Source organism: Akebia trifoliata, chromosome 7 (genome assembly GCF_017979445.1).
Source record: "Akebia trifoliata isolate Shusen 1 chromosome 7, ASM1797944v1, whole genome shotgun sequence".
Lineage (NCBI taxonomy): Eukaryota > Viridiplantae > Streptophyta > Magnoliopsida > Ranunculales > Lardizabalaceae > Akebia > Akebia trifoliata.
Genome location: NC_141381.1, coordinates 2,488,882 through 2,560,970, shown reverse-complemented (window position 1 = coordinate 2,560,970; position 72,089 = coordinate 2,488,882). Strand labels below are relative to the sequence as shown.

Genomic DNA, 72,089 nt, shown 5'->3' with positions numbered 1-72,089 from the left:
CTCATCTCCATACACATCAAGTAAGGAGGTGCACTCAATTTCAATAAGAAATAAGATTAAGCAAGTTCAAATAATGCTCGAACTTGTCCCCTGTAATAGACTTAGTGAGATCTCCCTTGCTTGCCACTAGTGCAAAGTATACTTCATTTACACATCCATACCTTTGAGGTGGTATGATGGTTCTTTTTGCCTTCCTTGTATTATTTTGGAAGGCTCATTATAAATCCTCCTGGATGTGATACCCTCATCAACTTGAATTTGACGTTTTTCACCTTCAAATTGAATTTGACGCTCATTAGAATTTTCTTTACGATGAAATGCCTTGTGATGTCTTCTTCTTTGCAAAAGTTCAAAAACTTGCTTCTTTGTACTCACCCTCATTGTCCCTTTTATAGTATTATATTTTTTTCTTTGTTTGATTTTCTACCTTGGTCTCCCATTCCACAAACTTGTCAAACATATCGGATTTTTTCCTTCATAAAGTAGACCCATACATTTGAAATATTCAATGAGAGAAACAAAGTAGCGAGCTCCACCTTTCAATTTAGTAGGTGCGAGCCCTCATACATCGAAATGAATGTAGTCTATCAATCCTTTATGCTTGATCCATTTATTTGCAACTTTGAATGACACCTTACTTTGTTTTTCCATTGCACATAATTTGCAAAATTCTAGTTTGCATGCCCCAACACCTTTCAATAATTGTCGTCGGTGTACTCTTGCATTGCTCTTTCATTAATATGGCTAAGCCTTAAGTGCCAAAGTTGAGTTTCAATTTTTCTAAAACTTTCCTTCACGGATGTTGCAACTTTATCTAGAATTGTGTTCCCTGAAATGTTTTAAAAGTTATTTGCAAACTTCACACCTCTCATCATCACCATGGCTCTCTTAGATACCTTGAATGCTCCCTTCTTTATCAAGAATGAACATCCATTTGAATAAAGTGTGCCTAAGGATATCAAATTCTTCTTGAGTGCTGGCACATACCTCACACTACCTAAGGTTTTAACAATCCCATCATATATTCGTATCTTCATGTGACCCATTCTAATGATTTCGCATGCCGCATCGTTTTCGAATAGAACATCACCATTGTTATGAGGTTCATAGGAGTTAAACCAACCAAAATTACAAAACATATGAAAAGTACACCTGGAATCTAAAATCGAATAGTTAGAGGTGAGATTACCTGAAAATATCATTAAGAGCTCTCCATCGCTTTTCCAAACTATGCTTATCATAGAGATTGACTCAGTTTTCTTCCCTTTTTTTTCCCTCTGCTTTGTTTTTTCTGCGAAGTCTTTTGTAATGTCCCTTCTTCCCACAATAGTACCACTCCACTTCTTTTTCTACTTTTATATTTGTATCTAAAATTTTTCCCTTCGAATTTTCCTTTTTCCTTTGTTCGGCCTCGTTCACTTGAACTCTTTGCAATGAATCATTCCCCTTGAGCATCCTTATCATTTGACTTGTTCATGATCACATGAGAGATAAGTTCTTGAACTACCTCCTCAAACTTGAGAGTTTCCTTGCCAAACATAAGTGTGATCTGAAAGTGTTTGTAGGTATTAATAAGTGATCTCAATAAGAGCAATACTTTTTTTTCTTATTTAAATTTTACTTATACCTTCAACAAATCACTAGAATACCGATTGAATGTGTTCAAGTGCTCCATGATATTTTGCCCCATTTTCCATCTTTAGGCTATAGAGTTGGTCTGTGGCGCCCCGCCAAACGCTAACACAAAGTCCCATGTAAGATCTTGAGGCACAAAGTGGCACCTTGAAATTTTGGCATGGTTTCATCTGTTTATGTTAGCATTCTAAGGCGTTCAACCTGCCCCTGATAAACGACACAAATTATCCTACATATATACATACAAAATATAATACTAGCGGAAGCTTATATACATCTAATAACGTACGATAGATCAGAGTGCGGAAGGATAAACAAAATACATGACTATTCCGTACTCTGATACCATCTGTGGCGCTCCGCCAAACGCTAACACACAGCCTCATATCAGATCTAAAGACACAAGGTGGCGCCTCAAAATTTCGGCATGGTCTCATCTATTTATATTAGCATTCTAAGACGTTCAACGTGTCCCTAATAAACGACACACATTATCCTACATATATACATACAAAATATAATACTAATCGAAGCCTATATATATCTAATAACATACGATAGATCAAAATGTAGAACGATAAATAAAATCTAAGATTATCAAAACATTCCTCACTCTAATAAAAGTCCTAACGCTTAGTATAAAATCCATAATACTACTAGACAAATCGACACCACTAGGGGGTATAGCCCCAATACTCACTAGGTGACGAACTCTAGTTGTTTATTTGACCCACCAGATGATCCTCACTCGTGCTTTATACCTGCCTCGTCAAGCTCTGAATCTAAAACTCTAAAAAATGGAAAAGGAAAGGGTAAGTAACAATGGTTATCTAATAGGGAAACAAACAATTTCTACCAATAACCTCTCCTAACATGAACGAATAAACATACTTAATCATTTTAAAATTGTAAAGTTTTACAGAAGAAACTACGATTAATTGGTACATATAGTTAAGGATGAGCAACTAAATATTTTAAAACTTACATTACATCAATCAACAGTATCCACAATAGCATTTTTTTTATACAAATCTTATTAACCAAATGAAAATATTAAACATGCACTTCATTTTATATATCAAAATAAGGCAACAAATACATAATATACAATTGTGGAGTAGTGGAATTAGAAAGTTGGGATTCACGACTAGATCGATCCTAGTCGGGATAAGATGTTTCATAATAAATTATTAATTCTTTATTTTGTGACTTGTCGCCGTTTACCACACTTGTGGGACCATTTATCCGGTTCAGGCTAACCGTTTGATATGACCGTAAGCAATGCATCTCTTTTCAATGTGTCAAAAAGTTTGACTATTATAGATTATTAGTGATCACTGACTACTTATCTTCGTCTATGCCTATCAGGCGCGCATGTGATTCCCAAATATACAAATCATTCCTGTACGGTCACCTTTACATTACAAGTTCACTAGTAAAGATAAAGAGGAATAAACCCGGATTCTAGTTGTAACTCCACTCACATATATCTCAGGATAGTACACCACTCCGGATGATATGACACACAATCCCTTCAGGCATTCACAAACTCTTTAACAGCTCACAAAATACTTTTATATATATATATATATATATATTATTTTCATTTAAAAATAAAAGAGAAATTAACAATACAAAATTGAGAATGGATATCTAGTTTCCTACCATGCAACTATGGCCACCTAGCCTAAAATAAATAACAGAATTTGGAACCTCTACACCAACATAATTTAAATAAATATGCAACCAATCATTATCCCTGGATATCCTTTCACCAACATACATACATCATTACTATGTAAAATATAAATATCACCCCTCGGGTATGATTCTTACATTTTACCGTTTTATACCCTTTTCCTTTTTTTTTTTTAAATTTTCGCAGTTTTTAATATGTCGAACAAGATATTCACTTTCTAATATTCATCAACTCAATATGAGTTCATTGAATATTAAATCATTTTTTCAACTATGAAATTCATTTTTTCAATAACATTGAAAAAATATAAAATTTAGAAAAAAATGGGATCCGAGTGGTGCATAGAACCTAACTGACAGAAATAATCCGATGAAATATCCTACCAACGTATAATTTGTTATAAAATATAATTAAACATATCTAATATGCAATTCTGACGTGAATTTGAAATAATCAATTGAATTCTATATTTTTATAAATATATCACAAATTTTTGATAAAATCCTAAATGCAATTTTTATAATCTACGATTACTAATAGAAATTGAGAGTTCCTTACAATCTTTATGCGAGATGATCAAAGCGCTTGCGCGAAAATCGAGATAATTGGTATGAAAATTGAGATAGATTAAACTTCGAGGTGGTTGATTTTTGAATTTGGCCCGGTGATTTTGAAGATCTTAATACCATCGTCCTTTCTCCCTTCTACGACGGAGGACGATTTGACCTCGAAACTAATTAAATCTTGGTTCGAAATTTCAAAATCCCTGTATTATATACTGTTGATTTTTGATGATACAGGACCAAAAAGGTGAGAAAATGAAAAGAACTTGGTTGGATTTTGTAAAGAATGAGGCTACGGACGATTTTTCCTTCTGCGTCGAAGATCGAAGACGGACTGTTCGTGGCAAATCGGAGGTTGAAGGTTTTAAAAAAATAAAAAAAAAATTGTTAAAAATACTTGAGTGGTTTTGAACGAGTTAGAAGATGAATAGTGTTTTTTTTTATAAAAAAATTATTTATATAATTAGTATTTTACCTATTATTTCGTTCGACGATAACTTTACCGTCGGAACTCCAAAAGTGACTAATGAATACTCTATTTTGTCTAATTTTTCATTTTAGATTTAATGGTGTGGTCAAATTTTACAAATTATATCTTTAGAAAAAATTTACTTATTTTTTTCCCAATGGGACTCAAAAATTGACGTCATTTTCGTTTTTAACGATAGTTCGATTTTTTGCACTCCAAAAATGACAAATAAATAGTTTATGTTCAATAATTTTTTGTTACGAACTCAATGGTATGATCAAATTTTAAAAATTCTTATTTTAGCAAAAAATCATTATTTTAGCCTAGTCCGACTCACAAATCAAAGGTTTTGCAACTTTTCTTTTCGGATTCGCATTTGAACGTACTTATAGGTTAAAGTATGTTTTTTGACCATTTTAAATATAATGATATGGTCAAATTTCATTAAAAACAATCAGAACAAAATCCTACAGTTTTACCCTAAGTCCCACTTTCACGATTTTTTTAAAATTTCACTATTTATTTTTTCTTGAGATACGAATAAAAAACTTAGGGTTTTACATTCTTCCCCCCTTAATAAAAATTTCATCATCGAAATTGAAGTTATACTTATCAAACTTCGTCGTCACCACACTAACACAACATGTGTAATAAACAAAACCTCTTTTCGATTATCATCTATTCTTGATTCTAAGTCAATCTCATTTTCAATTCATAAACCTTATGTCACCTATTTTTCATCAATCTAATACATCCATCATTTAATCACTCCAATTCACATTATAACAATCACTTCACATTATATCACTTCCCTACCAATATTTATCAAGAACGATCATTTCACCTCTTCTTTATTCTTTATGTATTTTACTTCTCTCACCAATTACATCGTCTATTATGTTTTATTCATACTTGCCATGAATATTATTCCTCACTATATAGACTTACCGCAAACATACCACTACTATTTGTACACACTTTAATGCTTCTTAATAAAATAATAAACAACATCCACATTTAATATATCCTTACTATAATACAAATATTTACTAACACTAGATTCGCAATTATATCAAAATCTCCATTCCCAATACATTACTATCTTTATATTCAATTCAATATTCTATTTTCTACTCTACGTTCTCGTGCCTATTTCATCAATATTATTTGCCCATACTACCTCAATAACTTTTTATTAATCATAGTCTCCCTGTGGTACATATGATTTTATTACTTGACCTATGTCAATAGTTTCTAGCTCTAGCAAGTGTGCAAAATCTCAGCAAAATTATATGATCTAGAGCAACCAGTATTGAATAGAACTCCACTTTTTAATATTATAATTAAAAATTATACTTTCCAAAACTTCGTCAAAGACAAGTACTTTCTTCTAGGTCATAACCGTTACTCGTGACTGTGATAGAGGGCACTCTCTCCTGATATGTCCCACCTGACCATACGCGTAACATATCAATGATCCTATCTTCATAAATTTCTATGAAAATAAGCAGTTGGTAGATTGGGGTCTGTAGGCTCTGAACCTGCCCTGTTGGTTCCTTTGGCCCTGTTGGCATTATTGGAGCTCCAACTGCTCTATAACTTAGTGATGGGGGAACTCTACAACTCGGTAGTGGAGGAGTTCTATATTGTGGATATACTGATCCGGGAGAGATTAACCTCAAATACTTTGGCCTCTTGGTCGGATCTGATTTGGGAGGAAAATAAGTTTAAGTTCGACTAATTTGCCCCTTAGAGGTTTGTAACTCTATCTCCCCTCGCTCTACCCTCTAAGCTCGACTCCTCGTATCTCTATAATTGGTAGTTTCAATCATCGACCTCCTAACCCTTAAGTAGGGTTATAGTCCTCTAAAGAATCTACGGGCCTTTTATAGATCTGTCAAGATAAGTTCGGGTGCATATCGTGACAACCTAGTGAACATCATACCATAGTTTGTAATCGATAGATTACCCTGCACTAATCTCAAAAACTCCTAGTGGTTGATTTCTCGAGCAATTTTGGATATAAATCTATGAACAAATATCCTCTCGAAGTCTACCCATTCAAACGATCCATCTCCCAATACATTCCTCTCAAAACGTTACTAATAACTAGCATCCCCATCCAACTAGAATGTAGTCACCGTCACCCACTAATCTCTCGAATACTACATGGCACTCAAAATCTTTCAGGTATTCAAAACCCACTTATTGACCTTAATCGGATTGGAAAAATCCCCAAATTTTAGTGGACGTAATCGTTGGAAATTTTACAATCACATCACTGAATTTACTTGTCCTTTGGGCTTGGGAATTCTCTTATTCTTCAAAGGCACGACCTGTGGTAGTGGTCCCTGAGGTGGAATAGTATTTGTTTTTTGCAAAAAAGTCTAGCACTTCTTCATTTCTTGGATTTAGTGATGTACCTTACAATTGTGGTAAATCTTGTATCATTTCTAGTTTCTGACCACTAGTCTTGTCTGTTCGGGGTGGTACGAGTACGTTATATTATTCCATAAATTTGCTTGTTTACATCTTTTTGAGCCACACATCTTTAATTGGTTGACGTCGACTCGAATATTGCTCTCCTTTATGTCCAAATTTGCCATATTCGTAATATATTACAACTCTTTCTTTCGACTGATTTAGTAGTATATGTTGTTGTTTCTTATAAAATTCTTCCATCCATTGAGTTGGTATGTCTATAATATCACTCCTCACATATTGTTATTTTTCCTATAAATTTGAATGTTTCGTAATTATTTTTTCCTATTAGATACTAAATGTCTTCTTTTTATTTGGCTTCGAGGTTGTAGTGGTTGTATTATTCATATTTCCTCTCTGAACTTGACATAAGACTTATCTAGTTGTCTCATGAATGATATCAATTATGCTATCAGGTTAGTAGTCTGATCTAGAATCTATCTCGTCTTCGTTGCGTTTTAACTTTTGCCATATCCACTCCTCTCGCTTATGTTTATCTGTAACAAGACATTTATCAGAATAAGGTCAAAATTGCTCTTACGTAACTATGAATTACTACTATAGCTTGAAACTTAGAAATGGACTCCATTTCCATTACTAACAGAATAAACCTAGAATCCTATCCTAGGCTTACTAGGTTCTATAAACTTCTAGACACGGAAGAACTCGTAATTCCAATGTGGTACTACTAATGAGCTCGGTTACTCAATCCTAGTGACATTCTATTATTATCACTCTAATATCTATGGTATCAATCAACTCCTATAAACATAGCAGATCTGTATCCCATATGGATCTAATACTATACTTTGATACCATCTATTGCACCCCGCTAAACGCTAACATAAAGCCCCATGTCAGATCTCGAGACACAAGGTGGCGCTTCAAAATTTTGGTATGGTCTAATATGTTTATGTTAGCATTTCAAGGCGTTCAACATACCCCTGATAAACAATTATCCTGCATGTATACATACAAAATATAATACTAGTGGAAGCCTATATACATCTAATAACGTATGATATATTAGAGTGTGGAAGGATAAAAAAAATACAAGATTATTCCTCACTCTAATACCATTTGTGGCGTCCTGTCAAATGCTAATACAAAGTCCTATGTCAGATCTCGAGGCATAAGGTGGCGCCTCGAATTTCGACATGGTCTCATATATTTATGTTAGCATTTTAAGGTGTTCAACCTGCCCCTAATAAACGACACACATTATTCTGCACACACACACACACACACACACACACACACACACACACACACACATATATATATATATATATAATACCAGCGAAAACCTATATACATCTAATAACGTACGATAGATCATATTATGGAAGGATAAACAAAATACAGGATTATTCCGCACTTTGATACCAGACTAAAATAATAATTTTTTGTTACAGAAAGAATTTTTAAAATTTGATCATACCATTGAGTTCATAACAAAAAATTATTGAACATGAACTATTTATTTATTATTTTTGGAGTCCAAAAAGTCGAAATATCATCAAAAATGAAAACAACATCAATTTTAGGGTCCATTAGGCAAATTTTTTTTTTACTAGAGACATAATTTATAGAATTTGATCACACTATTAGATCCAAAATGAAAAATTAGATAAAATAGAGTATTCATTCCTCACTTTTGGAGTCTGGACGGTCAAGTTATCATCGAATGAAACAATAGGTAAAATACAAATTTTGTCATAAAATTATATAAATAATTAAAAAAATACTATTCATCTTCCAACTCATCCAAAACCAGCCAAGTATTTTTAACGAATTTTTTTTAAATTTTTTTTCAAACCTTCAACCTCCGATTCGCCCATGAACGGTCCGTTTTTGACCTTCGATGCAGAAGAGAAAATTGTCTGTAGCCTCTTTCTTTACAAAATCCACCCAATTTCCTTTTGTTTTCTCACTTTTTTCGTGCTATATCATAAAATATCAGCCGCATATATATATGGGAGTATCGAAACTTCGACCCTAGATTTCATTAGTTTCGAGGTCAAATCATCTTCCGTAGCAAAATGGAGAAAGGACGACGGCATCGAGATCTTTGAAACCACCGGGCCCACTTCAAAATTCGATCCATCTCTATTTCTTTGTCAATCATATCGATTTTTGCGCACGCACTTTGATCATCTCGTACAGAGATTGTAAGGAACTCTCAATTTCTATTAGTAATCGTAGATTGTTAAAATTGCATTAAGGATTTTATTAAAAGTTTGTGATATGTTTCTAAAAATATAGAATTCAATTGGTTATTTCAAATTCATGTCAGAACTTGTATATTTGATATGTTTAATTGTATTTAATAACAAATTATACGTGGGTAGGATATTTCATTGGGTTATTTCCGTCAGTTGGGTCCTGTGCACCTCTCAGACCCCATTTAATCTAAGTTTTGTATTTTTTTCAATGTTATTGAAAAAAATAAATTTCATAGTTGGAAAAATGATTTAATATTCAATGAACTCATATTGAGTTGATGAATATCAGAAAGTGAATATCTTTTTCGACAGATTGAAAATTGCGAAAATTGAAAAAAAAAAAGGGAAAAGGGGATGAATCGATAAAATGTAAGAATCACATGATCTTTAAAGAATAATTTTTTGGATGAAGTATTTCTCATGTAAAGCTTCTCAAGCCCATCTTATGTTTTATTTGCAGTCTTGTCTTCCATGATGTTGTGGAAACATACAACTCAATGGAACTAATAACCTTCAAATTCAACTCCTCACATGTATCACTAGACATGCTCTCCGACTTTGCTTTAATGCCTCGAATGTAATTATGAATCCTTTGTTAAATTAGAATATTCCTCATCTTTATTTGCCCCAATATAAAATTTGATTTTCCATCAAATGGCTTCACCCCAAACTTTACCCTACTGAAACTTTTGATTATCATTTTACCATTCTCCGCCATAGCAAATCTCCTAGATAACTTAAGTTCTGATACCACTTATTGTGTATGTGAATACATTTGTGAATAATGAAACACCTATTTAGATATTTCACAAAACACCTTTTATGTCACACCTTCCAAGACCTTGTTTGATAATGGCAATGAATAATAATCCAACTAATAGTAGTAAATGCAAATAAGATAAACAACTACACAAATAAAAGAGTAATAACACAATATCCATAACACAAGATCTTAGGTGGTTCACCCGACAGCAATGTCTACGGAGTTATAAGCATTGGAGCTCGATTTTACTATGAAGAAAATAAGACAAATCGATATAAGGAGTCACCTTTATCACTTAGCTTCATTGTTTTCTAGATCTCAATCTTTTCAAACCTCTCAACCTCTTTTATCTTGTGTTTCCTTTTTTCTCTACTCTCTTTTCTAGAAAAGCCTCAGACTTGTAGTTAGATTTATAACAAAAGAAAATAAAAGCCCTTTTAGAAACACCACATAAGTGGGCCACTTACATAAGTTAAAAATTCAACCCAAATTACCTTGGATCGACCAAAAAATGCACATATTTGGATTTGACCTAATTGATTTTGAACCATACTTCAACATAAGTCACATAGAACTATGGTTGTTAATGGATCAGGGTCGATTTGCTACAATTCGCTAAAGATTGGATCTAGAACTTATCCGATAAGTATCAGATCAGATCACAATAGTAATATCCAAACCTGATACTATAACAGTAGGATTGGGTCCGGATTGGACAAAACCCGATTTGATGTACAAAATCTAAATAAACTTCATATATTTATATAATTTCTAACATATAATCGGATTGGGTCTCCTTATCAGATTGGGACAAGGTCAATCTAGATTTGATCTTATAAGATATAAAATTGGAACCTTATCTTGTTAGATCATTATTGGAATCAAAATCATCGGTTTAAACTTGAAGTTATTGGATTTTAGGTCTGATCTGATCCATTGACAGCCCTACTTAGCATCATACCAATTATATTATGTACAATATTTTTAAAAGATAATATCTTTATTTATTAAAATATTTTAGACACGATTTCTTCGATGCAGGTTCAAAGCTTTAGATAGACTAGAAGAAAAGTCAAAAGTAAGACAAGATCTAAAGACCCACAACTTGATAATAAATGTCTCTATGTAAGTGGAGTTGTTTGAAAAATAGGGTTCATGTTGCTCAGCTAACATTTGGGATAAGGCATAGAAGTAATTTTATTATATTTAAATATTTATTAATAAATTCTCAACAGTAGCATTATTACTATTAAAATTATATATTTTTCATATATGTCTAATTCGAGTTTCTAAACATGGTTTTCTTATCATCTAATATAATGAGGAGTACTTTGGTGAAACTCAAAGGCTCTATATAGATAAGAAAAGAGATGAAAACATTTTTCAAGCCCATTTTTGGGATAAATGTGATGATTATGATGTTGACTAAGTGGGTAATGTAAGCAGTAGATGGACATGAGTTCTATATATAATTGGAACACAAAATGTTAATCCATGTAAATAGTAGAAAATAAGACACAATAAAGATTAGGGTATTTTAGAAATACTCCATGTTAAATTGGTGATATTCCCCCCCCCCCCCCAGTCATGGTTGTGTTTTCTTGATGATTTAACAATGAAATTTTGAATTGTTTTCTTCCAAAATGCTCTTAAAATACTTAAATTACTAAATCAAAATTTCACCATTAAATCATTAGGTAAAAGCAATGTTGACTTATGATCAAGGGAGGTCAAACTAATCATGCATTTTGCAAGGGGGTAAACCTAATATCACAAATTTAAATGGAGGGTGTTTCTAAAATACCATAAAGATTTAAACAGAAGATAGAACCTCTGCCCTTGACTGATAGCCCATTGGGGACCCGCAAGAAGAGAGATCCCTTTGGAGTAGTGCTCGTTCCACATTGCTTTTGGTTATTATGAATCATTATTAAGATTTTCTTTAAAAGATGATGAAGTGGTGTAATTGATAAAATTAGGGTTAGATAAGAAACCAAAGATGTTATCGGCATTGTTGCATTAGGGAACATTTTCTTAAGCTGCAACATCACAAAATTAGCGCCATCCTCATCAAATAACTTCTCTATGTCATAAGCAAACCATTTAGCCGTCATATAGTCTACGATTGAGTGGCCAATAACATTGCGAAGATTGAAAAAATAGCCACAAGCATAAGATGTTGGTGCAACGATTCCTAATAATTCCATGTTCGGACAAAATATGATTTCAAAATGTAAGGCAATCTTGTTCTCGTAGCTAACATCGAGATTAGAAATTGCATCAAGCTTCCATTCGGGTAGTTTTGGTTCAAACTCAATCAAATTGGCCTTGAGAAACCCTAGGGTAACTGTTATAATAGTAGCAGCCGCAATAAGGTTTCTTCCATCCTTGAGAGTTAGCATTACTCCATTACACTAGTTGGAAATCGTTTTGACCCTACTTACCAAAATTGAAAAAAGGATTAATAAAATCCAATAATAAAGAAAAATTCTTAGATAGTAACCATAATATAATAATGTAGTTGACATAAAGATATTGATGTATGATTTTTAAAATTATGACACTCTAGGGTGACATCGTCGGAAGAACAACTATTGGGTTGAGGCATTTAAATTCTTGTGAGAGAAGGCTTTGATTGTGATGTGTGTCTCTATTAGTGTGTGTGTGTGTGCCGTTTAATTAAGGTGTGGAATCATTTTTTTTTGTTTTTGTTTTGGTGGGACATGTTGTGCAGAAATTTAAATATAGCCTTGTGGAAAGGCATATAGAGATTTGATGTCAGGACATGGGGAGCACGTCCAATCCTTCCTTAAGGTGTGGAATCTAAAAGGAGAATAAATGCTCTCCTATAAGCAATGTTATAAAAAAAAGGCAGTAATGTATAATTTACTGAAATATCAGATTGATTCGGTGTGAAGTATCTACATTTGTTGGAAGTAATGTTCAAGTTGGAGGTGCTAAAATAGTGAGGAAGAAAAAAATATATATATATATGGGAAATGTTCAGCAACAAACATTTTGGCAAAACATTTTTCAAAACATGGGTTCGACGTTTTGGAATGGGCTGGTTTTTGGTGAGGATGATCTCTACAATGAGGAGATCATCATCACCAAAAATCAGCCCATTTCAAAACTTCTAATCCCATAAAAAATGATTTACAAAAAATGGACGGTCCACAATTTTTCAACTTGTAAACTGGGGCTAGAAGTTTTGGAATGGGCTGATTTTTGGTGAGGATGATCTCCTCACTGTAGAGATCATCCTCACCAAAAATCAGCCCATTCCAAAACCTCTAACCCATGTTTTGAAAAATGTTTTGCCAAAATGTTTGTCAAAATGTTTGTTGCTGAACGGGACCCCGTATATATATATATATATATATATATATATATATATATATATATATATATATATATATATATATGTATATATATATATATATATATATGGGTAGCGTTCAAGGGCAAACTTTTGGCAAAACATTTTTCAAAACATGGGTTAGAGGTTTTGGAATGGGCTGATTTTTGGTGAGGATGATCTCTATGGTGAGTAGATCATCCTCACCAAAAATCAGCCCATTCCAAAACTTCTAACCCATGTTTACCAGTTGAAAAATCGTAGACCGTCCATTTTTTGTAAACTGTTTTTGATGGGGTTAGAAGTTTTGGAATGGGCTGATTTTTGGTGATGATGATCTCCTCACTGTAGAGATCATCCTCACCAAAAATCAGCCCATTCCAAAACCTCTAACTCATGTTTTGAAAAATGTTTTGCCAAAAAGTTTGCTAAAAAGTTGGCCATTGAACGCCCCCCTATATATATATAGGGTCCCTTTCAGCAACAAACATTTTGACAAACATTTTGGCAAAACATTTTTCAAAACATGGGTTAGAGGTTTTGGAATTGGCTGATTTTTGGTGAGGATGATCTCTACACCTTAGAGATCATCCTCACCAAAAATCAGCCCATTCCAAAACTTCTAGCCCTATGTTTACCAGTTGAAAAATCGTGGACCGTCCATTTTTTGTAAACCATTTTTGATGGGTTAGAAGTTTTGGAATGAGCTGATTTTTGGTGATGATGATCTCCTCACCGTAGAGATCATCCTCACCAAAAATCAGCTCATTCCAAAACTTCTAACCTATATTTTGAAAAATGTTTTGCCAAAATGTTTGTCAAAATGTTTGTTGCTGAACATTTCCCATATATATATATATATATATATATATGGACAGCGTTATTACGACCCCCATTACGACCCCCTTTGCGACTCACCGTTTATCTTATATGGGCAAAAATGTTTGGAATGGGCTGATTTTTTGTGAGGATGATCTCTGTGATGAGGGGATCATCCTGGCAAAAAATCATCCCATTCCAAAACTTCTAACCCCATCAAAATTGATTTACAAAAATTGGACGGTCTGTAATTTTTTAACAAAAATCGGACGGTCTAGAAGTTTTGGAATGGGATGAATTTTTGCCAGGATGATCTCCTCACCAAAGAGATCATCCTCACAAAAAATCAGCCAATTCCAAACATTTTTGCCCATATAAGACAAAACGGTGTGTCGCAAAGGGGGTCGTAATGAGGGTCGCAGGAACGCGACCCTATATATATATATGGGAAATGTTCAGCACCCTAAGTTTTACCACCCACTTTAACAAACGTTTTTTGTCCTACATGGGTTAGAAGGTTTGGAATGGGCTGATTTTTGGTGAGGATGATCTCTATGATTAGAAGATCATCCTCCCCAAAAATCAGCCCATTCCGAAATGTTTAGCCCCATGTTTACAAGTTGAAAAATCGTGGACCGTCCATTTTTTGTAAATCATTTTTGATGGGTTTAGAAGTTTTGGAATGAGCTGATTTTTGGTGAGGATGATCTCCTCACCATAGAGATCATCCTCACCAAAAATCAGCCCATTCCGAAACTTCTAACCCATGTAGGACAAAACGCGCTTGTTAAAGTGTGTGGTAAAACTTAGGGTGCCGAACGGGACCCTATATATATATATGGAAATGTTCAACACCCTAAGTTTTACCACACACTTTAACAAACGTTTTTTTGTCCTACATGGGTTAGAAGTTTTGGAATGGGCTGATTTTTGGTGAGGATGATCTCTATGATTAGAAGATCATCCTCCCCAAAAATCAGCCAATTCCGAAATGTTTAGCCCCATGTTTACAAGTTGGAAAATCGTGGACCGTCCATTTTTTCTAAATCATTTTTAATGGGGTTAGAAGTTTTGGAATGAGCTGATTTTCGGTGAGGATGATCTCCTCACCATAGAGATCATCCTCACCAAAAATCAGCTCATTCCGAAACTTCTAACCTATGTAGGACAAAATGCGTTTGTTAAAGTGTGTGGTAAAACTTAGGGTGCCGAACGAGACCCATATATATATATATATATATAGGGTCCCGTTCAGCAACAAACATTTTGACAAACATTTTGGCAAAACATTTTTCAAAACATGGGTTAGAGGTTTTGGAATGGGCTGATTTTTTGTGAGGATGATCTCTATGGGTTAGAGGTTTTGGAATGAGCTGATTTTTGGTGAGGATGATCTCTACGGTGAGGAGATCATCCTCACCAAAAATCAGTCCATTCCAAAACTTCTAGCCCTAGTTTACACGTTAAAAAATCGTGGACCGTCCATTTTTTGTAAACCATTTTTGATGGAGTTAGAAGTTTCAGAATGGGCTGATTTTTGGTGATGATGATCTCCTCACCGTTGAGATCATCCTCACAAAAAATCAGCCCATTCCAAAACCTCTAACTCATGTTTGAAAAATATTTTGCCAAAATGTTTGTCAAAATGTTTATTGCTAAACATTTCCCATACATGGAAATGTTCAGCACCATAAGTTTTACCACACACTTTAACAAACGTTTTTTGTCCTACATGGGTTAGAAGTTTTGGAATGGGCTGATTTTTGGTGAGGATGATCTCTATGATTAGAAGATCATCCTCCCCAAAAATCAGCCCATTCCGAAATGTTTAGCCCTATGTTTACACGTTGAAAAATCGTGGACCGTCCATATTTTGTAAATCATTTTTGATGGGGTTAGAAGTTTTGGAATGAGCTGATTTTTGGTGAGGATGATCTCCTCATCATAGAGATCATCCTCACCAAAAATCAGCCCATGCCAAAACTTCTAACCCATGTAAGACAAAACACGTTTGTTAAAGTGTGTGGTAAAGCTTAGGGTGCTGAACGGGACCCTATATATACATATATGTATGGGGTCAGGATCAAGAGCTATATGAAAAAACATATGTAAAAACAATGTAACATTAATAAATTTTCAAAATATAGGTTAGAAGTTTCGGATTGAGTTAATTTTTTGTGAGGATGATCTCTATGATGGGAAGATCATCCGCAAAAAAAAAAAATCAGTCCAATCTGAAACTTCTAACCCCATTAAAAGTGATTTAGAATGTGGACCGTCGATTTTTTGTCAACTTTTTTCAATAATTTGTAAATCACTTTTGATGGATTTAGAAGTTTCTGATTGAGCTGATTTTTTGTGAGGATGATCTTCTCATCATAGTGATCATCCTCGCAAAAAATCAACTCAATCCAAAACCTCTAACCCATATTTTGAAAAACCATTGTTTTTTCATATGTTTTTACATATGGCCCTTGAACCGCCCCCATATATATATATATATATATATATATATATATATATATATATATATATATATATATATATATATATATATATATATATTGATTACAAGATAGCTTTAGATTGTACAAAAGTGTATGGAAGAAAATCAAACAATGAACCCCAAAATTTTGGGATAAGTCATTGATGATGTTGATGCACTTGCGTGTGCCATTTTTACTTCAAGTGGATTATAAGTACTCCATAAATCAGACTGCAAATGGAGGGATTGGAAAAGGACTTCATTCTATTTCTTTTTTTTCGAAAGATGCAGGTTTGGATTTAAACCAAAAAAATAAAGAGAGAAGAAATATGCAAACATACCTGTGATTCAACTGTATATCTATATCTTTTGTAAGATCCTTTATAACAAGGTAACATCCTTGTACCATATGCCCAAAACCATTGAAAGGAACTTGCCCCTACACTGAAGGAAGGATCCTAAAAATAAAAAAACAGTTCGACCCAAACCGACACTTAACACCCATACCCATAATACCATACAAGGTAGAAAAAGACTATGAAAACCACTCGCATGCAAAAATACACACACTTGCAAAGTAAAATACCATTTATTATTGAAACGCTAGAGTTTAGTCGTAGGCATGCACAATCATCCTCTCTCAGTTTAAGGTGGTTGAATAAAAATAAATAAAAAAAAGTTTGAGGGTTATTATTATAAAATTTGAAATTATAGTCTAATGAAAGGGTTGTTGTTAAAAATATAAAAATTAAAGGAATAAAAGATGAAAAATAATAATGTGGATTAAAGTGATAAAAATGGAAAAGAATAAAGTTAGAGGGGTATTATTAAAAAAATTGAGATTAAAAAGATAAAAATAATAAAATAATAAAATGAATTACATGAATAAAAGAATAAATATAGTAAAATTAGAAATAGTGAAAAATTAAAGAAAGAAAGTGGGAACTGTCACTATGTCACATTGAGAACGAAACGGCTCGACTATTGCGATCAAATCAATCGTTAATTGCAATGGTTCATGAAAGTCGTTTGTGGCACAATTATAAGGGCTTTGGTTTCGTTCTTTGGTTGTGTGTTGTCTACGCATATAACCACTCATTATTTGAGATAGATCTTGGCCGTTGAAAAAAACACATGGTCACGATATGTAATTAGCCATAATTTCTTATTTTGTTTCCCCTTCCCCTCTTTCTCTCTTCGCAGACCTGTAAAAGTTCAATCCAAAACCCTCATCCCATCTTTCATTAAAACACAACAACGATTTGAAAAGCAAGAGAGACGAAAATCAAGGTACATTACATACCCAAGATCCCCAATCGATTTGAAACAGAGCTTCCCCAACAATTATCTTCCAATCATTTGAAAGAGAGCTTTACTGAGCTCCCATGATGATCGAGATATTTCTTTAAAGGCTTTGACAGAGAGGATTGTGTGAGAATCAATGAAAGCTTGAAGCATACATCAATTTTGAATTGAGATCAATAGTTTCTAATGGGGGATTTTCTATTGGAGGACTTGTAATCTTCGTTAGTTTCTTCCTTAAAATCTTCATTAAAACTACCTTAGATTGCTCCTTTTCAACCTACTTAGTTTTCGTTTCCAACAGGTAAGGTGTTACTTATTTCTCTTTCTTGTAGTTTCATCTTTTGAGATTTTTCCATTCTTTATTATTAGTGCTTTTTTTTTTTTTGGCAAATTAAATTAAATTTGGTGAAATTGTTTAATTATACGATATTAAGAGATGAGTGGTTTTGATGTTAAGGCAGATTATGTATTTAAAAATTAGATTTCTGATGTTAAAATGGAGGAACACCGAACACCCTTGGTTCAGAAAATTAAGTCCAAATTTTTGGGATAAAGCTTTGGTGATGATGTTGATCATTATTAGGGTGATTTTAGCTATTGTATGTGGGACTGGGCTCGAAGGTGATTCTCAGAAATTTTGATTCTCGATTCATTAGGAATCAATTGATTTTCAAGAACATTGTTTTTCCCATACATGTATTTTTTATTTTTTTTCTTTAATATTGGGGAGATAATTACTATGCATTCAGAAATTTCTATTCTATTTGTCTCTTGGTGTATGTTTTTATGAAAAATCCACAGTAATCCAAAAAATGCAATCATATATATGTTCAATTGAAAGCCATATCTTTTGTTTATTCTAACATATTTATGTCCTCGTCTTGTTCATAGAAATTTGAGAATCATCAATGATGTTTAAATTTATTGTCATTTTAAATTGTAATACAGACCTAAGAAAATCCACATACAATTTCTTTTATTACTCTAAAGTCTAAACTTTGTTCTTATTTACGAACGGTTAAAATAATCAGTAACATTAACTAAACCAAACCACACATCCATATTATTTGGCCTCTGTGTTCTACCTTTTCTTCTACCCTTTCGACAAAGTTTTAAGTTTGAAACTCCAATATTTGCAGAAAATTTCAGGTTGTGCTGATTATTTGTAGGCAGGCATCTTTTCAGCAAAGTGTTATTTTGCACTCTTACCACTATGTGAAAACTGAAAATTTTGATAAGCCAAAGCCCTCAAATTTTAGAACGTGAATTTTGACGGCCTCTAGCTGTTGAAAATTTTGATGACCCCCAATTCGATGGCTTAGAGCCATCAAATTTCTCCCCATCCTCCATTAATTTAGTAGTTTCAATTCATCGAAAACGAAAATTTGACTATGAAAAATTTGATGCTTTGTTCCGTCAAATTTTATGAAATTTGACGGCCTTGGATCGTCAAATATAGGCTTTTTTCACGTTGTGTTGCATCCTCAGTTCTTATCATCACTTGTCTTAATTTAAGGTCTGATGCATTACTATGTTGTTGGCCCTAAGTATCTTAGTTTTGTGAGAATATTGAAATATATTTTACTAGATTGATGATGTTAGTGAAGTATGAATGGAAATCCACTACAGGAAAATGAATTTATAGCAACGAAAATTAGCCACTGTCGCCCACTAGCCGTCGTAATAGAGTAGCTACCGACAACTTACTAACTCAGCTGTCGCTATGGTATTCTCTTGGTACTCACTCCCAACTATCAACCTCTCTCTCGTTTGAGGCTCGAAATCTCTTAATGCTGCCACCATCGCCTCTCTCTCATTTTTTATAACTCTCTTTCTCTCTCTCTCTCTCTTTGAGGTTCGAAGTGTTTGCTGCCACCATCACCAAAAAAATCTTGCAAACTGGGTAAGAATTTTTTTTATTTTTTCTGTGATTCTTCTCTGTATTTTTGTGTGGGTTGATTTTGGATTATCTCCAATTTCTCTTTCGTTTCCTCGATCAGTGACCTTAGAATCTTCGCCACCATCTCAAACCCTAAATTACATTTGGGTTTCAATTTTTTACTCACGTTGTGTGATTCTCGACACAATCTAAGTTAGAGGGATGGATTCAATAAACCATTTTGATATCAAAATAGCAGAAATTTCTCTTATATGTATGTGATTCTTCATTCGTATCCTACCTCTGTCACACTTAATTGAGCTTTAACGCTTGGATTTCTTCATGATTTGAACCTTTTCCAGTTGAATTTGAACTCAGATATTTATTTTTTCAGTCAAACCAATTAAATCGATAACATTACTATCCTTGTGGCTGAATCTGTGATCTTGATTATGAATTCGAAGAGTTCGAACATGTATTTGGGTTTAGAGTGAAGTTCTGGTTGGATTTTGATCCATTTGTTGTAAAGTTTAGAGTCTTTAAGTTCAAAATTGATTGTGAGAGTTTATTTGATTAGATTCGGTTCGGTGTTGTTTGATCTAAATTGCAGTATTTGCAAATGAGTGGTGTTTTCAAACTTGGCCAAATGACATTTTGGTGAATTCTTTTCTTTTTTATCAGAATTTCAAAAAGCATCTAGGTATTTCTTATTCTTCTTTAAGAGCATAGCATTTAACATTAATCCATTCCTTTTATTGTTAAACGGAGTATACCTAGATGATTTGTTCTTGTTTCATTCATATAATTTCTAGTTTTAGTCCACAAGAGATATTGAATTATTGTTTTGGTTGGAGGATTTATCAAACATTAATGTAAAGAATTGCTAACAATATGCTTATAAAAGATATTGAAGACAATAGGGGAACATATTGGAAGCAATGTGGAAGGCAATAAGGAAATGGTGTGGCATAGATTGATGAAACTTTCAAATACAAGTGTTGTTGGAAGTTGAAATAATCGGCAAATGCTAGAAAATCACTTTGATTTGTTTATGTGCGGATCAGTATTCATCACAGTTTCTATGGACCACATCTACCCATTGGTTTTCTCACTTTTCTGTATGCCACTATGTTGGACTTAAGAAATTTTATTTTGCATGCTGTGCTTACATGCTCTTCAAACTTCATAAAGTTTATCATGCTATTCTCCATGATATGAGTACTTGCATTTTTGTGTTGGAGTTAATTCTTTCTTCAACTTTTTATATAGAAACTTCGCTAAAAGGCAAATGACGTGGTTCCGTAATGAGCTTATTTATCACTGGCTTGATGCTTCACAACCCTTGGTAAGTCAACCTTTGTAGTCCCTTTCCACACCCTTTTCGGTCTTCCTCACACCAAAACACTCACTAATGCCTTCATTTATTTTCATTCTACTTGTCCAAACCATCTCGATCTTCTTTCCTTGATCCTTTTCATGATGCAGTGCTAGGTCTCTTAAAATGCCTCCAATCACCTAAAATGTAAGAACATATCTTTGTCAAGTTAGATCTGAAACAAATTCTAATATTAGAGTTGTTCTGTTGTGGGGTCTTTTCTATTTTTCTTATTCCAATAAATTTGGTATAGTTTTAGTTTCTTTTATATAGTTTCTTATATTTATGGATTGAATGAAGTAAATTTCAAATAGAATCTGTGGCCAATACATTTTTTGTAGGAATTGGTGCTCGACTTCATTTATGATGCATACCATGACCAAACAGGAAACTTGGTGGTGCCAGAATAACTTAAAATGAAGAAAGATTTATCGAGTCGGAGGGAAATATCTGAATTGAAGGTTTATTGTACCAAAAATAGGTAAAATCTGACATAACTAATACCATGTAGTTCCATTACTTAAGACGAAGGGCTCAATAAGTTCTTGGCATTTGCAGAACAATACAATCGCAATGCACTCAATTCATTTGATCATATTGTCAAGGGGGACATAGCTAAGATGTCCTCACATTTGATTTTGAGAGATCCATTGGAAGAACCCCAGGTATGCTTCATTGTTTGACTTCCAGATGTGATTGTTCTTTTCCTGTAACATGTATCTTTAAGCCATCTACGTAAGTTTGTAGCTTCGTATGCTTATGTTGTTTTTTACAAGCACTTTAACCATTCAATTGAAATAATTGTTTGGTATACCCTCCCAGCCAATATTTGTGGAAGAAAGGGACCAATTGAGCACTATGGAGGATTTTGATGAAAGATCAATTTGAACCAGTGATTCAATTCCTCTAATGGCATCATACAATAAAGGTTATTTATTTATTTATTTTAATAGTTGGTTTTTAATATATGCACATTTGATGTTTATTCAACCCATAAAAAGCAAATTTATTATATGTAACTATTCTTCTTATTTTCATTTTGTGCCAGGCAAGATGCAACATTCAGTGTGGCTTGTTGAAATTGTTGGTTCCAACCTTGAAGCTTCCAATGCAAGTTCATCTGAAGTAGTTCCGGCTGCAGTATTATCGAAACAATTCTCTTTCCGAAGGATATGGCAAGGAAAAGGTGCCCAGTCTTCTGCTAGTAAGGTGCATGTTCACTAACTCTGTTAAATTGATATATTAATGAATGCTTGGGGAAAATTAGAGTAGCTATAGATGTACTTCTCCTCCTCAATTCGAAATCGAGTGTTCATTTTTTTTTTCCTATAAAAGTAACAATTTCTATGTGATCTACAGGGTTAAGAAGACCTCTTTGATGAATCAGTATCCTTCGGTCCATATCTGTTGGAAGAATTTTTTGGATGATTTCTTTTAGTTAATGTAAGAAAGAAAATACTATTTAATAAACATGGATGCATGTTTAAATAATTGTTCTTGTTGTAAACTAAAAACACTTTACCTAAACACCTTGTACAATTCAAGACTTCTAGTTTAAATAATTTTTTACTTTTCATCTACCACCAAAGTTAGAACAGAGATTTACTGTTTTGAAAGTTATGTGTTAGGCTGATGAATCAGTGTACTGAAAATTACTAAAAATTAAGTACTTAAACTGCTCTCAAATTTTCTTCCAGAATTTTCTCTCATTGACCAATCACTTTTGCTTATTCAATACCCATGGCATCATGCCATTAGTTCATCATCTTAGCACGTTACTTTCACAACAGCAAATCTCAGTCCCAAAGTTAGCTAAATTTCCACCCTTTTAGCTGTTGGAATCTAATATAACTTGATATGATGGAAAATACCTCTACTCCTAACAGCCGTCGTCTATTATTCCGTTAATTTCCTTTTCTATGAGTCTTATGTCCAGTATCCAAACATCCCTTTCTCTTTAGATAGTTCAAAAAAAAAAAAAAAAACCACAACAATGGGTGCTTGCTGTTTGCACTACACAAAAATGTTACTTGTTACCACCCCATAAACACCAATTTCAATTTATCTTGATTGAAGTTCTCAGCATCCTTGTTTTTCCCAATCACTTGGGTTACCCTAGATTATGGGTATGTCCTATGAAATGGTGCTTTAAAACCATTCATGTGGAACTGATTGATTTTATTTCTTACCTACTTTCTTCTTCTTCTTCATATGGATTTTATATGTTTATTTATTGTTGTTAATTATCATGTTGGTAAGTCAAGCATCTTTGATGCAAAGGTTGGAATTGCTTTGAATGAGAAGTTCGTGAAACTCGTGTCTTGGTATGATAATGAATGGGGTTACGGGTAATTTCACTCTCTAAATGCTTGTATTAATTATCACTTAGTAATCTATTCAACTGATGAAAGATGAGGATCTTGATAATTTTAAAGCCACAAGATTCGTTCCATTACATGTTTAAGATGCGAGTAAGTCCAAATATGATTATGATTGGAAATATGACAACCTGATTTCTTTTATTTTTGCAGCACACGTGTGATTGACTTGGTCGTTCACATGGCCTCTGTTGCGTAAAGTTGATGTTCAGGTTATATCTGAAACCTTCCCAATTTTCGGCTTAAAGTGGTTATTGGTAGTAATGCTTGCAGTGTCGTAGAAGTGGATGAATTTGAATAAAATTGAGTAAAGGAAAGCTCTATGAGTACTCCACTGATTCCGAGTAACTTCTCAAATTCTTTCAAAATTTTCTTTTATTTTTTCTTGTATATATCTCTTCTGGATTTCATTTGAGCTAAATTTATTAATATTTGAAAGTTTCATGTATCTTCTTCATCTTTAACTTTATGTATCTCTGTCTTTTTTTTTTCACTATTTTTTAGGGATTTATTGATAAATAAGTGTTTCTACAGAAAACAATATTTTATATGTGTGTGCGCTTGTGTGTGTGTTTGCACGCATGTGTGTATGTGTGCACACTTGTGTGTGTGAGTTGGAGTGTATGTATGTGTGCGCGCCCGTGTGTGTATGTTTGCACGTGTGTGTATGTTTGAGTTGGAGTGTATGTGTGTGTGCGCGTGCCTGTGCGTGAGTTGGATTACGGTGACCATTTTATTATGTGTGTGAATTGGATTCTATGAGAATTTGTATCAGTCTGTGGTAGTAAAACACAATGAGCTCTAGTAGAGAGGGCATTTGGGTCTTTTCATATTGATAGTTGGGGTTGAGGTCATCTATTTCAAAATATAGGGGTATCTCTAATATCAACAATACATGAGGGGGCTGGTGTAAAATTTTTTTTTTTTTTTTCAAAAACTTTTATAGCGTGGCCAAAACCGTAGTTGAAGAATAAATTTAAAAAAAAAAAAAAGACTATCCTATAACGACGGCCAATAGTGGTTGTCGCTACAAGTCCTGTACCTACTCAGACTGTTGCTAGATGCTTTTGCGACGGTATTTTGTACCTTCAAGTAATCATGTTGTCGAGTTTCAAATAAATATAGGTCAGGATCCATTGACACATAAAACTACAACATATTTTATTTTATATGAATACAAAAATTCCGAATGAATTGATTTTTTGTGAGGATGTATCTGTAGTGAGGGATCAACTCCGTTACGTGAGTCAAACCATTTTCTAATCCAAAATCTTGTTAGGCCTAACTCCAATATCCAAACCTCGTTGCCACCGCCACCACCAAATCCTAATGGCAATTAAAAAAGAAAACACCTGGAATGTTCTTTGTGGTTGGCCAAGTCAAAAAAATTATTAAAAAATTGGAACCCTTTCAAGCAAAGTAATTAGAAAATTGGATGCATCGAAGGTCTGAGTCCACGTATATTTTCGTGGGTGAGAAGGAACACGTGTAGCACGAATGCAAGACAACAATGGAAGAAAAAATAAATAGACGAGAAAGATAACTGAACGCTTGTGATCAGTTATTATTATTATTATTAAATTTTTTTTTTTTTTTTGTCTCAATTGGAGTCTGCAAGCATGTAATTAGTATCCAAACGTCTCTTCTTTTAGTCTCGTTGGATCAACAAAAAGAAAAAATTGTACCCTTTCTTTTATGGCCCCATGCTTGTAGAGCAAAAGTCTGATTTCAAATAAAATTCAGCCACATATTTGGACAGTAGCACAATCTAAGCCTAAAAGTTTGTAGCCTATTCTCTTGTGGGCCCATGTTTTGAAAATCAAAGCTCCAATTAAAAAAAAAAAAAAAAGTAGGCCACATAACTTGTACAGTTGCATCTAGTCTAAACAGGCCCTGATCCATCCAATAGCTAGTGTTGACTTACATATCATAAAATGACAAAAGAAATTGTTTTAAAGAAAAACGGAGGGCTCAAATCCAGTTTACTCATTAAAGAAAAACGGAGAAGGAAAATGGTTAAAAAAAATAAAATTTGTCAATAAAAAAGAAAAATCTTAAAAAATATTTTAAATTTATTTATTTATTTATTTGTTTGTCTATATTCAAAAGGTCACAAAGTAAACTCATGTGACCAATCCATCTAAATTAAAACATTCATACACACTATCAAATAAGATCAAGGATATCTCATCTTTAACTAGGCTTCCGACAACACATCCTTAAAGGGGTATTTGTAAATATCAGAAGACCCTTACAAATTATATAAATCAAAATAAAACTCCTAAAAATTGAAAATTGATTCATGTGTCCATATTAGGCCTCACTGGTTGGGATAGAACTTCTAAGATTGAGTTTGAATTTTCATAGATAAAGTTCATAGTTCAAAATATCTAAGTGATCCACATTAAAAATTTAGTCCTACATTCAAATATATGAGTTTGATTCCACCAAAAATCCATTGAATTCTTAAAATTGGATTTGGATGAATTTAGTCTTTAAACAAATCAATCAAAGTTCTTTAAGTTTGAGTATAATTGAAAAGTTAAACTATCTTTAAGTCTATAAATATCAAACCTTCTCTTATTTGGAGGGGATTTATATCATTTTCTCTCAGAAGTTAAAAGTTCTTAAGTACTCTTCTAAAAACGAAGCAAAACTCTTTAAGAAGGACTTGATTCAGATCCAAGAGAAGATAAACTCAAAAACCCTTCTTCAAAAGTTAAAATAATCTTTTTTAGTGGATAAAAAACAAAATCCTGAGAGAAGAAAATCTACATAAACCTCTATATAAGAGCAAGTATCGAAAATAACTATCTATATATCAAAAGTCCCTTTTCAACCTATCAAGTTCTAAGTCCAGAGAGAATAAAGTTATATACATCATCTTTATTTTTGTACTTAACTGTTAATCATAGAAAAATAATGAAATCTATATTTCCATCTCATCAAAATCAATAAAATTATTTTTTATTTTATTATATGAAACTCAAGATAAATCTATGAAATTTGTTGTCCATAAAATAATCAAGTTAACATTATACTACCTTGGAGGAGTCATTCAAAAAATTATGCTAGACTCTAAATCCATACTAAAAAGGGAAAGTGAGAGAGATGGCGTACGTGGATATCTCCACGAATCTAAGACAATAATGGAAGAAAAAGAAATAAATGAGAAAGACAACTTGCTTACCTTGTACCAGTTTTTCTTTTATTCTTAGTTTTGTCTCAATCGGAGTCTACAAGCTTTTAATTCCTTTCCAAACTTCTCTTCTATTATTCTAAAGAAAAGATTTCAGCGCATAATTTGCACCGTTGCACCATCTTAGTCTAAAAGTTTGTAGCCTATTCTCTTGTGGGCCCATGTTTTAAAAATCAAAGCTCCAATTTCAAAAAAAAAATTGGCCACATAACTTGTCCAATTGCTTCTAGTACCTAAACAGACCCTTGACCCATGCAATAGCTAGTCTCGACTTATTTCCCAGAATCATAAAATAACAAAAAATTTGTTTTACTTGATTCTTCTAAAAATATATATATAAATGGAAAAGGGTTGGTTGGTATAAATCCAAAGTTTAGTAATCTGATTTCTTTTATGGCCCCATGCTTGAAAAGTAAAAGTCTAATTTCAAATAAAATTCAGCCACATATTTGGACAGTAGCCCCATCTAAGTCTAAAAGTTTGTAGCCTATTCTCTTGTGGGACCTTGTTTTGAAAATCAAATCTCCAAATTCCAAAAAAAGTTGGCCACATAACTTGTACTGTTGCATCTAGTCTAAACAGGCCCTTGATCCATCCAATAGCTTGTGTTGACTTATACATCATAAAATGACAAAAGAAATTGTTTAACTTGATTCTTCTTAAAATATCTATATAAATGGAAAAGGATTGGTTTGAGGTATAGATCCAAAATTTAGTAATTTGCAAATTGGTGGGCTCAAATCTAGTTTACTCATTAGAGAAAAAGGAGAAGGGAAATGGTTAAAAAAATTAAATTAAATTAAATTGTTCATGAAAAAGAAAAATCCTGAAAAGTATTTTGAATATTTATTTATTTATTTGATTGCTTATATTCAAAGGGTTGTAAAGTGAAATCATGTGATCAATCCATCTAAATTAAAGCATTCACCCACATTCAAATAATATCAAGGATACATCGCCTTCAACTACGCTTTCGACAACGCATCCTTAAAAGAACATTTGTATGCATTAAAATTTTAAAAAGGCCTTTACAAACTTTGTAAATCAAAGTAAGGCCTCTAAAAATTGGAAATTGATTCATGTGTCCAAAATTGGATCCCATTGGTTGGGACAGGACCTCTAAAAATTAAACTTGAGTTATCGTATATAAAGTTCATAGTCTAATATATCTAAATGATCCACATTAGATATTGTGTCCTACAGTCAAATAAATGAGTTTGATCCCACCAACAATCCATTGAATCCTTAAAATTTGATTTGGATGAGTTTAGCCTTTAAATAAAATAATCAAAATCTTTAAGTTGAGACATAATTGGAAAGTTAAACTATCTTTAAGTCTTTAAATGCTAAATCTTCCTTCATTTGGAGGGGAAGGGATTTGGATCACTCTCTTAGAAGTTAAAAGTTCTCAAGTCCTCCTCTAGACGAAGCAAAGCTCTTCAAGAGAGACTTGAATTCTGATTTAAGAGAAGATAAGCTCAAAAACCCTTCTTTAGAAATCAAAAAATCATTCTCAATCGATAAAATACGAAGCCCGTTGAGAACAAAATCAACATAAACCTCTATAAAAGATCAGGTACCGAAAATAATTATCTATACATCAAAAGTTCCTTCTCAACCTATCAAGTTCGAAGCCCAAAGAGAAGAAAGCTACATACATAATCTTTATTTTTTTTTCGTGACTGTTAATTAGAGGGAAACAATGAGATCTATATCTCCATCTCATCAAAATCAATAAAATCGTTTGTGATCTTATTACACGAATCTCAAGGTAGATCTGTGAAATTTGTTTATGATAGAATAATCAAGTCGACCTTATGCTCTCTGGGAGGATCCATTCAAAATTTTTGTGTTAGACTCTAGACCCAAGCGTAGGATCTACTAAAAAGTGTCAATGTCATGTATTTCCTTAAGGAAGTAATGAAATGAGATGAGGATGTCAGTTATTCACATTTCATCTTCATCCGCAACGTTAACTCTACATTTTAACAATAGTCTAATGAGTGCTCTGCAGCCATTTTGCTCATAGGATTAATTCTCAATTAAGCATAATACCTATATATTTTTAATATTGAGATTGTTCTAAATTTTAACGTGTGAGTTGGTTGGAATGATTTCCCTCTTGTTGTACATAACATTGACATTATTTGCTCTGATAAAAATATTTTTTGGAACATGATAAAAATATTTTTTGGATCAGACATCACAGTCAACATTGCTACAATATATGTTATCTATTTTTTTTACTAAGAGAGTGATGGAAGAGCCTGAATGCGTGATTACTTCTTTTCAAATGATTAGAATGTTATTCATGCTATATCCCCCAACTCATCTTACCTTTTTATTTATTTATTTATTTATTTGGGAAATGCTTTCAACATGTTTTATTCAGAGTTTATATTGGCATTTGAAATTGCTACAAATATAAATTATTCTTGGATTTATTGGTTAATCATGAGGCATTTTCAATTTCTTAAAAAATTATTTATTTTAGAGCATAAAAGAAACATATAAAATATTGGTTAGTTCCAAAAATTGAGGTGTATATTCGATTTCAAATAAGATCATGTGATTTAGTGAAATGGAATGCATGATTTTTATTAAAAAAAATGTTTTAATGATTGCACAAGACTATGTTAAAGTGAAGCCATAGATGTGTTTCCTCAAGATGTGCATGAAAATCATCTATGGTAATGTCTGCGACTCCACATTTTTTTTTACTTCATGTGTGCGTAGAGTGGGAGAGGGGGGACAATGTGAAAAAAGCCCAAATTTGATAGCCATAGGCCCTCAAATTTCATAAAATTTGATGGATCAAGGGTCGAATTTTTCATTGTCAATTTTTTATTTCGACGGGTCGAAATTGTCAAATTAATGAAGGATGAAAGAAATTCGACAATTATAAGCTGTCAAATCTGGGAACATCAAGAATTTTGATGGTTCTAGATCGTCAAAATTTAGTTTCTAAAATTCGTGGGCCTTGGCCTGTTAAATTTTGCTGCCGAATTTTCTGGTTTTCACGCAAGAGAGGGGGGGGGGGGGGGGGGGGTCTTACACTTGCTATTGAGCTATAACTTTTCTGCATATTGTTTTGTACAAAAAAACTTTGGTCTTAATGCTCGTATATTGTTGTCTAGTCTTAACTCGGGTTTGTAGGGCTAGGTTCCCTTTTTCCCCCTAAAACCAAAAAGATTTGCTTCAATGCTTCAAGAATTGAAGATTGATCACAAGGGCTATCACCTAACCGTTAATGATGGGAACTTGCATAGTTTAAGTTACACTTGCTATTGAGCTATAACTTTTCTGCATATTGTTTTGTACAAAAAAACTTTGGTCTTAATGCTCGTATATTGTTGTCTAGTCTTAACTCGGGTTTGTAGGGCTAGGTTCCCTTTTTCCCCCTAAAACCAGAAAGATTTGCTTCAATGCTTCAAGAATTGAAGATTGATCACAAAGGCTATCACCTAACCGTTAATGATGGGAACTTGCATAGTTTAAGTTACACTTCTAAACGAAATATCTTCATTGTAATTTTTTTTAGGGATTTTCCTCTATGAAACCCAATTACATTCTCACCATTAATATCTTATTTCTAAGTAAGGGGCAGAAATATATGAAACATGGGGTTCTTCACCCTTAAATATATAAAAATAACAAATTATAATTATATGTAATAGAGACATTCACGTGCATTTTAAATTTATTATGAAGAAAATAATTAATAAAAAAGTCATGATAAATTAACTCGTTTTTTTTTTTTGCACACCCACTTGACTCAATTTGGCATAGATACAGGATCTAGAACATTTTGTCGTATCTAGCAAAGGTTAGGAGGCATCTCATTTCATGCCACGTGGTAATTTTGGGACCCATGATCATATGGATATGTGATCCATCCCTTTGTGAACCAACATACCAAAAATCATAATATTTGATAACTGGTATAAGTTCTTTAAAAGAGTTTGAATCCAATAATTCAAAATCATTCTTTAAGATAGTGCCAAAATCGATGGATGCATATCATCAATCAAACTAAAATTTTGTGCGTAGATTTAACAAGAGATGGATCACATATCCATACGGTCTCATAAATGGGGTGCCACTTACCTTTGACAGCTGCCACAGCTCTGGCGTGCGAAAAAGCGAGTTAATTTATCACTGGCTCTTAATAAAATTTCTAGGAATCGGTAAAAAAGCTCTCCAGAATGTTTCTCCAACTTCAAAGCCATCTTATACCAAACAGTCAAAATGTTTTCCATTCTTTATTATTAGTGGTTTTTTTTTTGGCAAATTAAATTAAATTGGGTGAAATTGTTTAATTATCCGATATTAAGAGATGAGCGGTTTTGATGTTAGGGTAGATTTTGTATTTAAAAATTAGATTTTTGATGTTAAAATGGAGGAACATCGAATACCATTGGTTCAGCAAATTAAGTCTAAATTTTTGGGATAAAGCTTTGATGATGATGATGATCATTATTAGGGTGATTTTAGCTATTGTATTTTTGTATTGATTTACCATCGCATTTAAAAACTAGACCAGATCGATTGGTTGTAGGACTAAGCTCGATGGTGATTCTCAGAAATTTTGGTTCTTGATTCATTAGGAATCAATTAATTTTCATGTGCATTGGTTTTCTCAATACATGTATTTTTTTTTTTTTCAATTTGGGGAGATAGTTTTTAGGCATTCAGAAATTTCTATTCTACTTGTCCATTGGTGTATGTTTTTACGAAAAATCCTCAATAATCCAAAAAATGCAATCATATATATGTTCAATTGAAAGCCTATCTTTTGTTTATTCTAACGTATTTATATGCTCGTCTTGTTCATAGAAATTTGAGAATCATCAATGATGTTTAAATTTATTGTCATTTTAAATTGTAATATAGACCTAAGAAAATTCACATACAATTTCTTTTATTATTCTAAAGTCTAAACATTGTTCTTATTTACGAATAGTGAAAATAATAAATAAGATTAACTAAACCAAACCACACGTCTTTATTATTTGGCCTTCGTGTTCTACCTTTTCTTTTACCCTCTCATCGAAGTTTTACGTTTGAAACTCCAATATTTGTAGAGAATTTTAGGTTGTGCTGATTATTTACCGGCAGGCATCTTTTCAGCAAAGTGTTATTTTGCGCTCTTAGCACTATGTGAAAACTGAAAATTTTGACAGGAAAATTCAACGGACCAAAGCCTACAAATTTTTTTGATGGCCTATGGCCGTTGAAAATTTTGATGATCCCTAATTCGATGGCTTAGAGCCATCAAATTTCTACCCATCCTCCATTAATTTAACAGTTTCGATTCGTTGAAAATGAAAATTTGACAATAAAAAATTTGATGCTTTGGTCTGTCAAATTTTATGAAATTTGATGGTCTTGGACCGTCAAATATAGGCTTTTTCACATTGTGTAATATCATTGGTTCTTATCATCACTTGACTCAATTTAAGGTCCGGTGCATTACTATTTTGTTGGCCCTACGTATCTGTCAGTTTTGTGAGAATATTGAAATATGTTTTACTAGATTGATGTTAGTGCAATATGAATAGAAGTCGTTATGTGCAATTTATAACTATCAATCCCGTACAAAGTAATAATCTATAAAGTACTATCAAGTAACCATGTTGTCGAGTTTCAAATAATTATTAGCTAGGATTGATAGACACATAAAATTACTCATAAAACTATAACTTATTTTGTCTTATATACATAAACATACGAGGAGATCATCGTTGCAAAAAATCAGCCCATTCTAAAATTTCTCAATTGTATTTTTAATGCTGAATATGATTTGTATATAAGAGGTTTGGATTTCACTAAACCCTCTTTGTGCTTGAGTTGAGTTTGGAGACTTAACATCGATCTCAATCTGAATTCAAAGTTTGAAGTCTATCCTCTTTGAAGTTCGGTTGTTAAAAAAGAATAAAAAAATCAGGGACAGAAAGTGGCATAGTTGCGTGTTGAAGCTGAACACAGTCGCATACGTCTATTTCAAATCCCAGGTGTTCTTTGTGGTTGGCCAAGTCAATTGGATGCCATTGAAACCCTTTCATGAAAAGGTATTAAAAAATTGGATGCATAAAGATTTGAGTCCACGTATATTTTCGTGGGTAAGAAGGAACACATGTAGAATTTACCTCATGAAATGGACGCATCAAGGTTCAGCCCATATTAGCCTCACGTCATCAAAAGGCTAAAGTCTAAATCGATATTAGAAAGAGAAAGTGGGAGAGATGGCGTACTTGGGTATCTCCACGAATGCAAGACAATAACGGAAGAAAAAAAAAAATAGATGAGAAAGATAAGTTGCTTACCATGTATCCGTTTTTCCTTTGTTTTTAGTTTGGTCACAATCGGAGTCTACAAGCATTTAATTCCTATCCAAACTTCTCTTCTATTATTCTAAAGAAAAGATTTTATCCATTTTCTTGTAGGCCCATGCTTCGTAAAGCAAAAGTCTGATTTCAGCCGCATAATTTGCCCAGTTGCACCGTCTTAGTCTAAAAGTTTGTAGCCTATTCTCTTGTGGGCTCTTGTTTTAAAAATCAAAGCTCCAATTTCAAAAAAAAGTTGGCCACATAACTTGGACACTTGCATCTAGTATAAACAGTCCCTTGACCTATCCAATAGCTAGTCTTGACTGATTTCCCATAATCATAAAATAACAAAAAAAAATTGTTTTACTTGATTCTTATATATATATATATATAAGGGTTTCTTACGACCCCTATTACGACTCATATTGCGACACACCATTTTGTCTTATATGAGCAAAAATGTTTGGAATGGGCTGATTTTTTGTAAGGATGATCTCTATGGTGAGGAGATCATCCTTTCCAAAAATCAGCTCATTATGAAACCTCTAAACCGTCCAATTTTTGTTGAAAAATTATAGACTGTCCAATTTTGTAAATCAATTTTGATGGGATTAGAAGTTTTGGAATTGGATGATTTTTTGCCAAGATGATCCTCTCATCACAGAGATCATCCTCACAAAAAATCAACCCATTCCAAACATTTTTGCCTACATAAGACAAAATGGTGTGTCGCAATATGAGTCGTAATAGGGGTCGTAATAATGCTGTTCATATATATATATATATATATATATATATATATATATATATATATATATATATATATATATATATATATATATATATATATATGGCGTTCCTATGCCCCCCATTACGACCCCCATTAGGACTCACCGTTTGTCTTATATGGACAAAAATGTTTGGAACGGGCTGATTTTTTGTGAGCATGATCTCTGTGATGAGGGGATCATCCTGGCAAAAAATCATCCCATTCCAAAACTTCTAACCCCATCAAAATTGATTTACAAAAATTGGACGGTCTACAATTTTTCAACTTGTAAACATGGGGCTAGAAGTTTCATAATGAGCTGATTTTTGACAAGGATGATCTCCTCACCATAGAGATCATACTCACAAAAAATCAGCCCATTCCGAATATTTTTGCCCATATAAGATAAAACGGTGAGTCGTAATGGGGGTCTACGGAACCCGACCCATATATATATATAAATGGAAAAGGGTTGATTAGAGGTATAGATCCAAAGCTTAGTAATCTGACATGTTGCAAATTGGAGGGCTCAAGTCTAGTTTACTCATTAGAGAAAAGGGAGAAGGGAAATGGTTAAAAATTTATAGTTAAATTGTTCATGGAAAAAAAAAAAATCCTAAAAAAAGTTTTGAATTTTTATTTATTTATTGTTGCCTATATTCAAAGGGTCGCATAGTGAAATCATGTGGGCAATTCATGTAAATTAAAGCATTCATCTACTTTCAAATAAGATCAAGGATACATCGTCTTCAACTACGCTTCCGACAATACATCCTTGAGAGGGCATTTGTAGGCATCAAAATTTTAAAAAGGCCCTTACAAAATTTGTAAATCAAAGTAAGATCCCTAAAAGTTGGAAATTAATTCATGTGTACAAAATTGGGCCCCATTGGTTGGGATAGGACTTCTAAAGATTGGACTTGAGTTTTTGTAGATAAAATTCATAGTCCAATATATCTAAATGATCCACATCAGATATTGTGTCCTACACTCAAATAAATGAGTTTGATCCCACTAACAATCCATTGAATTCTTAAAATTTGATTTGAATTAGTTTAACCTTTAAACAAACCAACCAAGATCTTTAAGTTGGGGCATAATTGGAAAGCTAAACTATCTTTAAGTCTATAAATGCCAAATCCTCCTTTATTTGGAGGGGAGGGGATTTGGTTCACTTTCTCAGAAGTCAAAAGTTCTCAAATCCTCCTTTAAACGAAGCAAAACTCTTCAAGAGAGACTTGGATTTTGATTCAAGAGAAGATAAGCTCAAAAGCTCTTCTTCAAAAGTCAAAAAAATCATTCTCAATCGATAAAACGCTAAGTTCGGAGAGAATAAAATCTACATAAACCTCTATAGAAGATCAAGTACCGAAAACAACTATCTATACATCAAAAGTCCTTCTCAACCTATCAAGCTTGAAGTCCAAAGAAAAGAAAGTTACATACGTCATCTTTATTTTCGTACTTGACTGTTAATTAGAGGAAAACAATGAGATCTATATCTCCATCTCATCAAAATCAATAAAATCATATGTGATCTTATTAAACGAATCTCGAGGTAGATCTGTGAAATTCGTTGATGATAGAATAATCAAGTCAACCTTATGCTCTCTGGGAGGATTCATTCCAAAAATTGTGTTAGCCTCTAAACCCAAGCATAGGATCTACAAAAAATTGTCAATGTCATGTATTTCCTTAAGGAAGTTATGAAATGAGATGAGGATGTCAATTGTTCACATTTCATCTTCATCCGCAACCTTAACTCTACATTTTAACAATAGTCTAATGAGTGCTCTACAGCTATTTTGCTTGTGGGATTAGTTCTCAGTTAAGCATAATACCTATATATTTTTAATATTAAGATTTTTCTAAATTTTAGCGTGTGAGTTGGTTGGAATGATTTCCCTCTTGTTGTACATAACACATAACATTAACATTATTTGTTCTGATAAAAATATTTTCTAAAACAGACGTCACAGTCAACATTGCCACAATATATGTTATTTATTTTTTACCAAAGGAGTGATGGAAGAGTCTGAATGTGTGATTACTTTTTTTCAAATGATTAGAATGTTATCCATGCTATATCACCCAACTCATCTTTTTTTTTTTTTTTTTTTGAAATGCTTTCAACGTTTTTAATGCAGAGTTTATATTGGCATCTAAAATTGCTACAAATATAAATTATTCTTGGATTTATTAATTAGTCTTGGGGCATTTTCAATTTCTTTAAAAATTATATCTTTTAGAGCATAAAATAAACATATAACAATAAAATATTGGTTGGTTCCAAAAATTGAGGTGTATATTCGATTTCGAATAAGAGCATATGATTTAGTTAAATTGAATGCATGATTTTTATTAAAAAAATGTTTTAGTAATTGCACAAGACTATGTTAAAGTGGAGCCATAGATGTGTTTCCTCAAGATCATTCTTTTTAGATAATGCTTTAATCAATGGATGCACATCATCAATGTATCTGCCACACACTGTTCTGGGGTGCGAAAGGCGAGTTAATTATCACTTACACTTAATAAAATTACTGGAGACAAGTCAAATTTTTTAGGAAACAGCTGGAATGACACAAGGTGACAATAATGATGTGGTGGCACACACATAACCGTAGATGCCTTTTTCTCGGTAAAATGGTGCACGCACCTTTTAAAAACTCTTCGGAATGTTTTTCCAAACTTCAAAGCCATCTATATCACAAGATTAGAAATATCAGGAGACCATTGAAAATTTTTGACCTAATTTGCCGACAACACTCACATCGATATCTCAGAATTGACACGTGGTGTCTTAAGTAAGTAATTTAGAGATAAGGGATAGGGTTGTCTGTCGATTGAGTATGCCACGTGCTTAATTCAGATTATGAAGATGTAATGTTGTGTATCACGAGGAGTACAGATCGATTAACTTTAACTCATTTCCGCTCTATAAATAGAGCTTGTATTTGGATCTAAAGGCGGCCAAAACTAAGACAAGAAGAAGAATAGGGATTGGAGATGGCAACCATGAAGAGAAGTCCTATCTTTGCTGTTCTTTTGATATGCTTCCTCCTTGTTGGCTCTGGTGCTTCTCTCCATCGTTGTTATATAATAGTCATAAACATTTCTTTTAAGGATGTGTTGGTTACTACATAGTGCTCTAAATCTCTCAATAAGGGAGTAAATCTAGTATGTGTTAATGGAGAGAACCATCTAACAGTCCCACCAACCCATAGAGTACATTCATAGCCATCCTTAATTTTTTGAGGTTATCTATCCCAATTATGGATGGAAATCACCATTAAAGTTTTCTATTTCAAGAATCTTTTATTTATTTTTATTTTTGAGACTTGGAGTTGGTGATATAAATCATGGATTTTTTTTGGGTTATTGATCCTAATTATGGTTAGAATACATTGATTTTTTTTTTTAAAGCCTTTTATTAATTTCAAGAGGTTTTTTTTTTTTTTTTTAAGACTTGGGATTTGGTGATATAATACATGAATTTTTTTTTTTTTTTTTGGTTATTGATCTCAATTATGGCTAGAATACATTGAATTTTTTTTAAGCTTTCTATTAATTGCAAGATTTTTTTTAGACTGAAAGTGCTGACTACCTTATACAGTGTCAACACAAAAAGTTTTAGCGATGGGACCCATAGCTTAATGATTGATTGACTTACGCATCTTTAAATAACATTATTATGAAGTTTCACATGCAAAAGTATTCCCTTTATTACCTACAACAAAAAAAATTTTGAATTAATTATTTCATACATTTATCACGTATATATGAATGCTTGTTAATTTATTTAATTTTTTATGGCAGAGATGACAATGAGAAAGGTGGAAGGAAAGATTTGTGACAAACCCAGCGCTACTTTCAAAGGACCTTGTTTCGATAATAACGCTAAGTGCAACGAAGTTTGCAAGGGTGAGGGTAACCTTGGTGGAAAATGTACAGTAGGTACATTCTTCGACAAGTGTACGTGTCAAAGGAATTGTTAAAACATTGTAAAACGAGCCACCTCTCTTTTCCTCCATCTATATCTCAGTTTGTTGTCCATCTAAGTCTTTCATCTCTGTGTCAGTCTGTGTCTGTGTCTGTGCCTAGATATGTGTGTTGTCCGTGTCACGTGTCATCGGAGGTAGTGGTGGTTGTGATGATGTTTGTTAGGAAAAGATGAAATATGTGGTCGTGTAACTTGTGTTTCTCCTTCATGTTGGATTGATAAAAGTCCAACTTTTTCAATAATAATAATAATAGGGAAATGTTCAGCACCCTAAGTTTTACCACACACTTTAACAAACGTTTTTTGTCCCACATGGGTTAGAAGTTTTGGAATGAGCTGATTTTTGGTGAGGATGATCTCTATGATTAGAAGATCATCCTCCCCAAAAATCAGCCCATTCCAAAATGTTTAGCCCCATGTTTACACGTTGAAAAATCGTGGACCGTCCATTTTTTGTAAATCAATTTTGATGGGGTTAGAAGTTTTGGAATGAGCTGATTTTTGGTGAGGATGATCTCCTCACCATAGAGATCATCCTCACCAAAAATCAGCTCATTCCGAAACTTCTAACCCATGTAAGACAAAACGCGTTTGTTAAAGTGTGTGGTAAAACTTAGGGTGCCGAACGGGACCCATAATAATAATAGAGGAGATTGATGAATTTAGTGGTGATTGTTAATTTTGATGACATATTACAATCCTATTCCTTAAATTATTTGTCACAGCCCAATTAAAGATTAAAACACACTCTTTCAATCATTACAAAGGTTTGCTTCCAATTATAATCTCAACATTATAAAACTAATATTTATTTACAATTATGATTATGCTCATATAAGAAAGACGAGAGAGCTTCTTTCTATTGGCACTCCAAAACCTTTCACTTATTTTTATTTTTCTATTTGACCTGTAATAAGTAAAAGTTGAGGTGCCAATAGCAGCTCTCTTAAGAAAAGATGAGATAAAGAAAATTCTCTCTAATAAAAAATACTTAACTGACGATTTGATAAAAAAAATCCCTCTTCATCATTTGAAATTTTGAATGATGGATTGGGAGACCGAGAGAGATGGGTGGGGCTCTTCTTACGAGCTATTATAATAAGTCTGTCACTGATTATTAAGTAAATTTAATTATACATTATTTTAATTCTTTAGGCAATTTTAGTTTTTAAACCAAAAATAATTAATACTAAGGTTACCATTCAATTTTTTTTATTTTTAGAGATTGGTCGAAAATAAGTTGTTTCTTACTAGTTTTAGATAGTTTGGGTTGTTTTAGCATTCCTGATTTTGACCAAATTGATCTTTTTTCTTTTTTTTTTTTTGTAAGTACCAACCAAATTAATCTTATTGTAAATCAAGCTAATTCCCCCATACAATTTGTTGCTTCATATTCTATGGTAAGAAAGTAGAGGTATTAATTAAACTGGTTTTGGCATCGTCCAATTGATATTATGTGATTTGTGACTAATTGGTCACATATTTTTAATTAATTAAGTTTTCATAAAAATTAGAAACTAAAACTATTTTATATGATAAATACAGACTATGAGCACACTACGCAATTATTGTCGCAATGCAGAGATCATTTTAGACAAACCACAAAAACCTATCAATCCAATTTAATAATAACAAGAAAAATTGGGCAATGAGTATTACTAATTTGTGTGATAGGAAACTTGATACTAAGCATGAGACATTGGGAAGCTTGTTTACTCATAACATGGTTTAATAATGCATGGTTTTTTGCTAAGGTGCACTCACGTGCTATGGTTTTCATAAGTGGGCCAATTACATAAGTTACAAACCCAATTCAAATTACCTTAGATCAACCCAAAAATACATACATTTGGATTAGGCCTAATTGATTTTAAACCATACTTCAACATAAGTGACTTAGAACTATGGTTGTCAAAGGATCGGAGTCGATTTGCTACCAATCCAATAAATATTGGATCTGGAACTTATCCAATAAGTATCAGATCAGATCTCAATAATAATATCCAAACTTGATACTATAACAATAGGATCGGGTCCGGATTGGACCAAACCCGATTTGATGTCCAAAATCTAAATAAACTTCATATATTTATATAATTTCTTGCATATAATCGGATCGAAACCTTATCAGATCGGGACAAGGTCAATCCAAATCTGATCCTACAAGATATCAAATCATAACCTTATCAAGTTGGATCACTATCGGAATCTAAATCATCAATCCAAACTCGCAATTATTGGATTTCAGGTTTGATCCGATCCATTGACAGCCCTATTCAGCACCATACGAATTATATTGTGTACAATATTTTTAAGAGATAACATCTTTATTTATTAAAATATTTTAGACATGATTTCTTCGATTCAGGTTCAAAGCTCTGGATAGACTAGAAGAATAATCAAAAGTAAGAAGGGTTCATGTTGCTCACCGAACATTTGGGATAAGGCGTAGAAGTAATTTTATTATATTTAAATATCTATTAATAAATTCTCAGCAATAACTATATTCTATTAAAATTATATATTTTTCATATATGCCTGATTCAAGTTTCTAAACATAGTTTTCTTATCATTTAATATAATGAGGAGTGATTTGGTGCAACTCAAAGGCTCTATATAGATAAGAAAAGAGGTGAAAACATTTTACAAGTCTGTTTCTTGGATACATATGATGATTATGATGCCAACTAAGTGGGTAATTAATGTATGCAGTAGATAGACATAAGTTCTGTATTTATTTGAAACACAAAATTTTAATCCATGTAACTAGTAGAAAATAAGACAAGATAAAGATTAGGGTATTTTTGAAATACCCCATTTTAAATTGGTGATATTCCCCCCCCCCCCCCCCCCCCCCCCCATTAACCATTAGTCATGATTGTGTTTTCTTGATAATTTAACAGAGAAATTTTGAATTATTTTATTTAAAAATGCTCTTAAAATACTTAAATTACTAAATCAAATTTCACTATTAAATCATCAAGTAAAAGCAATGTTGACTTACGATCAAGGGAGGTAAACCTAATCTTGCATTTTGCAAGGGGGTAAACCTAATATCACTAATTTAACAGGAGGGTGTTTTTAAAATACCATAAAGATTTAAACAGAAGACAAAACCTCCACCCTTGACTGATAGCCCATTGGGGACTAGCAAGCACTATCCTCTAAAAGATGAAGCAACTTCCTCTAAACCTTATTTTTTCAATATTAATTGTTACTTTCCCTTCACAAATTTTTTTTTATTTTTAAATTATAAGGCTTCTCTTATTTGCAATCTTTGTTTTTTTTTTTTCCTCTTGAAGGCCTATTTTTAGTGAAATTGTTAACTAGGTAATGAAAAAGAACAATAATAGCACCAAGTGGTATTGGACTCAAAAAGCTCAATACTAAAAAATGATAAATAAAAAATACCCATTTTTATTTTAAACACCTAAAATCATGGTAGGTTTCTTACTCTTTTCTGTCAGAATCAGATTCTAAAGTTAGAATCATGATAATCTGACGCTCTTTTTTGTACGCTCCCTTCACAAAATCGTAGATCTATTGCTTCGGGATACACAAGGACAAATATTTATGATTTTGTATGTTTCTGTGAAAGGAGCATACAAAAAAAGAGCATCAGATTATCATGACTCCTATAGTAATACAAATAAAAAATACCATAAAAAAAAGTAACATTTTTTACAATAACCATCTAAAAAAATAAAATAATGCTACAATAATATAGAAAAGTAAAATCAAGTAAGACATAACTTGTTCCCTTTTGTGTAGTTTTAAAATGTGATATTATTAAGAAAAAAAATTTCGAAATAGATTTCCTTGATTTTTCATGTTTTCAATACGTATATAGAAATATTTATTTTGTTTGACAATTATTGTCTCAAATTGGACATTATAATTATCCTTTTTATGTTTTATCTACAAAACAAGTGAATCTTAATTACCAATTGTGAATGAGGTACGTCTTTTTATCTTTTAAAAATTTATATATTTTAATGGCGTTGAACGTTTTGTGTCCAACACCATTGGACACTATAATTATATATATATATATATATATATATTTGATTGGTAAGCTGGGGTTAAAGGTACCCCTCCCTAAAAAAACACTACCAACGAATGTAGCTACAAGATAGATCTTCTTCTGCAATTCTTAGAAGATCTTGAAGAACATTGGACCTATCTTGAATAATAAAAAACTCATCCGAAACAGCTCCCAATTTTGCTAAAAAATTCGTTGTCCTGTTTGTTTCTCTCTACTGAAATTCAAATTTACATTCATCAAAAGATCGAACTAGATCTACAATTTCCATCAGCGCTTCTTCATACTTCTATGAAGGTATAATTTCTCTCTTTATGCAATTGATTGAATATAACGAATCTGAAGAAATCAGAATTCGTTTGAAATCCCTCGAACTCGCAAACTTCAATGCTTCCAAGATTGCTTGAATTTCAATCTGAATGACGTCTTCATCCTCAATGTTACTCCAGCCGGCAAAATGAATTATCCCATCTTTGTCTCTCCCAATGAACCCAAATCCTGTCCCTTGCGTTGATCGAGATCCATCTGTATTAATCTTCAGCACATTGTCCGTTGGGGGTATCCAAGATATACTTTGTATGGCAACTGGCACTATAGAAAAATCATAAGCCCAATTGTTCAAAATTTGCAGCATTACATGTGGAGATTTATCTTCAACAATCATCCCAGCAAATCGTTTCCTTACTGCCTCTCCCACCTGATTTAAAACAACTTCCTTTTGTACAGACATCTCTTCGAACAACCTTTGATTCCTCTCTTTTCAGTAAAAATATATCATTGCACAAAATGCTATATTCAACATTCGATTTATCTGTTTTTCCTGAAACCACACATTCTTAATGACTTGCACTTCCTCCTCTATTGATCCCATACTAATTCTTACTATTCCAAATTTTTGCAGACATTTTTTCCATATCCATCAAGTATATGGGCATTTAAAAAAAAGGTGATCAGTTGTCTCTTGATGGTTATAGCACAAGACACACCGAGAAACCCATTTAAAACCTCTCTTGTTCAAATTTTCTACCGTCGATAATTTCCTTTGAATTGCTAACCAAGCAATAAAGGAAAATTGAGGAATACCATTCCTACTCCATATAATATTTCTCCAACCCACTAATTCCTAGTCTTTATCTAGCACTTCATAGGCTAATTTCTTGGAAAACAGGTTGTTCGGTGTTAATCTCCATATAACTTTATCCCTTAATAGCATCTTAGGGACTCGAGTGGCTGATATAATTTCTATGATTTCTTTCACACGGTCATTATATAGTCTTGGAAACACCCATCTCCTATCTACAATAAAATCTGAAATCACTGTGTTCTTGTGAAACTATAATTATATTTTTGTACTTAACTATGAAATGAGGGGTAATCTGGTGATTTAAACGTAAATAATTTGGGAAGGATGTTTTTGTAACAAAATTGAAAAATAAGTTCTGGAGAGAATTGTCTCAATTATAAATGAGCGGTATTTGGGTTTGGGGTTTAACCAGTAAAATTGTAAAAAACTTACACTCACTTCAATGAAGGAAGAGAGCTGCTATTGGCACCCCAATTTCTATTTATTACAATCCAACTCCTTAAATTATTTGTCAGTCCAATTAATGATTAAAACACACTCTTCAAACATTACAAAGGTTTGGTTCAAATTATGATCTCAAACATTATTAAACTCGTCCAAACAGTTTCATAGTTGTTTACAATTATGATAGGTTCATATAAGAAAAACAAGAGAGCTTCCTTCTATTGGCACCCCAACCATTCACTTATTTTCTTTATTTCTAATTGACGTGTAATAAGTAAAAGTTGAGGTGCCGATAGCAGCTCTCTAATAAAGAAAATTCTCTCTAGTAAAAAATACTTAATTGATGTCTTCTCTTTCTTTTTGAAAAATGTTTTGATAAAAAAAAAAAAAAAATCCGCCTTCATCATTTGAAATTTTGAATGATAGATTGGGCGACACAGAGAGAGAGAGATGAGTGTGGCTCTTCTTACAAGCTATTATAATAAGACTGTCACATATTATTAAGTAAATTTAATTATGCATTATTTTAATTTTGTAGGCAATTTTAGTTTTTAAACCAAATTGATCTTTTTTATATATGTAAGTACAATCCAAATTAATCTTATTGTAAATCAAGCTAATTCCCTCATACGATTAAACTGGTTTTGGCAACGTTAAATTAATATCATGTGATCTTAATTATTATTATTTTTAAATAAAAACAAGAACCTAAAACTACTGTATATGATAAATGCAGATTATGAGCACACTATACAATTACCATCGTAATGCAGAGATCATTTTAGACAAACCACAAAAATCTATCAGTCAATTTCAATAATAACCACAAAAATTAGGCAATGTGTATTACAAATTTACTATTATTATTATTATTTATAATTAAAGAGATTTCATCCATAATAGGGATCGAAAAAAAATCCAATGACACAAGTGAAGGTCACGAAAACCATCCAAGGACACAAAATAATAGAACAGAAATCGACAACAAAGCCAAATACAAAAAGAAAAAAAAAAAAAACAAATAAACTACTAAAACTCCTCAAAATTTAATGTGAAGCCGAAACTGTCCAACATTTTTTCCATGTAAAACCCGATACTAGAGATAAGAAACTGATGTAAATTTAAATTAATAATCTTAAGTTCTCCAAGGTGTACTAGTTTCGAAACATTCCACAAACTTTCCGCAACAGTAATATAAACACTTAATAATCAATAATAACTTATGGTATAAAATGAGAAGTAATGCCTCTGCATAGCCTTTCAAGCATTCAAGAATCTGGAAGTATTTTTACTCCAAAGAAAAAAGAAAAAAAAAATCACATCCTTGAGATTTGGAGTGGAACCATTGCTTCAATGGTTTCATCCCTCAAAGAGACAAGTTGAGACATTTCCAGGTTGCCTACTTGCTCCAGAAGGTATCTTCGACAATCTTCTGCAGCCAACACTCCCGCTGTATACGCTCCATGCACCGAACCAGCGTGGTCCATACTCACAGCCTCACCTCCAAAAAAGAGATTCCCCACAGGATCCCGAAGATTCTCATACAAATCAGCAGACTTGCCAACCAAGTCGTAGGAGTAACAACCGAGAGAATCCGGGTCTGTTCCCCAACGTGAAACTAGATACTGGATCTGTAATCAAATTCAAGGATTGATTTTTGTGAACAAATACATTTTGATTTTGGGATAACAAAGTTTGCAGCCATTTAAAACAAACAAAAATACCCACTCAGCAATTCTTTTTTCCATGACTAAGTAATTCAGCACTGCAGCTGTCAATGAATCGGGGTCGATTTGTTACCAATCTGATAAAGATTGGATTCAGAACTTATCCGATAAGTATCAGATTTCAATAATAATATATCCAAACCTGATACAGTAACAATAGGATTGGGTCTGGATTGGACCAAACCCGATTTGATGTACAAAATCTAAATAAACTTCATATATTTATATAATTTCTAACATATAATCGGATCGGGTCCTTATCAGATCAGGACAAGGTCAATCCAGTTCTGATCCGATATCAGATCGAAACCTTAACAAGTAGAAAGCTCTGGATAAACTAGAATAAGAGTCAAAAGTAAGAAAAGATCTAAAGACCCACACCTTGATAATGGATGTCTCTCTCTAAGTGGAGTTTGTTTGAAAAGTATGATTCATGTTACAGACCTAACATTTGGGATAAGGCATAGAAGTACTTTTATTATATTTAAATATCTATTAATAAATTCTCAGCAGTAATTGTATTACTAATAAAATAATATATTTTTCATATATGTGTAATTCAAGTTTCTAAACATGGTTTTCTTCTCCATTAACATAATGAGGAGTGGTCTGGTGTAATTCAAAGGCTCCATATGGATAAGAAAAGAGAAGAAAACATTTTTCACCCCCATTTTAAGGATGTGTTAATTAGAGAGAACCAAACACAACCTTTAAAGGATGTGTTTGGTTACTACATAGTGCTCTAAATATCTCCGTAAGGGAGTAAATCTAATATGTGTTAATTAGAGAGAACCATCTCACAGTCCCACCAACCCATAGAGTACATTCATGGTCATCCTTAATTTTTTGGGGTTATTGATCCCAGTTATGGCTAGAAATCACCATTAAAGCTTTCTATTTCAAGAATTTTTTTCTTTTTGAGACTTGGAGTTGCTGATATATATATATATATATTGGGCTTTTGATCCCAATTATGGCTAGAAATCACCATTAAAGCTTTCTATTTCAAGAAAATTTTATTTTTGAGACTTGGGAGTTGCTGATATAATACATGAAATTTTTTTTTTTCTTCTTTGGGGGGGGGGGGGGGGGGGGGGGGGGGTTATTGATCCCAAAGACTTATCCAGTGTCAACAGAATTTTTTTTAGCCATGGGACCCAAAGCTCAATGATTGATACACTTACGCATCTTTCAATAACATTATGAATTCCTCATGCAAAAGTATTCCATTTATTACCCAAAAATAAAAAAAAAATTGAATTAATTATTTCATACATGTATATATGAAGGCTTGTTAATTTATTTAATTTTTGGTGTCAGAGATGACAATGAGAACGGCCGAAGGAAAGGTTTGTGAGAAACCCAGCGCTAGTTTCAAAGGAGCTTGTGGCGGTCACACTGACTGTAGGAAAGCTTGCAAGAGTGAGGGTCACAGTGGTGGAAAATGTAAAGGACCTGGTTTATTAACCTCCAAATGCTATTGTGAAATAAAATGTTAAAAACATTGTAAAACCAACCACCTCTCTTTTCCTCCATCTATATCTCAGCTTTGCTGTTCATCTAAGGTTTGCATCTCTGTGTCAGTCTGTGTCTGTGTCTGTGTCTGTGCCTAGATATGTGTGTTGTCCGTGTCATGTGTCATCGGAGGTAGTGGTGGTTGTGATGATGTTTGCTAGAAAAAGATGAGGTGTGTTCGTGTAACTCGTGTTTCTCCTTCATGTTGGATTACTATAAATCCAACGTTCTTAATAATAATAACAATAATAAAGGAGATTGATGAACTTAGTGGTGATTGTTAATTTTCTTGACTTATTACAATCCAATTCCTTAAATTATTTGTCACAATCCAATTATAGATTAAAACACACGTTTTCAAACATTACAAAGGTTTGGCTCAAATTATAATCTAACATCATAAAACTCGTCCAAACAATTTCAGAGTTGTTTACAATTATGATAGGCTCATATAAGAAAAACGAGAGAGCTTCCTTTTATTGGCACCCCTACCTTCACTTATTTTCTTTATTTCTAATTGACGTTTAATAAGTAAAATTTGGGTTTCAGCTGCCAATAGCAGCTCTCTAAGGAAAAGCCTCATCCTTTATAAAGAAAATTGTCTCTAATAAGAAATACTTAATTGATTATCAGTCTTTAAATAGATGTATTAATTAAACAAATTAATATTATTTTATCTGTGACTAATTAGTCACATATTTTTAATTAATTTATTTTATAATAAAAATTAGAAATTAAAATTATTGTATATGATAAATATAGACTATGAGCACACTACGCAATTATCGTCGTAATGCAAAGATCATTTTAGACAAACCACAAAAAACTATCAGTCCACAAAAATCGGGCAATGGGTATTACTAATTTACTATTATTATAATTTAAAATTAAAGAGATTTCATCAATAACAGGGATCGAAAAAATCCAATGACACAAGTGAAGGCCGCGAAAATCATCCAAGGACAAAATAATAGAACAGAAATTGACAACAAAGCCAAATACAAAAATAAAAGAAAAAAAACAAATAAACGACTAAAACTCCTCACAACGTAATGTGAGGTCGAAATTGACCAACATGATTTCCATGTAAAATCCGACACTAGAGATAAGAAATCGATGTAGATTTAAATTAATAATCTTGGGTTGCCCCAAGGTGTCCTAGTTTCGAAACATTAATTCCACAAATTTTTCGTAACGGTAATATAAACAGTTAAAGATTTAATAATAATTGATGGTATAAAATGAGAAGTAATGCCTCTACAAATCCTTTCAAGCATTCAAGAGTTTGAAAGTATTTTTAATCCAAAAAAAAAAAACAAGCTCACATCCTTGAGATTTGGAGTGGAAGCATTGTTTCAACTGTTTCATCCCATAAAGAAAAAAACTTGAGACATTTTTAAGTTGCTGACTTGCTCCAGAAGCTATCTTCGTCAATCTTATGCAGCCAACACTCCTGTTATGTACTCTCCGTGAACCAAATCAACATGGTCCATACTCATTGTTCGGTGTAGATTATCAATAAAAAAAAAAAACAAAAAACAAAATAAATAAAAACCTTGCTAAGCATCAATCCACAAATACAATGTTGATCCACAATTTCAGACATAAAATGATCACAGTTCAAAGTATTGTATTCAAGAAAATTAAAATAAAACTAATTTAAAATGAACAAGAGTGGGAATCACAATGTAAAGAATTAGATCGGTCAAATATACCAAAACAAGTCATCTTATTAATTTATTTGTTTACTTATTTGTTAATTCAAATATTGATCATAAATTCTGTGATGATATTTAATAAGACGAAATCAAAAGGTTAAATATTAAATCTCTAACAAAGCATAATTTATCTTGAACTTATCTAAGACTAAACTATCAAAATTATTAGAATAAATGTTATATCTAATGATTACTACTTAATAAATTGGTGTCACAATAGAGAATTGAAGGATGATTAGAAATAAATCAAATTATCTAAGATGATCTTCCTTAAGCTTCGTTGACATCTCTAACGAATGTCTAGCCACAAATGATAGGAGGAATAATACAAGAAAAATTAAAATTAAAATTAAAATTAAAATAAGGAGAGAAGAGAGTGGGAAGAAAGTGATGCTCCTTTTATTAATCTTGACTAGAAACTGACAAAGAACTCCTTCTATTTACAAAGTTTGAACTAAAAATAAACTAAAAATTGAAAAATAGAAGAAAAGAGGTAGAAGAAAATAGGAAAGGATGACCTCCGAAGAGATGAGATATTTTGGCTTTGGTTTGCTCTCTTATTTATAAAAACTAGATTATGATTTCGTTAGGATTAGGAACACTTTGTTACATCACAAATCATGTCGTCTTAGCATTGCACAAATCTCAAGAAAAAATTTGTCGACATCACTACTCCACTCAAGGGGTTCTCCACACCTCTGTTAGTATGGGCCCAATGGATTTGAATTTTGGTCTATAGTCTTGTTTTCGGTCCTGGATTACAATGTTCTTCTTCATTCATCTTTGTGTATCATTTTAGATATCGTGACTTTGACTTATAGAAATAAATAACTGAAATTAGGCAAGACATTCATAATTTATTAAAAAACAATAATAAATAAGGGCTATCAATGAATTATATCTATTTATGAGATTTAGTGTATACTTAAGTCTTAAAGTCTCTATAAATAGGGTCTTACAAATGACTTTCTAGGCTCTAATCACTCACAGTCTTATTTCAAAAAAAAGAGATTCTCCAAAGGATCCAAAGGATGCTCATACAAATCAGTAGACTTGCTAACCAAATTGTAAGAGTAACAACCTAGAGAATTTGAGTCTGTTCACTAACTTGGTACAAGATACTGGATTTGTAATCAAATTCAAGGATTGATTTTACTAAAAAAATATATTTTGATTTTAGGATAACAAAGTTTGCACTCATTTAAAAAAACACCTCACTCAGCAATTATTTTTTCCATGTCTAAGTTGTAGTATATGTGAACACCTCATTTGTCAACACCCCTGTTGTGCACGGTCCGTGCATCGAACCAGCGTGGTCCATAGTCACAGCCTCACCTCCAAAAAAGAGATTCCCGACAAAGTTTACTCTTTATAGCTAGCAGCTTTAGTTGTAGGCTTCTACGCTTAGGAAAAACTGAAGCTCAAAGTCTAGGAAGCTATTTCCAGGGAAAAATTTATCGTTACAAAAGTTGAAAAGTATTGGGCTCTGTAGAGAAGCTTGAAATTGATGTTTGTATGATAACTTGTAGTTGCTCGCTTTTGACAAATTTACATGTTTTCCTTCACATGTACAAAAACTAGCAAATGATATATTTTTGACATATAACACCAAAAAATATTAATACAAACACATAATTACCAAATTACCATTGTTGTACAAAAGTTTATACAAACACATAACTCCTAATTAAGGTTGAAGATAAATTCTTATTTTTTTTCAAATTTTAATTCATTAATTTTTAATTATTAATTAATTTTTATAATTATTAAATTAGAAAAATAAGCTTTAAATTATTTATTTTTAATTATCTTTACTTTTTTCATTACTCTAATAAAATAGTAATATAAGTTTTATTATTATTAATTATTTTTACTTTTATAATTATTATTATCATTTCTCTTTTCATCACTCTAATAAAAAGTAACATAAGTTTGATTATTATTATTATTATTATTATTATTTAGTTTTTAATTTATTACTATTTATTTTATAATAGTATGGATTTGATTATTTTTAGTTTTATAATTATTATAATTTTTTTATATTTTCTTTTCTCATTACTATAATAAACTAGCAATATAAGTTTTATTATTATTATTATTATTTAGTTTTTAATTTATTATTATTTATTTTATAATAACATAGATTCTATTATTATTAATTATTTTTATTTTTATAATTATTTATTATCTTTTCTTTTCTCATTACACTAATAAAATAATAATATAAGATTATTATTTATCTTTTAATTTACTAATATTTATTTTATAATAATATAGATTTTATTATTAATAATTATTTTTATTTGTAAATTTAATTATTTATTTATGCAAAACCCCGAATTTTCTATTCGTATCTTGAGGAAAAATAAATAGTAAAATTTTGATAAAATCTTGAAAGTGGGACTTAGGGTAAAACTGTAGGATTTTGTTCTGGTCATTGTTAATGAAATTTGACCTCACCATTGGATTCAAAATGGTCAAAAAAATATATTTTAGTCTATAAGTACGCTCAACTGTGAGTCTGAACAGAAAAGTTGTAAAATCTTCGATTACCGAGTCAGACCAGGCTAAAATAATGATTTTTTGACAGAGTAAATTTTTTAAAATTCAATCATACCATTTGATTCGTAATGAAAAATGATAGAAAATAGACTATTTACTTGTCATTTTTAGAGTCCAGAAAGTCAAATTATAATAAAAAATGAAAACGACGTTAATTTTAGGGTTCCATTGGGCTGAAAAATTAAATTTTTTTTAAAGACATAATTTGTAGAATTTGACCACATCATTAGATCCAGAATGAAACATTTTATAAAATAGAGTATTCATTCATCATTTTTGGAGTCCGGATGATCAAGTTATCGTCGAACGAAACAATAGGTAAAATATCGATTTCATCCTGCATTTATATAAATAAATTTTTTTTAATTCAAAAAACTATTCATCATCTAATCTCGTCCAAAAATCATGCAAATGAAATTTAAACAAAAAATTTATTTTTCTTCAAAACTTCAACCTTAGATTCGTCGCGAACGGCCTTCAACGACGGATGTAGAAGAAAAAAAAGTTTACAACCTTGACATCTACAAAACCCACCCAATATCTTTTTCTTTCATATTCTCTTTCGCCTCGTATCATAAAAAATCAGTCGTATATGTATACAGGGATTTCGTAACTTCAACCTCTAATTTTATCTGTTTCGAGGTCAAACCGTCCTCCGTCGTAGAAGGGAGAAAGGATGACGACATTGAGATCTTCGAAATCATCGGTTCAAATTCAAAAATCAATCACCTCGAAGTTCATTTTGCTTCGATTTTTGTGCCAATCATCTTGATTTCCATGCACGATTTTCAATCCTATCGTACAGAGAAGGCAAGGACTCTTAATTTCTGTCGATAACCATAGATTATGAAAATTGCACTTAAGATTTTAACGAAAACTTGTAATGTATTTTCAAAAATATAAAAAAAAATTTGTTATTTTAAATTTACGTCAGATCTTGCATATTTGATATGTTTAACTGTATTTTATAACAAAATATACGTGGGAAGGATATTTAACTGGGTTATTTCCGTCAGTTGGGTCCTATACACCGCGCGGATCCTATTTTGATCTAAGTTTTGTATTTTTTCAATGTTATTGATAAAAATGAATTTTATAATAAAAAAATGATTTAATATTCAATGAACTTATATTTAATTGATGAATATCAGAAAGTGATTATTTTGTTCGACAGATTGAGAATTATGAAAATTGAAAAGAGGAAAAAATGGGATGAAATGGTAACATGTCAAAATCACACTTGAGAGGTGATGCTTGCATTTTATATCAAAAAAGATGGGATGTCACACCCCGTGCACGTGCCAAACTGGGTCCATGATTAGCTGGGATGGCGGTGTGGTAGCAGTGCTACACATGGCAGTCTGTATAAGTTGACATGTGACTACGAGTAAGAAATACGGTCAAAGAGTGATGTCTATATTTTACATTATTGTGTTGTGTATAGGTTGATGAACGGATATCTAGGGTTAATGTTATTGGTTGCATGTTTATTTAAATTTTGTTGGCGCAGAAACTCTAAGTTTTATTATTTATTTTAAGCCGGGTGGCCACAGTTGCATGGTAGGAAACTGGACATCCATTCTCAACCTCGTATTGTTAATTTCTCTTTTATTTTCAAATGATATATATATATATATGTAGCTATTTTGTGAGCTAGTGAGCTATTAAAGAATCTGTGAATACTTGAAGAGATAGTGCATCATATCATCCGGAGTAGTGTAATATCGTAGCATGTACGGTAGGGACCACCAAGCTCATACGTGGTATGGGATACGTATGAGAGTGGAGTTACAATTAGAATCTGGGTTTATTTCTTTCTATCTTTACTTGTGATCTTATAATGTAAAGGTGGTCGTATACAAATGGAGTGTACATTTGAGAATCACAAGTATGCCTGATAGGCATAGACGAAGATAATTAGTCAGTGATCACTAACAATCTATAGTAGTTGAACGTTTTGACACATCGAAAAAAGACCCATTGCTTATGGTCACGTCAAACGGCTAGCCTAAGCTAGATAAATGGTCCCGTAAGTATGGTAAATAATGACTAGCCACAAAATCAGGAACTAATACTTTATTATGAAACATCATGTCTTAACTAGGAACGATCCAGTCGTGAATCCCAACTCTTTAATTCTACTACTCTATCATTGTGTATTATGTATCTGTTGCCTTGTTTGATATATAAAAAAATGCTTGTTTAATACTTCCATTTGGTCAATTAGATTTGTATAAAAAGAAAATGTTATAGTAGGTACTGTTGAGTAATGTAATGTGAGTTTTAAAATATTTAGTTGCTTATCCCTAGTTATATATACTAGTTAATCGTAGTTTCCTCTGTAAAACTTTGCATATTTTAAAATAATTCAGTATGTTTATTCATTCATGTTAGGAGAGGTTATTGGTAAAAATTGTTTGCTTCTCTACTATGTAACCATTGTTACTCACCCTTTCCTTATCTATTTTTTCTATTTCAGATTCAGAGTTTCACGAGACAGGTATAGAGCACGAGTGAGGATCATCTGGTGGGTTAGATAAACGACCAGAGTCTTTTTCATAGTAAACACTAGGCTATACCTGGCTGCGTCAAGTTGTCCAGGTAGTAATATAGATTTTGGTTTTGAGCGTTATGAATTTTGTTAGAATAAGGAATTTCTGTATAATCATGTATATAAACTTCTTCTTCCGTACTCTGATTTTCGTACGTTATTAGATGTATATAGACTTCCGTTTGTATTATATTTTGTATGTATATATGCAGGATTATGTATATCGTCTATTAGGTGCAGGTTGAACGTATTGGAATGCAAACATAAATAGAGGAGATCATATCGAAATTTCGAGGTGCCACCTTGTGCTTCAAGATCTGACATGGGGCTTTATGTTAGCGTTATGCGGAATGCCTCAATTTATTTATTTATTATTACTTATTACCTTTTCTTTTTGAATTACACTAACAAAATAGTAATATAAATTCTTTATTTATTATTATTATATAGCTTTTAATTTATTATTATTTATTTTTCAATAATATAGGTTTTGTTATTATTAATAATTTTTAGTTTTATAATTATTTATTATGTATTTTATTCTTTTTTCTTTATTCACCTTAACTTGGTGGAATAATGTTTAAAGGTGAAGGGTAGTTCAGACATTTTAGTTAAAGCCGTTTTCGTCTTTAACTTTTCACAAAAAATCATTTGCAAAACACCTCAAAAGTTGACTTAAAAAAAAGTCATTTCTCACTTTAATTTGAAACTCCTTGAGCCTATAAAGCCTAAATAAACATCAACTTGCGGGTTTATTTGACTTAAAAAGTCTAAAAGCCAAATAAGCCCAACATGTTTAGGGGCATTTATGATAATTCAAGACTTTTAATTTTCATATTTAGGGGCATTTCTCCTTTTTCCTGAAGTATATTTATTTCCCTATCACACTAGGAGCATTCTTTTTCAAAACTATGGTCAATTATCCCCAGTGCAACGTTCCCTGTCAAACTAGGGGCATTTTGTTTTGAAACCTGATCAATTTCAATCCCAAAGGATAAGGTTAACCTTGAAGTAAAAGTTACCCTCTTGATAACAATTTTGCTCAGACCCACTGCGATTTCTTCTCGGATTTTGCTTCGCCCTGACATGATTCTTCTCGGATTTTGTTTAGACCCACTGGGATTTCTTCTCCGATTTTGCTCCGACCTGCCATGATTTTTCTTGGATTTTGTTTAGATTCGCCAAGATTCCTTCCCGAATTTTGCTCAGACCCGTCAAGATTTTTTCTCAGATATTAATTAGACCCGTCGAGATTCCTTCTCGAATTTTACTCAGATCTGTTGAGATTTTTTTCTTATTTTGCTCAGACTCGCCAAGATTTTTCTCAAATTTTGCTTAGACCAATCGAGATTCTTTCCCATCGAGATTCTTTCTCAAATCCATCGAGATTTCTTCTCTGATTTTGCTCAAACCTACCGAGATTCTTCTCAGATTTTGCTCATGCCCATCGAGATTTCTTCTCGATTTTTATTTAGACCCATCGAAATTCTTTTTCGGATTTTACTTAGACCCGACGAGATTCTTTCTCGGATTTTACTCAGACTCATTGAGATCTTTCTCTTATTTTGCTCAGACCCCAATGAGATTTTTCTCAAATATTGCTTAGTCTATGCTCAATTTTGCTTAATTATGCTCGGACCTTATGTTCAGATTTTACTTAGTTTCACTCAATTTTTTATTCATAATTTTCTTAGGTTTTGTTCAGAATTTATGTTGACTTTACCAAGTTTTTCATTGTTAAATTTGTTATCCTCCCAGCTTAAATGCATAGAATGGAGGCATGGCTTTTCAAAATCATTGTTACACTACTGCACACATGTCCAGTCTCATTGCATTTGCATTTGTCAATGAGAATTTTTCAAAATTCAAGGATTTGACATTTTTAGTCCAAGGAGAGGTTACCCTCAAGGGTCTGGACACCTCAACAATTTACCGAATCAGGTTGCAAAATGAGCTGTCACTGGCTTTAGCATTCAAATGTTGCACTATCTACCACAATAGATTGGTTATCTAGTTTGCTTCCACCTTTTACCAAAGAGGGGCATCTATAGACACCCCATTTTTGCATCTGCCTAATTTGATAATTAGTCGTCCGGTTGTCGTGAATTCCTAATGATGATCACAAAGAACTCGAAGCCTTGTGAGTATTGTCCCTGACTTCCTTCCATTTCTAATCTTTTTATCTCTCCTACTTGTTACGACTTGATATAAAAATTTTCGCATGCTTAGGATCGTTATAGCTTACACCTGATTTAGTAAGCACGTATGCTTAAGGTCACTAAACAGTTCGATAACATAGAGACCTCACTATGCTAGGAAAATACAGTCCTGAAACTTAGAAACAATTCATTGGGATTGAAAGAAACCTCATGTTAAAATTCGTAAAAATCTGTAAAAATTGACAAAATAACAAAAATACCCCTCATGAATTTTGGACCTTCGAAAAATTGCGAATGCACTGCTATTGCACTTAGAATGTGATTTCGAGTCTAATGAGACCTAAATAGATCAAAAATAAAAAAAATTTAGAAAAAATCACAAAAATTGACCAAAATGCCCCTCAATGTGCAATTCTAACTTAGAGACCCTGATCCTTAGGAAAATGATAAAAAATCAATATCAAATTTAAAATCTAATCTAATAAAAATCAAGTTCAAATTAAAAATCAAACAATTAAAATTAAAAATTCTAACTCAAATCGAAATCAACATTAAAAATAAAATCCAATTGACCAACAAATTGAAATTAAAATTAAAACTAAAATCCAATCGACCAACAAATTGAAATTAAAATCAAATTCCAATTGACCAATTAAATTCAAAGTAAAATTTAATCACAATTCAAATCGATCGACAAAATAATATCTAAATCAAATGGCCGATCAAAATTCAAATTAAAAATTAAAATCAAATGAAAAAAGTTTAAACCAATAAAACACAAAACAAAAATTAATCAACCAATAGAATGAAAACTAAAATCAACCAATCACAATTCGTCAACAATAGATTAGCAATGAGGTGAGTAGCGTGGGATCGTTACTTCCATTTTCTCAAAAGAAAAAGAAAGAGATGAAACACGTATATAAAAAAAAAGAAATAAAAGAAATAAGATTTTTCAAAAGAAAATCTTTTTTTTTTTTTAGATGGCACATAAATGATTATTTCCATTATGGGCCTTTTGTTTTGTTGGTCCAAAGTTTTTAGAGAATTTAGGGGGATCTTCTTCGAGGATTTTATTTATAATTGGGATGAGATGCTTTGTATTTCTGGGGAGTAACATCTATTTGTAAGGTCTTGCCAGGTTGGTCACCTCGACTGGCCTAGTTTTATTTATTTATTTTTTATGAATATATTGCTACTTATCCAAATATATATATATATATATATATATATATATATATATAATTTTTTTTAATAGAAACTTAGTTTCTATAAAAAGGGGTTGGATGAAAAAGAGACTCTCTTTCATTTTTTTGAATTGGTTGTCTTCTTTTCCATTGTTGCAACACCTTCGGCTGAACCCTTCCCATCTTCTTAACAGCCCACCTTGCTACCCAATCGACTCTCTTCTTCTCCTTGCAACCCAACACCCCAACTCTCAGCCCTCACATCCCTACAATAGCCCTCAGCTCTTTGACCTCTCTCATTGCTGGACATTCTATCCAGCCTCCCTTCTTCACTCTTCATCTTGCTGCAATAGCCCACATCCCCCTAACATCCTCTACATCTCCCAAGCCTCTCTGTGTCTTCATATCTTTACAGACTAACAGCACAGTCCCCTCTTCAAAAATGTGGCTGTTGCAGCTATCTCTCTATCTTATAACAACCCACCTCATTTTCGTCGTCTCCATTGCAATACTTTCAATGGCCCTCGCTGCATTCATGTCACAGACCAACAGCCCTCCCAGCCATCATCTTCTTCACTACGCAATGTAACCACCTCGCTCTCAGCCATCATCCTCTTCGCAACTCAGTATATTTATCTCTCTGTTCTTGTTTCTCAATAGCGAATACTCACAAGCCTTTACATTGTACCTAAAGGAATCGACTCCCACTATTTCTTTTTATAGGTAAGTTCATTTTTGGATTTTTTTAATTTTTGTTTTGTTCGTTTTTTCCTCCTCATTCTTCATGGCAAATCGTTTATTTTCCTCTGTTTTCATGTTAAGTTTCCCCTTACATTGGGGTTTCACGTTGATTTTTGGCATAATGATCCTCATAGAATTTGTTATGAAAAAGAGTTTTTTTGGGGCTCATGATGTTATGTGATGATTTTGTCATGATTTGAATAATGCACAATAGAGGAGATGCATCATTGTACTTCTTGACTATTTATTTTTGGCATATTGATAGGATTAGGAGAATGTTTTTTTATACATTAGTTTTTATTTTTTGCATACCAATAAGGTTAGGAGAATATTTATTTTATATATTTTCTTTAGCATTATTTTGGCATATCGATAGGATTAGAACAATTTTTTTATGTATTCTTTCAGTATTTTTATTTTTTGCATGTTAATAGGATTAGGGGATTTTTATGTTAAAATGTTATGATCACCATACTCAAATTGGATTTGCATGATTTATGATGATATTCAAGCCCTTCATATTATTTTAAGATTATTCCATGTGATTAGTGCACTTCTTGACTTGACAAACATGCATGTTGTTGAATGACAATTATTTAAAAAAAATCAAAAATTATGTATGCATACCCATTTGATAAATTTAAGAATTGGATGAATGTAGATTATTTCTCCAAAGTTAAAAATTTTGTATGCATTGATATATGTTGATCTTCAATTCGGTATGTTTGATAATGTGTCTTTTTTAGTATTTTGTGAATTTTCAATTTGGTGATTTGTTGTAAATTCAAGATTTTCTAATTTGGGACTCCATATTCATAAGATCTTTCTTCGAAATATTATAAATTGCTGGAATTTCTTATTCAATTTTTCTATTTTTTCGAAAGGTTCTGAGTAAAGTTTATTTCGAAAAATTGATATTTGAAAACTTTCTAATATGGAAATTGCATAATTTTCTACTTTGAGAAAACATATATTCATGAATTTCTAATTTAGAAATTTCACATTTTAGTAATTTTCCAATTTAGAAAACTTTGCATTTTCCTATTTGGAAATTTCATGTGTATGGAAGTTCAGGATTTTCTAATTTTCTAATTTATATTTTTTGAAACTTTCTATTCTGGAAAATTCATTTTTTATAAATTTCAAATTCAGGAACTTATCATTATTTCAAATTCTAATTTAGGAAACTTCAAATTCCTAATTTAGAAATTCCATAAGGTCCAATTTAGTAGCTTTGTATTCATAATGTTCCTAGTTGGAGGATTTTTCTTGAGTTTCTATTTTTGATGGTTTGAAATATTGCCATGTGAATTCTAAAATATGGGACATAATTAGGGTTTTTTCACAAATTCCCTTTTTTATGCGAAATTCGAGAAATCATGTAATAATTGAAGAATCTTAACTACAGGATTTGTTTTATAAATCCGAAATAAATTGATGATGATGAGACCTTAACTTGAATTTAGTCTCTACCCGTTGACCATAGGATAGTGTTGGATCGTAAAAGACACTGATCATCTCGATCGGGCGGGTTCGGTGCCTAACACCTTCCGAAATCGATAATCTGACCCATTACCCATTTTTCTGATCCATGGATCGATCCATATCCGTTTGGAGTTATTTTGGTTCCTAAACCTAAACTAGTGGCAACTCCCATGTCTCAAAAAATCCCTCATTTACAAATTGGGTTCCTTTAAACAATTTAGTGAAAAAGAGTTGAGGCAATTTCAATTTCATTTGCAGTCTTCTTTTCCATGACATTGTGGAAACATACAACTCAATGGAACTAATAACCTTTAAATCCAACTCCTTCCATATCTCATTAGACATGTTCTCTAACTTCACTTTAATGCCTCGAATGTAATTATGAATGTTTCGTTAAATTAGAATATTCATCATCTTTTTTTATCAAAATTTAAATTTTCATTTTCCATCAAATGATTTTACTATGAAGAAAATGGGGCAAATCGATATAAGGAGTCATATCTATTACTAAGCTTCACTTTCTTCTAGATCTCAATCTTCCCAAACCTCTCAACTTCTTTTATCTAATGTTTATATCTTTCTTTACTCTCTCTTTTAGAAAAGCCTTAGACTTGAAGTTAGATTTACAACAAAAGAAAACAAAAGCCCTTTTAGAAACATCACATAAGTGGGCTACTTACATAAGTTAAAAACCCAACCAAATTTACCTTGGCCTGACCTAAAAATACACATATTTGGATCAGGCCTAATTGATTTCTAATCATACTTCAACATAAGTGACTTAGAACTTTGGCTGTCAATGAATCGGGGTCGATTTGCTACCAATCCAATAAAGATTGGATCTGAAACTTATCCGATAAGTATCAGATCAGATCTCAATAACAATATCCAAACTTTATACTATAACAATAAGATCGAGTGTAAATTGAACCAAACCCAATTTGATGTACAAAATCTAAATAAACTTCATATATTCATATAATTTCTAACAAATAATTGAATCGGGTCCTTATCAGATTAGGAAAAGGTCAATCCAGATTTGATCCTATAAGATATCAAATCAGAATCTTATCATGTTGGATCATTATCGGAATCTAAATCATCGGTCCAAACTTGAAGTTATTGGATTTCATAGTTTGATCTGGTCCATTGACAACCCTACTCAGTACCATACCAACTATATTGTGTACAATATTTTTAAGAGATGACATCTTTATTTATTAAAATATTTTAGACACAATTTCTTTGATGCAGGTTCAAAATTCTAGATAAACTAGAAGAAAAGTCAAAAGTAAGAAAAGATCTAAAGACCCATACCTCGATAATAGATGTCTCACTCTAAGTGGAGTTGTTTGAAAAGTAGGGTTCATGTTACTCACCTAACATTTGGGATAAGGCATAGAAAATTTTATTATATTGAAATATCAACTAATAAATTCTCAGCAGTATCTGTATTATTATAAAAATTATATATTTGTCATATATGTCTACTTCCAGTTTCTAAACATGGTTTTGTTATCATTTAATATATTAAGGAGTGCTTTGCTGCAACTCAAAGGCTCTATATAGATAAGGAAAGAGATGAAAACATTTTTCGAGCTCATTTTTGGGACAAATATGATGATTATGACATTGACTAAGTGGGTAATGTAAGTAGTAGATGAAGAAAGTTGTGTATATAATTGAAACACAAAATGTTAATCCATGTAAATAGTAGAAATAAGACACAATAAAGATTAGGGTATTTTAGAAATACCCCCCCCCCTCCCCAACCATTTTCGCATTCATCATGGTTGTGTTTTCTTGATTATTTAACAAGGAAATTTTGAATTATTTTCTTTCAAAATGCTCTTAAAATACTTAAATTACTAAATCAAAACTTCATTGTTAAATCATTAAGTAAAAGCAATGTTGACTTACGGTCAAGGGAGGCAAATCTAATCTTGCATTTTGCGAGGGGGTAAACCTAATATCACAAATTTAATAGGAGGGTGTTTATAAAATACCATAAAGATTTAAACAGAAGACAGAACCTCTACCCTTGACTGATAGCCCCTTGGGGACCTGCAAGAAAAGAGACCTCTTTGGAGTGGTGTTCGTTCCACATTGCTTTTGGCCATTATGAATCATTAGCAAGATTTTCTTCAAAAGATAATGATGTGGTGTAACTGATAAAATTAGGGTTAAGTAAGAAACCAAAGATCTTATCGGCTCTGTTGCATTAGGGAACATTTTCTTGAGCTGCAACATCACAAAATTAGCACTAGCCTCATTAGATGACTTCTCTATTCATAAGCAAACCATCTAGCCATCATATAGACTATAACTGGGTAGCCAATAACATTATGAAGATTGAGAAAATAGCCACAAACATAAGATGTTGGGGCAACGATTCATAATAATTCAATGTTCGGCCAAAATAAGATTTTGAAACGTAAGACAATCTTGTTTTCGTAGCCAACATCAAGATTAGAAATTGCATCAAGCTTCCATTCTGGTAGTTTTGGTTCAAACTCAATCAAATTGGCCTTGAGAACCCCAAGGGTTGCTGCTATAATAGTAGCATCCGCAATAAGGTTTCTTCCATCCTCAAGAGTTAGCATTACTCCATTACACCAATTGGAAATCTTTTTGACCCTACTTACCAAGGTTCAAAAAAGGATTAATAAAATTCAAAGATAGAGACAAAAATTCTTAAATAGTAACCATAATATAATAATGTAGCTAACACAAAGATATTGATGCATGATTTTTAAAATTATGACACTCTAGGGCGACATCATAAAAAAAACAACTACTAGGTTGAGGCATTTAAATTCATGTGAGAGAAGGCTTTGATTGTGATGTGTGTCTCTAGGAGTGTGTGTATGCCATTTAATTAAGGTGTAGAATAATTTTTTTTTTCTTTGGCGAGACATGTACCACCAGCCTGTGTTGTGCAAGCATTTAAATATAGCCTTGTGGAAGGGCATCTAGAGATTTGATGTCATGACCTAGGGAGCACACCCAATCCTTCCTTAAGATGTGAAATCTAAAAAGAGAATAAATATTCTCCTGTAAGCAATGTTATAAAGAAAAGCAGTAATGTATAACTTAGAGAAATATTTTTGATTGATTCGGTATGAAGTATCTACATTTGTTGGAAGTAATATTGAAGTTGGAGGTTCTAAAATAGTGAGGAAGACAACCAAAAAATAAATAAATAAAATAAAACATATATTGAGGACAAGGTAGTTTTAGATTGTACAAAAGTGTATGGAAGAAAATCAAACAACAAACCCCAAATTTTTGGGATAAGTCACAAATGATGTTGATGCATGATGTGTTGTCGTAAGCAACCAAAAATAAAGCCTATATTCCTAAAAAAATACATGTAGTGGTGCAAGTAAAGATCGTTCCCACGGAGAGTATCTAGCCTAGTTTTTATGCTACGTGAACAAGGAGGATGGTTCGAGTATAACGAAAATAATTTTAAGAAAAACAACTAATGAACAATTCAAATTGAAAAATTGAAATCAATCAAAAGAACAAACATTGGTCTAAGTCAACATTTACCTAGTTATTTTACAACTGATCATCAATGTAAGTATATATGAATTCACAGTTTGAATATTCACCGTAGGAAATATTTTTCTAATCTCTCCTTAGTTGCAGTTAAATAGAATACATGCGATCTAATTAACGATAACTACCAAACAACTCAAGACAAGCGCTAAAGGTTTAATCTAGTAGTAGCCTTAAGAATTAGAGAGATCGATGAAGCTAAACAACACAAGCACAAGTGGTTGTATTTAATTTAGTCGAACGTTCTTCCTAACATCTAATAATTTCTAACGCAGCAAATCATTAAATCTTACTTGTTTCACAAATTAAAGGGATCAAACAATTACGGATTTGATATTTAACCTAATAGTAGATCGTAACGAATAATAAACTAGTAGGCCTCCTAGTAATTAAACGAAACAATCATGAAAATAGGCATAGAAAAACATCTAATACTCAAAGAATAAATTTAATAATAAAAATTAATTAAATCTCACAATTTTTATTGATTCCTATGCTTCTATTTCCTTCAACCAATTCTAAAAGTTTAACCACACAAAGTCATAATGAAAACTCAAAAAAGAAGTTAGAGAAGAGGGGATAAAGAGATGTTTCTTTCAAGTCTTTTGAGTTTTTTCTCTCTTCTACTCGTTATTTTTCCTTCTTAGAAGCCTACAAAATCCTCTAAAAGTATTTTAAATCTTATCCTAAAATAACAATATCAAAATCTGACTAATTAAGGAAAAAAATATTAAAAATAAAATAAAGTCCTAATATAATTAGAAAAGTGATATTTTCAACTAGAATTTTCGTGTACCAGATCTAGAGATTTCTGAAAATAAAATCGCGTCAAATCCACATATCAAAATTGAATACTAAGAGACATTTCAGAACGTCAACAGTGCAGGTACAACAACTTCAAGCCCAATTTTGACCATGCTGCAGTTCGTATCTCTTAAATATCAAAACATGAAAGTTGTAAATATTTTTCTTGGCGTTCTTTAGCATCTTAAATCATCTAAATCGGACCTTGGATGAGAGAGTTATGCCCAAATTTTGAAGTGATGTTGAAACTATCCAAAATCACCTAATTAGCTTCGTTTTGCATTCAACACCTCCATTCGCATCCTAAATCAAAATAAAAGAATAATGAGGAAATTTTAGGTACCAAATATGTATAAAAGACTAAATATTAAAGGAGAAAAAATGATATTTTACATTATCATCAAATTCCCCCACATTTAACTTTTGCTCGTCCTCGGGTAAAATTCAAATTCACTTTCCCAAAAACATCAAGGTTGCAACGCCATCAACAAAGAACAACCAAACTCTTCAAAACTCATAACATATCATGAACAAACATTCTTTAACAACTTATAATTACTTAGTAAGTATTTTCACTCGAAGATGGAGTAAATCAAATACGTAGGCTCTTACGAAAATAAACACTCAACTCTCATGTGTTTGAAGGGTATGTGTTTCATTCAAATTCATCCCAATGGAACGATCTACCATAGGCTTGCATTTTTCTCATTCTCCACCATTAGGATCACATGCATAACATGAATCATAAGGACTTTTCAAGGGTTGTAACATGGTTTTAAGATCAAGGTGGGAAAATATTTGGGAATATAGCTCAAAGGCCATCGAAACTAATAGAGCAAAAATTAATCAACTCAAGCTCAAATATATAAGACATGTAAAACCAATCAGCCCATTCAGTAGTGTAGTGTCCCACCAACACTAACACAAATCCCCATGTCAGATCTCGAGGTACTAGATGACACCTTGAAATTTCGGCATGATCTCATCTGTTTATGTTAGCATTCCAAGGCGTTCAACTTGCACCTGATAAACGACATACAATCCCGCATATATACATTTAAAGTATAATACTAACGGAAGCCTATATCCATTTAATAATGTACGATAGATCATATTGCGAAAGAAGAAATTTATATTCAGGATTATACAAAAATTCCTCACTCTAACAAAAGTCCTAACGCTCAGAATAAAATCTATAATACTTTTGGTCTAACTAACACCACTAGGAGTAATAACCTTATTACTCACCAGGCAATGGACTTTGATCGTCTATCTGACCCATCAGATAGTTTCCATTCACTGGTTCTACGCTAGCCTCGCCAGCTACAGGCTCTGAAACTAAAAAAATAGGAAGGAAATGGTAAATAACAATGGTTACATAGTAAGAAAACAAATAATTTCTATCAATAACCCCTCTTAACATGAACGAATAAGCATACTAAATCATTTAAACAATACAAAGTTTTATAGAAAAAACTATGATAAACTAGTACATATAATCAGGGATGAGCAACTAAATATTTTAAAACTGACATTATATCAAGCAACAGTACTTACTATAACATTTTCTTTATATATAAATCTAATTGATCAGATTGGAAACATTAAACATGCATTTCATTTTATATATCAAAATAAGGTAACATATACATAATATATAATGGTGGAGTAGTGGAATTAGAGAGTTGGGATATACTATTGGATCGCTCCTAGTCGGGACATGATGTTTCATATTCTTTACTGACTTTTAGTTCTTGATTTTTTGGTTGGTCGCTGCATTTATCACACTTGGTTGACCATTTATCTAGCTCAGGCTGGTCATTTGACGTGACCGTAAGCAATGGGTCTCTTTTTGATATGTCAGAATGTTCGACTATTATAGATTGTTAGTAATCACTGACTAATCATCTTCGTTTATGCCTATTAGGCGTATATGTGAGTCCCAAATATACAAATCATTCATATACGACCACCTTTACATTACAAGTTCATTAGTAAAGATAGAGATGAATAACCCAGATTTTAGTTGTGACTCCCCTCTCATACGCGTCCCATACCATGTATGAGCTTGGTGGTCCCAACTGTACATCCCAGGATAGTACACCATTCCGGATGATATGACGTACTATCCTTTCAAGCATTCACAGACTCTTTAACGACTTACAAAATAGCTACATACATATATTATTTTCATTTAAAAACAAAAGAGAAATTAACAATACAAGGTTGAAAATGGATATCCAGTTTCCTACCATGCAACTATAGCCATCCGGCCTAAAATAAATAACTGAACAGAAAAGTAAACAGTGCCTCGCGCTAACAAAAAATAAATAAATATGCAACCAGTAACATTATCCCTGGATATCCGTTCATCAACCTGCACACAACACAATAATGTAAAATACAGACATCACCTCTCGGGTGTGACTCTGATATTTGACCGTTTCATACCATTTTTCCCTTTTTTCGACTTTTTACAATTTTCAATCTCTTAAACAAAATATCCACTTTTTGATATTTATCAACTCAATATGAGTTCATTGAATATTAAATTATATTTTCAATTATGAAATTTATTTTTATCAACAACATTGAAAAAATATAAAATTTAGATCAAAACGGAATTCGAACGGTGCATAGGACCCAACTGACGGAAATAACCCGTTGAAATATCCTACCCACATATAATTTGTTATAAAATACAATTAAACATATCAAATATGTAAGTTCTGGTGTGAATTTGAAAGAAACAATTGAATTCTATATTTTTGGAAATTCATCATAAATTTTTAATAAAATCCTAAATGAAATCTTCACAATCTACGATTACTAATAAAAATTGAGAGTTCCTTACAATCTCTATGCGAAAGGATCGAAGTGCGTGCGTGGAAATCAAGGCGATTGACATGAAAATCGAGATGGTTTGAACTTCGAGACAACTGATTTTCTAATCTAATTCAGTGATTTCAAAGATCTCGACGCCGTCATCATTTCTTTCTTCTACGGTAGAGGACGGTTAGATCTCGAAACGAATGAAATCTGAGGTCGAAGTTACGAAATCACCGTATATATATATATACGACTATTTTTTTATGATATGGGATGAAAAAGAAAAGCAAATGGAAGGAAATTGGATGGATTTTGTGGTGAATGAGACTGCGAATGTTTCTCCCTTCTGCGTCGAAAGTCAACGGCGAGCCGTTTGTAGAGAATCTAAGGTGGAAGATCGGATGAAATCGAAATTTTTTTCATTATTTCGTTGGCTGGTTTTGAAACGAATTGAGAAGATGAATAGTGAAAAAAAATTAAAATTTTATTTATAGAAAGTCTTGGGACGAAATTGGTATTTTACCTATTGTTTCAATCGACGATAACTTGACCGTCCAGACTCCAAAAGTGACGACCGAATACTCTATTTTGTCTAATTTTTCATTCTGGATCTAATGGTATAGTCAATTTCTACAAATTCTATCTCTAAAAAAATTTACATTTTTGGCCTGAGGTAACCCCTAAAATTAACGTCATTTTCATTTTTGTCGATAATTTGATTTTCTATGCTCCAAAAATGATAAATAAATAATCCAATAGTATGATCGAATCTTAAAAATTCTTACTCTAACAAATGGTCATTATTTTAGCTTGGTCCGACTTGGTAATCAAGGATTTTACAATTTTTCTGTTCGGATTCTCATTTAAGCGTGCTTATAGGCTAAAGTATATTTTTCGATCATTTTGAATCCAATGGTAAGGTCAGATTTCCTTAAAAATGATTAGAAACCTCTTAAAATTTTACCCCTAAGTCCCACTTTCAAGATTTTCTTAAAATTTTATTATTTATTTTTTCTCGAGATACGTATAAAAAATTGGGGTTTTAGAAGTAGCTTATTCAATTTGGCTTTAAAGCATTTAAACCATGTACAACTCTTGCATTGAAAAAGAAATCGTTCAAAAGGAATACTTTTTAATTACAGTAAGGAACAATCTTTTCCAACAACTTCCACCTTTGTATGTATCACGTATAAACAGACCCCTCATTTTATTTTTTTAAAATTTTAGGAAAAATTATGAACATGTACGGTTTATAACATGAAAAACAATTTCCTCAATCAATTCCTTTCTTCTTTCCTTTTTATTTTTGTTTTTTATTTTTGTTTTTATTTTTGAATAATAAACTTACATCCACAATGGAACTCACGAATTGAGAATGAAAACATGTTCCATTTTACCACTCATACCCACACCACAAATCCAGACACCCCCACACTTATTTCTTGCATACCCATACATATCATAATGATGAACAATGCTTCACTAACTCTACGACTTGGGTAAAGGCATTGTTTTTGGGGTTTAAAGCTTATAACTTGGATTCACAATAAATGAAAAAAAACAATAAAGCTCAAAGGGGTTCAACAAAAGGAAAAATAATAATTATAAGGTAGGCTATTTGGCTTTTGTAGCTTATAACAAATAGGGTCTTAATCATGTTCATGCATGTATATATCAATATGACCTTAAAGAGAATCAAGGCAAGTTCTAGAAAAAACAAATCCATGGAAGCATATCTCACATGAAAAAAAATAGTGAGACTAATATGGATGTGTCAGTCTAAAAGCTGAAAATCTCACTGGCTTTTTGTCTACCAAATTTAGCCACTACTATTCTCAAAGAAAATAACTAGACTAATTAATTTTAAGTTGAAAGATTACTTATTCAATCATGTTATGAATTTTTCAAGCTCAAATGAATCTTGCTCGTGACATACACAACCAAACATCATTGAAAACTACAAAAACAAAAAGCAAAACTTTTTTTTTCCAAAAATACAAAATTAAAACATACCCTAAATCCTCTCCCCCACACTTAAAACTTACATTGTCCCCAATGTAAGGTGAAATGCAAAGAAAAGGCAAAAATAACCAAAATATAAATGTGAAAATAAAGAAGAATGAACTCCCCTTGGGTTGCCTCCCAACTAGTGCCTTTGTTTATTGTCGTTGGCTTGACTCAATGCTTCCTTCCTCAATCAATATAAATCGGGAACAAACGAAGTAGTGAATGGTATAAAAGAACTTTTTTACCAACTTTAAACTTCTTCATAGAGATCATCTTGTCAGGAAAAGCCTTCGTCTTTTCCTTGTAAATCATTACACTCTCATAGGCATCATTGCGAATTTCCTCTAACTCTTGTAATTGTAACTTTCTATGTTCTCCATTCTCATTCATCTTCATGTTGAAACTCTTGATAACCCAATAAGCCTTATGTTCTAACTCAGCTAGAAGGTGGCATGATTTCCCAAACACCAATCGATAAGGTGACATACCAATGGGTGTCTTATATGCAGTCTTATACGCCCACAAGGCATCATCCAAGCGCAAACTCTAGTCTTTTCTACTTAGATTGACCATCTTTTCAATGATGGACTTGATCTCTTGATTTGACACTTCTGCTTGTCCACTAGTTTGCGGATGATAGGCAGTTGACACCTTGTGAATCACATGGTACTTTCTCAGTAAAATCTCTACAATTTGATTACAAAAGTGAGTGCCTCGATCATTAGAGCTCTTGGAATTCTAAACCTGGAGAATATATTAGACTTGATAAAATCTGTAACAACTTTAGAATCATTAATCCTGATAACTTTAGCATTCACACATTTCGAGACATAATCAACAGCAAGCAAAATATAAACATAACCGAAAGATACAGGGAATGGTCCTATGAAATTAATGTCCCAAACATAAAAAATTTCACAAAATAGTATGGGGGTTTGTGGCATCTTATTCCTTTGATATATATTACCTATCTTTTGACAATGATGGCATTACTTACAACAAGAATATGAATCTCATAATAAAGAAGACTAATAAAAATCACATTCTAGGACTTTTCTCGCTATTCTCTAAGCTCCAAAGTGACCTCCACAAGCATAAAAATGACAAAAAGTGAGAATAAAAATAATTTAATTTTCAGGAACGCACCTTCTTATCACTTGATCTGTATAATGTTTCCATAAGTATGGGTCATCTCACAAATAGTATTTGGCATCACTATTTTCATACCAAATAATTTACAATATTTGCATACCTTGGTAATGTTACACTCGTCGAGAACAATTGCTCGTTAGGGAACATTTCCTGCAGACGAAGTTCATCTTCCACATGAACTAAACGACTCAAATGATCTACGACATGATTTTTTGTCCTTCTTTTATCTTTGACTTCCAAATCAAATTCACTTAAAAGAAGTATCCATCTTATTAATCTTGGTTTTGTCTCTTTCTTTGTCATCAAATAACGAAGAGCTGTATGATCAGAGTAAACAATGACTTTAGTACCAAACAAATAAGATTGAAACTTTTCTAAAGCAAAAACAACAACAAAACTTTTTATTTTTTGACCCAAAATAGCGTCTACTGCATAATTACTTGCATCAGACATTATCTTGAAAGGAATGTTCTAGTCAAAAGGTTGGATAACTAAGGTAGAAGTTAATAGTTCCTTCAATTTATCAAATGCCTTTTTACACGCCTCATCGAACTCAAAAGCCACATTCTTTTGTAGCAACTTGCATAGGGGTAATGCTATTGTAAAACTCCGAATTTTTGATTCGTATCTCGAGGAAAAATAAATAATGAAATTTTGAGAAAATCCTAAAAGTGGGACTTAAGGGTAAAATTTTAGGTTATTCATATCATTTTTAATGAAATCTGACCTCATCATTGGATTTAAAATGATCGATATATATATTTAGCCTGTAAGCACGCTCAAATGCGAGTCTGAATATAAAAATTACAAAATCCTCGATTATCGAGTCGAATCAGGCTAAAATAGTGACTTTTTTACTAGAGTAAGAATTATTAAGATTCAATTATACCATTGGGTTTGTAACGAAAAATTATTGAACATAAATTATTTATTTTTCATTTTTAGAGATCAGAAAGTCGAATTATCATCAAAAATGAAAAATGACGTCAAGTTTAGGGGTCACCTCAGGTCAAAAATGTAAATTTTTGTTACAAATAAAATTTATAGAAATTTACCATACCATTAAATCCGAAATAAAAAATTAGATGAAATAGAGTATTCATTTGTTAGTTTTGGAGTCCGAATGGTCAAATTATCGTCAATCAAAACAATAGGCGAAATACCGATTTCGTCTCAAATTTTATATAAATAAAATTTTAATTTCTTTTTTCTTTTCACTTTGTCTTCTCCAACCCGTCCAACAACAACCCATTTTAAAAAAAAAATTTATTTTTTTCTTCGATTTTCCACCTCAAATTCCTCGCAAACGGCTCGTCGTCGACTACCGACGTAGAATGGAGAAACGTCCGCAGCCTCGACATCTACAAAATCCACCCAAATTCCTTTCATTTTCTTATCTTTTTCATCCCATATCGTCAAAAATCAACCGTACATATATACAAAAAATTTGGAACTTCGACCTTGGATTTCATCCGTTTCTGGGTCAAACCGTCCTCCAGCGCAGAAGAGAGAAAGGACAACAACATCGAGATTCTCGAAACCACTGAGTTGATTTCGAAAATCAGTCGTCTCAAAGTATGAGTCACCTTGATTTTCGTGCCGTTCACCTTGATTTTGGCACACGTGTATCAATTCCTTCGCATAGAGATTGTAAGGAACTTTCAATTTCTATTAGTAATCGTAGATTGTGAAAATTGCATTTAGAATTTTATCGAAATTTTTTTGAAGTATTTCCAAAATATAGAATTCTTTTGATATTTAAAAATTCACGACAGAAATTGCATGTTTGATATGATTAATTATATTTTTAACAAATTATACGTGGGTAGGATATTTTAACAGGTTATTTTCATCAATTGGGTCTTGTGCACTGCTCGGACCCCGTTTTGATATAAAATTTATATTCTTTTTCAATATTATTGATAAAAATAAATTCTATAGTTGAAAAATGTGATTTAATATTCAATGAACTCATATTGAGTTGATGAATATCAGAAAATGGATATTTTATTGAAGAGATTGAAAATTGTAAAAATCGAAAAAAAAGGAAAAAGGGTATGAAACGGTAAAATGTCAGAGTCACACCCGAGGGGTGATGTCTACATTTTACGTTGTTGTATTGTGTGTAGGTTGGTGAACAAATATCTAGGGATAATATTGCTGGTTGCATGTTTATTTAAATTTTTGTTAGCGCGAGGCGTTGTTTACGTTTTCGTTCTGTTATTTATTTTAGGCCGTTTGGCCACACTTGCATGGTAGGAAGCTAGATATCTATTCTCAACCTTGTATTGTTAATTTCTCTTTTGTTGTCAAATGAAAGTAATATATATATGTAGCTATTTTGTGAGCTATTAAAGAGTCTGTGAATGTCTGAAGCGATAGTGTGTCATATCATCCAGAGTGGTGTACTATCCTGAGATGTACAGTAGGGACCACCAAGCACATACATGATATGAGACACGTATGAGAGTGGAGTCACAACTAGAATCCAGGATATTCCTCTCTATCTTTACCAGTGAACTTGTAATGTAAAGGTGGCCGTATACAAATGGTTTGTATATTTGGGAATCACATGTACACCTGATAGGCATAGACGAAGATGATTAGTCAATGATTACTAACAATCTATAGTAGTCGAATGTTCTGACACATCAAAAAAAGACCCATTACTTACGGTCACGTCAAATGGTCAGCCTGAGTCGGATAAATGGTCAACCAAACGTGGTAAATGCAGTAATCGACTACAAAATTAGGAACTAAAAGTCAGTAAATAATTGTAAC

General features: G+C 32.3%; 2 long non-coding RNA genes and 1 pseudogene across 14 annotated transcripts; 2 read left to right on the top strand and 1 right to left on the bottom strand.

Moving 5' to 3' along the window:
- The first annotated feature begins 17,599 nt into the window (after positions 1 to 17,599).
- On the top strand, positions 17,600 to 23,884 carry LOC147397967 (uncharacterized). Of its 13 annotated transcripts, none has more exons than XR_015179700.1 (10): positions 17,604 to 18,103; positions 19,432 to 19,528; positions 19,666 to 19,705; positions 20,951 to 21,026; positions 21,167 to 21,203; positions 21,398 to 21,537; positions 21,615 to 21,721; positions 21,879 to 21,984; positions 22,105 to 22,265; positions 22,416 to 23,884. It is a non-coding gene; the product is annotated as an uncharacterized LOC147397967 (long non-coding RNA). The 13 variants fall into 13 exon arrangements; XR_015179699.1 differs by having other exon boundaries at positions 19,658 to 19,705; XR_015179698.1 differs by having other exon boundaries at positions 19,432 to 19,539.
- Positions 23,885 to 36,467: 12,583 nt separating this feature from the next.
- LOC147397966 (uncharacterized) lies at positions 36,468 to 37,987 on the top strand. Its single transcript, XR_015179691.1, has 2 exons — positions 36,468 to 36,807; positions 37,551 to 37,987. It is a non-coding gene; the product is annotated as an uncharacterized LOC147397966 (long non-coding RNA).
- A 6,507-nt stretch (positions 37,988 to 44,494) lies between these two features.
- LOC147397965 (polyamine oxidase 5-like) lies at positions 44,495 to 68,546 on the bottom strand (annotated as a pseudogene).
- Between the last annotated feature and the right edge of the window lie 3,543 nt (positions 68,547 to 72,089).